The following is a 72,089-nucleotide window of genomic DNA, read 5'->3' as shown; positions in this document are numbered from 1 at the left end:
ATGGTGCCACCAGTCTGCTTGCAGTTGTCAGTTATCTTCAGGTATGTGGAGTAGAGGTCTACCGATTAATCGGATGGGCCGATTAATTAGGGCCGATTTCAAGTTTTCATAACAATCAGTAATCAGCATTTTTGGACTTCGATTATGGCCGATTACATTGCACCCCACAAGGAGACTGCGTGGCAGGCTGACCACCTGTTACGCGAGTGCAGCAAGGAGCCAAGGTGAGTTGCTAGCAAGCATTACATTTATCTTATAAAAAACAATCAATCTTCACATAATCACTAGTTAACTACACATGGTTGATGATATTACTAGTTTACCTAGCTTGTCCTGCTTTGCAAATAATCAGTGTGGTGCCTGTTCATTTATCATCGAATCACAGCCTACTTCGCCAAACTGGTGATGATTTAACAAGTGCATTCACGTTGCACCAATGTACCTAACCATAAACATCAATGCCTTTCTTAAAATCAATACACAAGTATATATTTTAAATCTGCATATATAGTTAAAATAAATTAATATTAGCAGGCAATATTAACTAGGGAAATTGTGTCACTTCTCTTGCGTTCTATGCAAGCAGAGTCAGGGTATATGCAGCAGTTTGGGCCGCCTGGCTCGTTGCGAACAATGTGAAGATAATTTCTTCCTAACAAAGATAATTAATTTGCCAGAATTTTCCATAATTATGACATAACAATGAAGGTTGTGCAATGTAACAGCAATATTTAGACTTAGGGATGCCACCCGTTCGATAAAATACAGAACGGTTCCGTATTTCACTAAAATAATAAACGTTTTGTTTTGGAAATGTTCGTTTCAGGATTTTACCATATTTACAACCCAAGGCTCGTATTTCTTTGTGTTTATTATATTATAGTGAAGTCTATGATTTAACATTTGATAGAGCAGTCCGACTGAGCGTTGGTAGGCAGCAGCAGGCTCGTAAACATTCTTTCAAACAGCACTTTCCTGTGTTTGCCAGCAGCTTTTCGCAACACTTGCTTCACAGCGCTGTTTATGACTTCAAGCATATCAACTCCCGAGATTAGGCTGGCAATACTATAGTGCCTATAAGAACATCCAATTGTCAAAAGTATATGAAATGCAAATGGTATAGAGAGAAATTGTCCTACAATTCCTACAATAGCTACAACCTAAAACTTCTTAACTGGGAATATTGAAGACTCATGTTAAAAGGAACCACCAGCTTTCATATGTTCTCATGTTCTGAGCAAGGAATTTTGACATTAGCTTTTTTACATGTCACATAATGCACTTTTACTTTCTTCTCCAACACTTTGTTTTTGCATTATTTAAACCAAATAGAAACATGTTTCATTATATATTTGAGACTAAATACATTTTTATTTATGTATTATATTAAGTTAAAATTAAAGTGTTCATTCAGTATTGCTGTAATTGTCATTATTACTAATATATATACAAATTGGCAGATTAATCGTTATCGTTTTTTTTTGGTCCTCGGTATCGGTATCAGAATTGAAAAATCATAATCGGTCGACCTCTAATCTGTATTATCAGGGCTTTAATCAGGAACGCTTCTTGGGCTACTTTGAGGTGTCAAATGGGTGTGATGCCAACTCTGTGTTTAACACGTATGTGGGGCTTTATGTGGTTGTGACCCAAATGGGTGAAAAACTCTACTCAGTTTCAAACTCATCAAACAGCATTGTGTAACAATATGGAATGTTGAGATCCAACCTAGAATATACCAATAGATACCAAAAATGTACAATTATAATATAATAACTATACAACAATGTTGTTTATACGTGATGAAAATGAAAGCTTCCCAATCTGAGTTTGGGATAAAGATGTAATAAAACCTGTTTTAGTCTTCCCTCAACCAAATCCTAACCTTAACCATTAGTGTCGAAAATGCTAAACTGACTCACGATCAGCAACTTGGGGCAACTTACCCCTACATCCCAAAGCCTGTTCTGAGGGGCAATGATAAATAGCTTGAAACTGCATGCTGAAAAACCCTTGAGTGTGAAATAAATAATTGTAAGGTTGGATTTATGGACTGAAATGTCGATGATGATAAATATTGCTACCAAGGAAACAGTGATGAGGATGAGAATTCCGGCCAGGAAGAAAAGTATTCCAGCAATAATTATCAACTTGTCCTGAGATGTTTTGTCTTTGATGCAGTCAGTGCACTTGGCTCCAACCATGGAGAACATGACCCCCAGAACCCCCAGGATGATGGCAGTCAGGATCATGGCTCTGGCAGGCTGCAGAAAGTGGTGCAAATACCACATGGAGTTGAACACCTCACACTGTGACTTTCCCATGCTTTGGGTCACACAGCTCATCCACAGGCCGTACAAGACCACCTCTGTGTTGGCAACATTAGCCTGTATGATGGTTGTCACTATCCCGGTGGGGAGAGCACAGACCGCGACGGCCAGTATTAATCCTATGACTCCCATGGCGATGCCCACGACCTCCACCATTTCTATGATATCCATGCCCATCAAAATGCTGTCTCCTTGACTTCGTCTCGCTCAGCAGATTTGTTCACTCTGAAGCTCGTTGCTGAGGTCTTATGTAAGATTGGAGAGCTGAGCCATTCAGAAGACCTCTAACTGCTCAATGTTGTGATGTCACTTAAATTTGTTGTCATGGAAACATAAATCCTATTAACACAGATGTGGGGCAGGATGTGGTTTCGACCCAAATGTGTTAAAACCTCTGATAAGTTAAAACTCATCAAACAGCATTGTGTAAAAATATGGAATGTTGAGATCCAACCTACAATAAACCAATAATTGTCAAAAAGGGATAATTATAATATAATAACTATCCAAAAATGTTGTAGGGAAGTGATGACAATTTTTAATTCTCATTTTTAGTTGGGCTAAAGATATAGTAAAACCTGTTTTAGTCTTCCCTCAACCCAATCCTAACCTTAACCATTAGTGGGGAAAATGCTTAACTGACCCAAGATCAGCACTCAAGACGTGCTCCTCCAAACTATTCAGTCCTTCTGTAATGCCATATCTACGGCAGATGTTTTTGAGAATGTGTCTCGCACATAGGCCACAATACAACTGACAGGAGGAGCCTAGTATTTTGTACAGAAGTGTAAATGTTATGTGTAAGCACCTGTAGGCCCACGTGAGCACCAGTGCCATGGAACAAGAGATGACATTTATTAAATGTAGTTTCTGACCCCGTCGTATTTAGAAATATTATTTTGGTTTTAAAAATCAGATTGCTTATTTTTCATTTCATTTGATTAAACACCAAGCATAGCCGCGACTCTCTGCATTTTTGGGAACGTTCCGTATCTATGCATTTCACTGTTGCTCTACACCTGTTGCTTACAAAGCATGTGTCAAATAACATTGTACTTGATTTGACTGTGCTGGATGACCCACCCTGTATCTACATACCAAATGGCACTCTATTCCCTACATAGTGCACTCTATCCAGAGCCTTATTCAAAAGTATTGCACTATATAGGAAATAGGGTAGCATTTGGAACACAGATACAGCATCTCTCTTCTCTTTACTATCAGTCTGCATTCCAGCCATGCTGTAAAACAGCTTCCACACACATCATATTTACACAGTCCAGAGATGAGGAAAGAACTGTTCACTGTTGTTATAAAGGGTTAACAGAAGTGTCTTACATGTCTGCAGTCATGGACATATAGCTTTATTATATGTTCTTAAACTACAAATATTTAAAAACACTGAATTATGTTGCTGGTTCAATTTTAAACACTAACTTCATTGAAGTACGAAGGCAGCAGATTTTAAAAAGAACAGCAATTATGTTTGAATATGGTTTAAATGCAATGGAGTGTGGAGCGCTGCATGTCTCCAGGGAAGAAGAGGGAGGTACAGCACCTGTGTACACCTGAACCAGTCTCACCTGTTCCTTGGACTTCATCTCATTCACCTTCAGCAGGGGTTGTTTTTAAAATGTATTTCATTTTTTAAAATTTAACCAGGTAACAACAAGTTCTCATTTACAACTGCGACCTGGCCAAGATAAAGCGAAGCAATGCGACACAAAACACAACACAGAGTTAATAGAAGAAAGAAAGTCTATGTACAGTGTGTGCAAATGGCGTGAGGAGGTAAGGCAATAAATAGGCCATAGTAGGTTTAAAGATATTAGGCCTTCTTCACCACATGGTCTGTGTGGGTGGACTTTTTTAGATTGTCAGTGATGTGTACGTCGAGGAACTTGAAGCTTTTCACCTTCTCCACTGCAGTCCCATCGATGTGGATGGGGGCGTGCTCCCTCTGCTGTTTCCTGAAGTCCACGATCAGCTCCTTCGTTTTGTTGACGTTGAGTGAGAGGTTGTTTTCCTGACACCACATTGAGTTCCTTCACCTCCTCCCTGTAGGCTGTGTTGTCATTGTTGGTAATCAGGCCAACTACTGTTGTGTTGTCTGCAAAGTTGATGATTGAGTTGGAGGTGTGCATGGCTACGCAGTCATGGGTGAACAGGAAGTACAGGAGTGGGCTGAGCACGCACCATTGTGGGGCCCCTGTGTTGAGGATCACCATAATAGAGGTGTTGTTTCCTACCTTCACCACCTGGGGGCAGCCCGTCAGGAAGTCCAGTACCCAGTTGCACAGGGCGGGGTTCAGAACCAGGGCCCCAAGCTTAATGATGAGCTTTGAGGGTACTATGGTGTTTTAGGCTGAGCTGTAGTCAATGAACAGCATTCTTACATAGTTATTCCTCTTGTCCAGATTGGGTAGGGCAGTGTGCAGTGCGATGGTGATTGCGTCGTCTGTGGATCTATTTGGGCGGTATGCAAATTGAAGCAGGTCTATGCTGTCAGGTAAGATAGAGGTCATATGATCTTCATGATGACAGAAGTGAGTGCTACGGGATGATGGTCATTTAGTTCAATTAGCTTTGCTTCCTTGGGTACAGGAACAATGGTGGAAATCATAAAGAAAGTGGGGACAGCAGAATAGGATAAGGAGAGATTGAATATGTCCGGTAACACTCCAGCTAGTTGGCCTGCGCATGCTCTGAGGACGCGGCCATGCGAGGGTTAACATGCTTAAATGTCTTACTCACGTTGGCCACGGACAACGAGAGCCCACAGTCCTCGGGAGCAGGCTACGTTGGTGGCACTGTGTTATCTTCAAAGCTGGTGAAGAAGGTTTAGCTTGTCCGAGAACAAGACGTCGGTGTCCGCGACGTGATTGTCTGTAGTTCACGTAAGTCTTGTGTCTGAGCTGTTGAATTGCGACACCACTTTGTCTCTGTACTGACGTTTGCCTGTTTGATTGCCTTACAGACGACATAAATGCAATGTTTGTATTTAACCATATTCCCAGTCACCTTGCCGTGATTAAATGCAGTGGTTTTTCTTTCAGTTTTGCGCGAATGCTGCCATTTATCCATAGTTTTCTGTTTGGGTAGGTTTTCATAGTCACAGTGTGCACAACATCCACTATACACTTCCTGATGAACTCAGTCACTGTGTCCGTGTATATGTTAATGCTATTCACCGAGGCTACCCGGAACGTATCCCAGCCAGCGTGATCAAAACAATTTTGAAGCATGGATTCCGATTGGTCACACCTTAGCACAGCTAATTCCTGTTTGAGATTCTGCCTATAGGAAGGGAGGAGCAGAATGAAGTCGTGACCTGATTTGCCGAAGGGAGGGTGGGTTAAAAGGTTATTACTCCGCAGGAAGTTCTCAGGGTCCGAGTTTTGTGTCAAGTCAAGGGCAGCGAAGAAGATCAAGATCAGGTGGATGAGACCGGCCAGGATGAAGAATATTCCTCCAAAGATAATCACTTCAGCTATAGACGTATTCATATTCCTCTGGGTACAGTTGGTGCACTTTGTTCCTGAGATGGAGAATATCATCCCTAGCAACCTAGAATAATGGAGAAGTGGGTGTTGATCTGAACCAGACTGGCCCATGACCATCAAGATGATGGCTCCTTGGGTGCATCTCTCTCTACTGCACCTGCACTTCCTGGAAGAACGAGGATGTGACTTAACAAAGAGATTCCAGAACAGTGGAGATGTTATACTTCCAGAGAAGATCCTGGATTCTACAGGCCTACAGCTTCAGTCTTTGCAACTTTAGTTCAACAACAGCAGATTGTTCAACGTTCTTTTGTCACAGACGATTGTTGCATAGTTCTTCTGTGAGACTAAAGAGGCCGGCCAGTCAGAAGCAAGCTAAGGGGTGCTTGACGTCATCTGCTGCCATGGAAACACAATCTGTACAGATGTGGTGAAGTCTGTGGTTGTTAGTTTCTAGAGGACTAGGGAGTTTCTAGTCCAGCCTATTTCTACACCAACTGTTTTGTTGCTGACCTGGCAGATGTAAGCATAATGACAATGTCGCACATGCTGACTTATGACTTTTTTAAGACTATGAAGCTCATTTAAATTCTGTGCACTTATGTTGAGAAACACTGGGCTATGGCAACATGATATCGTAAAAAGATACTAGTGATGGAATTTAAGTGTGTTAAGTTGGGAATGTCTTTCTTAAAGCAGTAACAGCAGCACCTGCACCATACTATGGTCCCACCACAATGTGATATAACTCCTCTATGACCTGTTGAAGACAGAGCTGTTAGCGGGAGGTTGATTGAGTCGTCATTGAGTCTGGCTGGTTCCCCTTGAAGATGCAGCAGCAGAGTATAGTCCCTCCTATCAGGAGCATGGAGGAGGACCACCTATTGAATTCAGCCAAGTAACCCAAAACACCCAAAATGATCCAGCAGGTATGGGATATTCTGTATCATGTAATGGTCAACCAAGAAGAGAGTGGAGAGCTGGAGGATACCAGCCAGGATGAAGAATGTTCCACTGATAAACTTGACTTTGATCCTGGTCCTTTTACTCTTAATGCAGTTACAGCACCTGAGCCCAGTTACAGCACCTGGTCCCAAAGATGAACCTCATCACTCCTAGAGTTGACCGCACTGGGGGGGGGGGGGGGGGGGGTACATAAAAAACTACTATATAGACAACACAGGGCACGAGGGAGACTATCCATCCAAACGCTCCCAGAAACCTGACTTCAATATCACTAGAGGGTAGGAGCTCCACAGTATGACCCCCATAACCAGGAGCAGGGCCGCAGCCTCCCAGCAGATGTAGAGCGAGACCCCCAACTCCCCCAAATGGTGCTGGCCGTCCAGGAGACAGGAACGAGCACCAGGATTACAGCCAGGATGAAGATCATTCTGGAGATGATCATTACTTTGGCCTTGGACTTTTTGTTCTTGATACTGTTGGTGCACTTGGCACCGAATATGGATACTCCCAGTAGCCAGAAGATGATGGCCATGGCTCTGACGGCGGCTGATCCTGGGTTAAGGCCAGCATGTAGTCGTAGACCTGACACTGCAACAGGTCCCAGGTCAGGTCCCAGGTTACATGACAGGTGGCGATGTTGTAAATTTGTAAGGTCTACCTGTCCACCTGTTGCATTCGGCACGTGACAAATTGAATTTGATTTGAAGGTAGCCAGACTGCACACTGGCTCAATTAAATTCCATCACTAGTATATTTTATTATCTTATGTTAACATAGCCCAGTGTTTTTTCAATATAAATGCACAGAACTGAATTAAGCTTCATAGTCTTCAAAAAGTCTTAGGGGATCTTGTGCAGTATAGCAATATTGTTAACTTTTGCCAGTGAAACAACCTATTCATTGAGATGTGGGTCAGTATGTGGTTGAGACAAACTTGAGGGAGACGCTAGTGACATTCAGTGAGATTGAAACTACATGCTGAAAAACATTTAAGTTTGAAATAAGTAATTGTAAGGTTGGATTCATGGACTGAAAGTAACTATACAATAGACTATATATACTAATGATAACAGTTTCTTGGACATGGCTTGAAATAATTCTACATTATGATATATGGTTCAGTCAGAAGTTCCCCGTCACCGACTGTAGGCTTGTGGTTAATGTGGTGAACATAAACAGGAAATGCACAGCAGCAACCAGGAAACACTTTGCTGTCAGATACGTTTTTTATTTGAACATCTTTAACAGGGTTAAGCAATCAACCTCTGATTCAATTAATCTCCACTTAAATTCATCCCATTTTAAAGAAACATAAATAGAAGTATTAATGCAGGTATAGAACATCAGAGAGGAAACAGTCAGAATATGTCCCTTCATTGCAGAGTCTCATCAGTAACTTCCCATCAGGGTCTAAATTAACTGAATATTTTTCATAATCTCCTCTTTGACGTGTTAAAGACAAGGTGGAACAATAACTATGTTGCTTTCACACCTATCTGGTCCCTTCCAATATTATAACATTGAACAGATAGGATTGAGACCATTTTTCATCATAGAATTAAATATAAATTCACAATTATTGGATCCCTATGATTTTTGTAACAAGAAAGTACAGCTTCTGGCCCAGATGTTCGTGGGAGGTTAATATACAGTGGGGAGAACAAGTATTTGTTAACCTGCAAAATCAGCAGTGTTTCCTACTTACAAAGCATGTAGAGGCCTGTAATTTTTATCATAGGTACATTTCAACTGTGAGAGATGTGAGAGAAAATTCCAGAAAATCACATTGTATGATTTATAAGTAATTAATTTGCATTTTATTGCATGCAATAAGTATTTGATCACCTACCAACCAGTAAGAATTCCGGCTCTCACAGACCTGTTAGTTTTTCTTTAAGAAGCCCTCCTGTTCTCCACTCATTACCTGTATTAACTGCACGTGTTTGAACTTGTTACCTGTATAAAAGACACCTGTCCACACACTCAATCAAACAGACTCCAACCTCTCCACAATGGACAAGACCAGACAGCTGTGTAAGGACATCAGGGATACAATTGTAGACCTGCACAAGGCTGGGATGGGCTACAGGACAATAGGCAAGCAGCTTGGTGAGAAGGCACCAACTGTTGGCACAATTATTAGAAAATGGAAGAAGTTCAAGATGACGGTCAATCACCCTCAGTCTGAGGCTCCATGCAAGATCTCACCTCGTGGGGCATCAATGATCATGAGGAAGGTAAGGGATCAGCCCAGAACTACACGGCAGGACCTGGTCAATGACCAGATTTTCAGAACGAATCTATTGATGTGTACTATTAGGCCCAGTCCCTCTATCATTGCCCCTTATTGTTCCACCTTGTCTTTAAAACTTGGTTCCTGCGGGACGGTTGCGCTAACGTAGGCTAATGAGATTAGCATGAGGTTGTAAGTAACAAGAACATTTCCCAGGACATAGACATATCTGATATTGACAAAAAGCTATAAAATCCAATTTACAGTAGCTATTACAGTGAAATAATTCCATGCTATTGTTTGAGGAGAGTGCACAGATTTGACCATGAAAAGATATTAATAAACAAATTAGGCACATTTAGTTCATTGGATCAGTCTAGAACTTTGCACATACACTGCTGCCATCTAGTAGCCATAATCTAAATTGCACCTGGGCTGGAATAATACATTATGGCATTTCTCTTGCATTTCAAAGATTATGTTACAAAAAAAAGCTGTACCATCTTTTACCAGATCTAATGTGTTACATTCTCCTACAGTGGCTCCTTCGTTAAGGTGCGGGACTACCCACCGTCGTAGCTTCATTGCTCCAGAACACCACAAAGGGGAGTTAGAGCACTCATTATGCATTTGGTTCCTAAGGTTTTTATATGAGTGGTTCCAATGATGAATTTTGATGCGAGCCAACCTTGCCTGGTGGCGTTCTTCAAAGAAGATGGCTGACAAAACATTACCGTGAAACCAAATGTAAGTCATTATAACGAGTCAAGCAAAACATGTAAAATTGAGAGGAATATGTTAATGTAGAGACAAACGTTTGTGCATATTTTTTCGTCAAAGTTTATTTAGCAAGTTATGACTAATTAACATTAGCCAGCTAGCAAGTGTTAGGGGAATGAATTTATAATTCGTGTTGAATGTTTTAGGGACTCCAGAGAACCAGCAAACCAGGCTGTCGTCTTGTGAAACAGTAGATGTAAAGAATCTAGCTTGCTAAAGCGTTTACTGCAAATTGAATGTACAATTGTGTAAGCTTGCCATGCAATGCAGCTGAAGTAACATAGCTAGCTAACTATTTACTTGCTTATTGTGTAGTGGGAGATAAAAATAACTGTATGCCTACGGATGTGTAGCTAGCTACAGTATGTAGCCGATCTGTGTATGGACCCTAAAAATGTAGGTTCTGAACTAATATTCATACCAACCTATGAACCTCAGCTATCATAGTTGTTGTATCAACTTCAAGTCTGAATGGCATTAATGAAGCCTATGGATAGAGTAGAACATAACTTTACTGTGCCAAGGATGCAAGTCCTAAATACACAAGTACTGTAGTGATTAGCACGCATGATTCCGACATTGTAGCATGTACAGTGGGGCAAAAAAGTATTTAGTCAGAAACCAATTGTGCAAGTTCTCCCACTTAAAAAGATGAGAGAGGCCTGTAATTTTCATCATAGGTACCCTTCAACTATGACACGAGGAACAAAAATCCAGAAAATCACATTGTAGGATTTTTAATGAATTTATTTTCAAATTATGGTGGAAAATAAGCATTTGCTCACCTAAAAACAAGCAAGATTTCTGGCTCTCACAGACCTGGTACTTCTTCTTTAAGAAAAAAAAAGCCTGTTTACTTTGGGAACGTTATTTTTCCAAAAATGAAAATACTGGCCCCTAGTCACAAGAGGTTTAAGCCTTGTTGTTTTTATTCTAACACGGTCAGTCACCATAACCAGGAGGCAAAACTGACCTTGGATCATTAACTCTGGGACTACTAGATCTCTGTCTGTATTTCAGTGTAAAGCATCTCTTTAATAATACTTCCTGTTGACCTTACCATGTGACATCTCACCTATGATCATGCTGTGCCCTCTCTGTCAGCCAGTTCAGATGCGGAAGGGGTTCACCCAAACAGCTGATATAACCTAGAGGATTTAGGGAGAAGGGGGAGAAGGATGAAGTGAAGAAGAGAGACTGTCACGATCGTCGTAAGAAGTGGACCAAAATGCAGCGTGGTATGTGTTCATGATGATACTTTAATAATAGAATGCACTGAACACTGAAATACAAACTATACAAAACAATAAACAAATAACGACCGTGAAGCTATAAAGAGCACTGTGCTGACACAAGCAACTGACATAGACAATCACCCACAAAGTACCCACAGAATATGGCTGCCTAAATATGGTTACCAATCAGAGACAACGATAGACAGCTGCCTCTAATTGAGAACCAATCTAGGCAACCATAGACATACACTTTACCTAGAAAGGAAATAGCCCCATAAACATGCAAAACCCCTAGATAAGACGAACAAAACATATATCACCCATGTCACACCCTGACCTAACCACAATAACAAGGAAAACAAAGAACACTAAGGTCAGGGTGTGACAGTACCCCCCCCCCCCCCCCCCCAAAGATGCGGACTCCCGGCCACACACCTAAACCCATAGGGGAGGGTCTGGGTGGGCGTCTGTCCACGGTGGCGCGGGACGTGGACCCCACTCCACCATAGTCTTAGTCCGTTTTTGTGGCCTCCTAGGAACGGCGACCCTCCTAAAGGGCCCCACCGGACTGAGAGGCAGCTCCGGACTGAGGGGCGGATCCTGGCTGACTGATGGCTCTGGCGGATCCTGGCTGACTGGCAGACTGGCAGACTGGCGGCTCTGGCGGCTCCTGGCAGACTAGCGGCTCTGGCGGCTCCTGGCGGCTCCTGGCAGACTGGCGGCTCTGGCCTCTCAGGACAGACTGGCGGCTCTGGCGGCTCAGGACAGACGGGAGACTCTGGCGGCTCAGGACAGACGGGAGACTCTGGCGGCTCAGGACAGACGGGAGACTCTGGCGGCTCAGGACAGACGGGAGACTCTGGCGGCTCAGGACAGACGGGAGACTCTGGCGGCTCAGGACAGACGGGAGACTCTGGCGGCTCAGGACAGACGGGAGACTCTGGCGGCTCAGGACAGACGGGAGACTCTGGCGGCTCAGGACAGACGGGAGACTCTGGCGGCTCAGGACAGACGGGAGACTCTGGCGGCTCAGGACAGACGGGAGACTCTGGCGGCTCAGGACAGACGGGAGACTCTGGCGGCTCAGGACAGACGGGAGACTCTGGCGGCTCAGGACAGACGGGAGACTCTGGCGGCTCAGGACAGACGAGGCGCATTGTAGGCCTGGTGCGTGGTGCAGGCACTGGTGGTACTGGGCCAAGGACATGCACCTCAGGGTGAGTGCAAGGAGGAGGAACAGGGAGTACTGGGCTCTGGACACACACAGGAAGCCTAGTGCGGGGGACTGCCACCGGAGGGCTGGTGCGTGGAGATGGCACCGGATAGACCGGCCCGAGAAGGCGTACTGGAGGTCTCGAGCACCGAGCCTGCCCAACCTTACCTGGTTGAATGCTCGCTGTAGCCCGCCCAGTGCGGCAAGGAGGAATAGCCCGCACTGGGCTGTGTAGCCGACCCGGGGACACCATGCATAAGGCTGTTGCTATGTATGCCGGCCCAAGGAGACGCACTGGAGCCGGCTTCATGGCACCTGGTTCGATGCTCAACCTAGCCCGGCCGATAAGAGGAGCTGGGATGTACCGCACCGGGCTAAGCATGTGTACCGGGGACACCGTGCGCTCCACCGCATAATACGGTGTCTGACCAGTACGACGCCCTCTCTCACTCCGGTAAGCACGGGAAGCTGGCGCAGGTCTCCTACCTGCCTTAGCCACACTCCCCGTGTGTCCCCCCCAAGACATTTTTGGGGCTGCTTCTCGGGCTTCCAGCCCTGCTTCCGTGCTGCCTCTTCAAACCACCGCCTCTCTGCTTTGGCTGCCTCCAGCTCTGCCTTGGGGCGGCGATATTCCCCCGGCTGCGTCCAGGGTCCATCTCCATCCAGTATCTCCTCCCAAGTCCATATGTCCTGATTGCGCTGCTCCTCCTGCCGCTGCCTGTCACCACGCTGCTTGGTCCTGTTTTGGTGGATGATTCTGTCACTATCGACGTAAGAAGCGGACCAAAATGCAGCTTGGTGTTCATGATGATACTTTTATAAAAGAAAGCACTGAACACTGAAATGCAAACTATACAAAACAATAAACAAATAACGACCGTGAAGCTATAAAGAGAACTGTGCTGACACAAGCAACTGACATAGACAATCACCCACAAAGTACCCACAGAATATGGCTGCCTAAATATGGTTACCAATCAGAGACAACGATAGACAGCTGCCTCTAATTGAGAAACAATCTAGGCAACCATAGACATACACTTTACCTAGAAAGGATATAGCCCCATAAGCATACAAAACCCCTAGACAAGTGATAAAACACATACATCACCCATGTCACACCCTGACCTAACCAAAATAACAAGGAAAACAAAGACCACTTAGGTCAGGGTGTGACAGTTATTGTGTGCGTGTGGTCTCACCTGGTGTCCACACTAAGTGGCTACAGAGTACTTTATGCTGAAAACAGACACATGAGGACAAACAATAGAAGATAATGTCAATAGAAGATACTGTATGTGACGCAGACACCTATCAAAGTGTACCTGAAACATTTAAATATAGAGAGCTATGTGTCTCACCACTTGGTTATTGCAAGGCTAACCCCCAGGGAAATCATGACTTGGCAGCAACATATAGCAACAGATAGTCCAGTGAAAATGGCTGTGTTTAAGTGGGGTAAATCTGAAAATGAGCAGCTGACATCTTGAGGGTTTTCAAATTAATGCATGTCAGACAGTTTCCATGTACAACAAAACAGGCAGAGATTGAGAAAAAGGACACAGAACAGTTTAATTACCTCAGGTTATGGACACTTTTGCCAGCAATAAAGCTTCCACGGCCTGTTCCTCAGAGAGTGAACATTTGGCAATATCTACATTTTCGAACCACTTGATCAGCACGCTCTCTGAAAGTAAAGAAAACAGATGATATTTTATTGATATGAAAACAATAACTGAGATATGACCGTTCAATCTAAAGTAGCAGATGTCATGTTTAGGATACGTCTATACAGCCCAGTGCTGCTTACCTGAGATGTCATCTTCAATACAGCCCAGTGCTGCCTACCTGAGATGTCATCTTCAATACAGCCCAGTGCTGCCTACCTGAGATGTCATCTTCAATACAGCCCAGTGCTGCCTACCTGAGATGTCATCTTTGTAGGTGTCTGCTTTGACTTCCTTTGTGTCGGAAAAATTATTTTTGATTGAATATAAAAAAGGTTTTGCTCTCGACAAAAATACACAAATGTACCTCCATGGCATATAACAATTTGCCTGTGAATAACCACACCTTCATACAAACGTGCTACTGTATACAGAATTATTGATGCACAACTGAAGATGCTGCCACATCCTGCCAGCACGCCCACAAGCGAGCCACTCAGGAGCAGAATGACAACTCGTGGAAGAGGGAAAGTTGGGGAGGGGGGCTAATAGCTGAACAATAGACCATTCAACCTTTACTAAAGAATATTCTAATAGCCAAGCTAGGTGTGAACCCCCCCGAGAGTACTCCGAGAGAGAAAGAAAGAGAGAAAGAGAGAATTAGAGAGAGCATACTTAAATTCACACAGGACACCGGATAAGACAGGAGAAATACTACAGATATAACAGACTGACCCAAGCCCCCGACACATAAACTACTGCAGCAGAAATACTGGAGGCTGAGACAGGAGGGGTCAGGAGACACTGTGGCCCCATTGTATTTCACTTATAATTCATTGTATCACAAGTCCAGTGGGTCAGGAGTTTACATACATTAAGTTGACTGTGCCTTTAAACAGCTTGTAAAATTCCAGAAAATTATGTCTGATAGCTTCATTGCTCCAGAACACCACAAAAAAATTATGTCTGATAGGCTAATTGACATAATTTGAGTCAATTGGAGGTGTACCTGTGGATGAATTGAAGGCCTACCTTCAAACTCAATGCCTCTTTGCTTGTCATCATGGGAAAATCAAAAGAAATCAGCCAAGACCTCAGAAAAAAATTTGTTGACCTTCACAAGTCTGGTTCATCCTTGAGAGAAATTTCCAAACGCCTGAAGGTACCACGTTCACCTGTACAAACAATAGTACACAAGTATAAACATCATGGGACCAAGCAGCCGTCCTACCGCTCAGGAAGGAGATATGTTCTGTGTCTTAGAGATTAACGTACTTTGGTGCGAAAAGCACAAATAAATCCCAGAACAACAGCAAAACCTTGTGAAGAACTTGTGAAGATGCTGGAGGAAACCTGCACAAAGTATCTATATCCACAGTAAAAATGAGTCCTATATCGACATAACCTGAAATTTTAGCAAGGAAGAAGCCACTGCTCCAAAACCACCATAAAAAGCCAGACAACGGTTTGCAACTGCACATCTGGAAAAATTTTGTACTTTTTGGAGGAATGTACTCTGGTCTGATGAAACAAAAATAGAACTGTTTGGCCATAATGACCATCGTTATGTTTGACGGAAAAAGGAGGATGCTTGCAAGCCGAAGAATACCATCCCAACCGTGAAGCATGGGGGTGGCAGCATCATGTTGTGGGGGTGCTTTGCTGCAGGAGGGACTGGTGCACTTCCAAAAATAGATTGCATTATGTGAAATTATGTGGATATATTGAAGCAACATCTCAAAACATCAGTCAGGAAGTTAAAGTTTGGTTGCAAATGGGTCTTCCAAATGGACAATGACCCCAAGCATACTTCCAAAGTTATGGCAAAATGGCTTAAGGACAACAAAGTCAAGGTATTGGAGTGGCCATTACAAAGCCATGACCTCAATCCCATAGAACTGCAAACCTGACTCAGTTACACCAGCTCTGTCAGGAGGAATGGGCCAAAATTCATCCAACTTATTGTGGGAAGCTTGTGGAAGGCTTTGACCCAAGTTAAACCCAAGTTTGACCCAAGTTAAACAATTTAAAGGCAATGCTACCAAATACTAATTGAGTGTATGTAAACTCCTGACCCACTGGGAATCTGATGAAAGAAACAGAAGCTGAATTAAATCATTCTCTCTACTATTCTGACATTTCAGATTCTTAAAATAAGGTGGTGATCCTAACTGACCTAAGACAGGGAATTTTTACTAGGAGTAAATGTCAGGAATTGCGAAAAACTGTGTTTAAATGTATTTGGCTAAGGTGTATGTAAACTTCTGACTTCAACTGTATACATCAAACTTGCCAGTATATTAACTATAGGCTATCTAACTACCCAACGTTTATTGGCTTGATTATTCTCATCATTCTTAGCTTAGCTAAATGGTATAGTCGTTGTGCTTTCTCAATGGACATTCGGGTGCTTTCGTAAATTCACTCTGGCTATCTGTAGGCTGGACACAGAGCGAGTCAAAATTCACCAAAGGCTGAAACATCTGCTTAAAACTTAAGAACGCTGGTTAACTGGAACACTAGCGTGAGCCCAATGCAGATGAATGGAATCGAACGTTCGCAGAGCTTGTTTTGACTGGAGTGATGCTTAAAATTCCGTAAAAAATGTATCCCTTTTTATTTTACCATTACAATCTGTTTATCGGACGAAACTGGAATAAAACAACTTGTGTAGAAAGTAAACATCCGCACCTCGATGGTGTCATCTGTGCTTATGTCTACTTAATGAAAAAAATATTCTGGTCTAGCGATCGATGACAAACGAGCTCACTGCCCAGACTTACATAATTACAAAGAGGAGATTCTCCTGATTAAAATGGTGCCCGTGTAACAGTTTTGCTTCCGTCCCTCTCCTCGCCCCTACCTGGGCTCGAACCAGGGACTCTCTGCACACAGAGACAACAGCCACCCTCGAAGCATCGTTACCCATCGCTACACAAAAGCCACGGCCCTTGCAGGGCAAGTTGAACACCTACTTCAAGGTCTCAGAGCTAGTGACGTCACCTATTGAAATGCTATTACCATGCACCCCGCTAACTAGCTAGCCATTTCACACCGGTTATACCCCACTAATTAGCTAGCCATTTCACACTGGTTAAACCCCTATAACTAGCTAGCCATTTCACACCGGTTACACCCCACTAACTAGCTAGCCATTTCACACCGGTTACACCCCACTAACTAGCTAACCATTTCACACCGGTTACACCCCACTAACTAGTTAGCCATTTCACACCGGATACACCCCGCTAACTAGCTAGCCATTTCACACCGGTTACACCCCGCTAACTAGCTAGCCATTTCACACCGGTTACACCCCGCTAACTAGCTAGCTATTTCACACCGGTTACACCCCACTAACTAGCTAGCCATTTCACACCGGTTACACCCCACTAACTAATTAGCCATTTCACACCGGTTACACCCCACTAACTAGCTAACCATTTCACACCGGTTACACCCCACTAACTAGTTAGCCATTTCACACCGGATACACCCCACTAACTAGCTAGCCATTTCACACCGGTTACACCCTGCTAAATAGCTAGCCATTTCACACTGGTTACACCCCGCTAACTAGCTAGCCATTTCACACCGGTTACACCCCGCTAACTAGCTAGCCATTTCACACCAGTTACACCCGACTTGAAAAAAACAAAATATACACAGTGTCACGACTTCTGCCGAAGTCGTTGCCTCTCCTTGTTCGGGCGGTGCTCGGCGTTCGACGTCACCGGTCTTCTAGCCATCATTGATCCTTTTTTTCATTTTCCATTGGTTTTGTCTTCCCATACACCTGTTTTCAATCCCATTCATTACCTGTTGTGTATTTAACCCTCTGTTTCCCCTCATGTCTTTGTCAGAGATTGTTTTATTTGTCAGTGTAGTGTGATTGTTTTATAGGTGTGCGTCGGGTCCTCGTACCCATGTTTATGTACATTTAGTGTTATGGAGCATACTCCGTGGACTTTATTAAAAGACTCCATTTTACACTCCATTTGACTCTCCTGCGCCTGACTTCCCTGCCACCTATTACACCTACGCATGACACACAGTATGATATTTGGCGAAATAGACCAGCATGCCTCTCCATAGGAAAACAATGGGGGATTCTCAACGTTCCAAGGGCAAAAAGTATTTTGGGGCTAGCATTTGATGACAACCGAGCTAGCTGCACAGGCTTACATAATTAGAAAGAGGAGATTCTCATGATTAAAATGGTATCCGACTTGAAAAATATCAAAATATACACATTGCAAGATATTTGACGAAATAGACAGACATGCCTATATTTCTTCCATAGGAAACAATGGGAAGACCGCAGAGTTCCAATATTATTTTTGTTGTTTACATTTTAACTATAAAACAATGTGAGCAGGTCTCATTGCCAACAATAGCGAGGCTGGCATTGTGACGTTGAACAATAAACTGGGAATAGAATGTTTGGAAGGCGAGTATGTGCTCAATACAACTAATAGGAGCTGGCAGGGTGAAAAATGCACTAAAATAAGGCCTGTTCTTTTGCGATTACTTCAATAATAATAAGCTGGGAAATATGGGAAATATGGTCATATTCTGAAACTGGGCTCCAAGGCGGATGCATTGAACTAGTTTTTATCAGAAAAGAATGTTGTTAAAAATGTAATGTGCCCAGCCTACTATCTACCCGGATTTCAGAGCACTCATCTCAAGAGTGTACCAGAGCGGAGAGTGCTCAACACCCATTGAATATGGCCAGTGTCAATAAACTTTGGGAAAAAAGCACAAATAAATTGTTTCCAGCAGCACATTTACAGTCAAATTACTATGGGAACAAATATTACTGATTTACAGAAATATTGGAACAAAGTTGTCTAATGAAGGCAAACAATTTAGAATCCTCCAATCCTGTAGCCTACTTCCGACAATCATGTTGTACAGCTCCATATTTCCATTCCATCCTAACGGAAACCCTCAAGGTTTTGTTTTTCTCTGAATGGAAACACCATAAAATGAATAAATTGAATTAAGCCAAATTTCTTCAAATCAATCCCATATACTATGTCATTACAATAAAGTTTTATATTCTCTGGTAATGCCAATACAGAATACTATCAAATCCTTCTCAAAGATGCCCTCTGGTGGTCAAACTAGCAATAACTTGCAGTAATAGAAGAAATGTCTGAGAATGAAATGACTTGCCACAGAATGCGGAGCAGCACTCAGGGTGTGCCGCGGTATGACGCAACTTTTAAAGGAGGAACCACTGTACATTTCTTTCACATTTCCATAAACTTCAAAGTGTTTCTTTTCAAATGGTACCAAGAAAATAAATATCCTTGCGTCAGGCCCTGAGCTACAGACAGTTAGATTTGGGCATGTCATTTTAGGCGAACATTTTTAAAAAAGGGGCCGATCCTTAAGAGTTTAACAGGTCAAAGAATAGTTTATGATATATTGTGTTCAAATATTCAGTTAATTTAGACTGGGAGGAGAAGTTCCTGAGGAAACTGCAATGAAGGGACATATTCTCACTGTTTCCTCTCTGATTTCCTATACCAGCATTGACACTTCTCTATATGTTTCTTTAAAATGGGATGAATTTAAGTAGAGAAAGAATTGAATCCGTTGATGATTGTTTAACCCTGTGATTTATGTTCAGATAAAATAATTGTATCTGACTGCAAAACGTTTCCTGGTTGCTGTTTATGTTCACTACATCACCAACAAGCCTACAGTCGTGGCCAAAAGTTTTGAGAATGACACAAATATATATTTTCACAAAGTTTGCTGCTTCAGTGTCTTTAGATATTTTTGTCAGATGTTACTATGGGATACTGAAGTATAATTACAAGCATTTCATAAGTGTCAAAGGCTTTTATTGACAATTACATGAAGTTGATGCAAAGAGTCAATATATGCAGTTTTTCAAGATCTCTGCAATCCGCCCTGGCATGCTGTCAATTAACTTCTGAGCCACATCCTGACTGATGGCAGCCCATTCTTGCATTATCAATGCTTGGAGCTTGTCAGAATTTGTGGGGTTTTGTTTATCCACCCATCTCTTGAGGATTGACCACAAGTTCTCAATGGGATTAAGGTTTGGGGAGTTTCCTGGCCATGGACCCAAAATATCCAGGAACAGTTTGGTGACAAACAATGCCTTTTCCAACGTGATGGAGCACCTTTCCATAAGGCAAAAATGATAACTAAGTGGCTCGGGGAACAAAATATCGATATTTTGGGTCCATGGTCCAAAACCCCACACATGAATTGTCTCAGGATGCTTTACTGTTGGCATGATACAGGACTGATGGTAGCGCTCACCTTGTCTTCTCCGGACAAGCTTTTTCCCAGATGCCCAAACAATCAGAAAAGGGATTCATCAGAGAAAATTACTTTATCCCAGTCCTCAGCAGTCCAATCCCTATACCTTTTGCAGAATATCTGTCTGTCCCTGATGTTTTTCCTGGAGAGAAGTGGCTTCTTTGCTGCACGTCTTGACACCAGGCCATCCTCCAAAAGTCTTCGCCTCACTGTGCGTGCAGATGCACTCAAACCTGCCTGCTGCCATTCCTGAGCAAGCTCTGTACTGGTGGTGCCCCTATCCCGCAGCTGAATTAACTTTAGGAGACGGCCCTGGCGCTTGCTGGACTTTCTTGGGCGCCCTGAAGCCTTCTTCACAACAATTGAACCGCACTCCTTGAAGTTCTTGATGATCCGATAAATGGTTGATTTAGGTGCAATCTTACTGGCAGCAATATCCTTGCCTGTGAAGCCCTTTTTGTGCAAAGCAATGATGACGGCACGTGTTTCCTTGCAGGTAACAATGGATGACAGAGGAAGAACAATGATTCCAAGCACCACTCTCCTTTCGAAGCTTCCAGTCAGTTATTTGATCTCAATCAGCATGACAGAGTGATCTCCAGCCTTGTCCTTGTCAACACTCACACCTATGTTAAAGAGAGAATCACTGACATGATGTCAGCTGGTCCTTTTGTGGCAGGGCTGAAATGCAGTGGAAATGTTTATGGGGGATTCAGTTAATTTGCATGGCAAATAAGGACTTTGCAATTAGTTGCAATTCATCTGATCACTCTTCATAACATTCTGGAGTATATGCAAATTGCCATCATACAAGCTGAGGCAGCAGACTTTGTGAAAATGAATATTTGTGTCATTCTCAAAACTTTTGGCCACGACTGTACAGTCAGTGACCGGGACCTTCTGACTGAAACATTCAGTACATCAGAGTGCAGAATTATTGCAAGCCTTGTCAATGAAACAGTAATCATTAGTCTATGTAATGTATTATATTGTTCATTTCAGACATCAAGAACAAACTTCGGAGTGACAGCATTTTCATGGGCATGGATATTGTGGAAATGGTGGAGGTCGTGGGTGTTGGGTGGTCCTTTGCAAGCAGTGAGTAAGTTTCCTTCAGATAGATGACACAGACACAGGACTCTTGGTATTAAAGTCTTCCAGATAGATGACACAGACACAGGAATCTTGGTATTAAAGTCGTTAGTAATAAAATGCAATTGCAGACAGAGATTCACATACAGAATACCTCAGTAGTCTATAGTATAGATCTGTGTGGCGAAACAGGAGACATCACTCCTTATACTAGTTGGTGTGGACAACCTACTGTCAACCATACCTTAACATTGATACATTGGATTAGGTACAAAGTATCTAAGATGAGAAAAACATGTCTAGACTGTGGTTTCTCACTCTGCTATTAGCCATCAACCACACCTGTGTAGTCTCAGACACTTTGCTGCTTTCGGAACATCTCGGCCTTGAGGCTACGTGACTATCAATAGATGCAGGCAGTTCTCACTCTGAGAAGTAAAGCAGTACATCTCCATTACCAAGTACTTTTCTATCATTGCACATTGCAAGCATACGAAGGTTACAACCTGATTACAGTAATCATGTCATTGGTATTTTTCTACATTGTCATTAACAGGTCACAGAGGAGTTTATGACATATATTCAGTTAATTTAGACTGCGAGGAGAAATTCCTGAGGAGAATCTGCAATGAAGGGTTAAATTCTCAATGTTTCTTATGCCCATATTAAAACTTCTCTTTACGTTTCTTTAAAATGGGACAAAAAATTAGATGAATTTAAGTGGAGAAAGATTTGAGTCAGTAGTTGATTTTTTAACCCTGTTAAATATGTTTAAATAAAAATATTGTATCTGACTGCAAAACATTTTCTGGTTGCTGTTGTGCATTTCCTGTTTATGTTCACTACATCACCAACAAGCCTACAGTCAGTGATCGGGACATTCTAACTGAAACATACAGTATATCATAGTGTAGAATTATTTCAAGCCTTGTCAATGAAACAGTAATCATTAGTCTATTTAGTCTATTGTATAGTTCATTTCAGTACATCAATCCAACCTTACAATTATTTATTTCACAATCAAGAGTTTCTCAGCATATAGTTTCAATCTATTGATGTGTACTCTTAGGCCCAGTCCCTTTATCACTGCCCCTCAGAACAGGCTTCGGGGTCTAGGGGGGATGTTGCCCCTAGTTACTGATCAACAACCTGTCACGAGAACAACCTGTCACGAGAATTTCCACCCCAATGATGATATTGATGGTAACTGAACAATACTTTAAGCTTTGACCAATTCCCGAGGTTTGTAAGACTCTGGGTTTAATAATAATTACGCAAAGACTAAGATTCTGCAAAAGGTTAGTTGTAGTTTATCCAGAGAGCGCTGAAGTCAAACAATGCATACACAGTCATTTTATAACTCTTACCCCCACCCGCCTGGCAGTTTCTCCCCGTGCCTGTCCTCCCTAGATTAGAGGGGCCTTGGAAAGGCCCTCTGTCCTGTTATCAGTTGTCAGAGTTACAACCAGGTCATGTGTAGTTCAATTGTCCTTTGTTTTCTCAACCATCCATTTCTTTAACTTGTCTCACACATACATTATTGGATTATAGTCTTATAATTCTAATACATTTCACATCGTCTTATAATTAGAATACATTTCACATAGTCTTATACGTTTCAGGGGGGAATTCTTTAGTCATTACTTTAAACATATAAATTACTTTATCACAAACTTCGGAGTGAACGAATCAGCTGAGCGAGACACAGTCAGGGAGATAGCATTTTGATGGGCATGGATATCGTGTAAATGGTGGAGGTCGTGGTCATCGCCATGGGAGTCCTAGGATTAATACTGGCCGTCGTGATCTGTGCTCTCCCCACCTGAATAGAGACAACCTTCATAGCAACTAACTTTACCAACACAGGTGTGGTCTTGTACGGCCTGTGGATGAGCTGTGTGACCCAAGGCATGGGAGAGACACAGTGTGAGGTGTACAACTCCATTGGGTGGTATTTGCCCGATGTTCTGCAGGCCGCCAGAGCCATGATCCTCACTGCCATCATCCTGGGGGTTCTGGGGGTCGTGGTCTCCATGGCCGGTGCCAAGTGAGCCAACTGCGTCAAAGACGAAACGTCTCAGGACAAGTTGATACATTTTGCTGAAATACAATTCATCTTGGCCGGAATTATCATCCTCATCCATGTTTTCTTGCTAGCAATATCAATCATCGACCATTCCACGCAGATAGAAAGAAAGACAGTATTGGGGGCCTCGCTGTACTTCGGCTGGGTGGTGGCCGCCCTGCTCCTGAGGGTCATACTGTGCATCACTGTGGGAATCTTTGGATGTTTAGTCTACCTAGTGGCCTGTTATATCTCTGTAGGGAATTATCCTGAATCCCAATATATGGACATATGGGTGGTTCTGATGACTATCACCTCCATCTCCTCCTTCCTGGGAGATCTAGGAGTGATGGGGTCCATATTTGGGACCAGGTGCTGTAACTGCATCAAGAGTAACAGGACAAGGGTCAAGGCCAGGTTTATCGTTGCAATATTCTTCATCCTGGCCGTTATACTGCAGCTCACCACTGAATTTGAGGTTTTCCATTACTTGATAATGGATGTCCACCTGCAGCTCACATATCTTGTCTGGTTTATCCGATACGACCTGATTGTTTTAGCTGAGTTGAGTAGCTGGTCTGCCTCCATGCTCCTGATAGGAGGGACCAGACAGGGCTGCTGCATTTTCAAGAGGAACTAGCCAGACTACTAGCCTTTGGTTGCCTTTCCTTCCAGTTCTCTGCTGCCAATGACTGGAATGAACTGCAAAAGTCACTGAAGCTGGAGACTCATATCTCCCTCACTAGCTTTAAGCACCAGCTGTCAGAGCAGCTCACAGATCACTGTACCTGTACATAGCCCATCTGTAAACAGCCCATCTATCTACCTCATCCCCATGCTGTGTTTATTTATTTATCTTGCTCCTTTGCACCCCAGTATCTCTACATGCACATCATCTTCTGCACATCTACCATTCCTGTGTTTAATTGCTACATTGTAATTTCTTCGCCACCATGGCCTATTTATTGCCTTAACTCCCTTATCTTACCTCATTTGCACTTTTTTTCTTATTTTTTTCTACTGTATTATTGACTATGCTTTGTTTATTCCATGTGTAACTCTGTGTTGTTGTATGTGTCCAATTGATATGCTTTATCTTGGCCAGGTCACAGTTGCAAATGAGAACTTGTTCTCAACTAGCCCACCTGGTTAAATAAAGGTGAAATAAAAAAAATAACAACAAAACCAGAATGAGGTCAATGTCCTTCCAGGATACCCGGGCCAGGTCGATTAAAAAGGCCTGCTCGCTGAAGTGTTTTAGGGAGCGTTTGACAGTGATGAGCGCTGGTCGGTTGACCGCAGATCATTACGGATGCAGGCAATGAGGCAGTGATCGCTGAGATCCTGGTTGAAGACAGCAGAGGTGTATTTGGAGGGCAGGTTGGTAAGGATGATATCTATGAGGTGTCCGTGTTTACGGATTTGGGGTTGTACCTGGTAGGTTCAATGATAATTTGAAAGAGATTGAGGGCATCAAGCTTAGATTGTAGGACGGCCGGGGTGTTAAGCATGTCCCAGTTTAGGTCACCTAACAGCACGAGCTCAGAAGAAAGATAGGGGGCAATCAATTCACATATGGTATCCAGGGCACAGCTGGGGGCAGCGGGTGGTCTGTAGCAAGCGGCAATGGTGAGAGACTTGTTTCTGGAAAGGTGGATTTTTAAAAGTAGGAGCTCAAATTGTTTGGGCACAGACCTGGATAGTAAGACAGAACTCTGCAGGCTATCTCTGCAGTAGATTGCAACTCCGCCCCCTTTGGCAGTTCTATCTTGTCGGAAAATGGACATTTCTAAGCCAGGATTCAGACACAGCTAGGACATCTGGTTTGACAGAGTGTGCTAAGGCAACGAATAAAACAAACTTAGGGAGGAGGCTTCATATGTTAACATGCATGAAACCAAGGCTTTTACGGTTACATAAGTCAACAAATGAGAGCGCCTGGGGAATGGGAGTGAAGCTAGGCACTGCAGGGTCTGGATTAACCTCCACATCACCAGAGGAACAGAGTAGGAGTAGGATAAGTTTCGGCTAAAGGCAATAAGAACTGGTTGTCTAGTACGTTTGGAACAGAGAGTAAAAGGAGCAGGTTTCTGGGCACAGAAAAATAGATTCAAGGCATAATGTACAGACAAAGGTATGGTAGTATTAGAATACATTAGAGGTAAACCCATGCACTGAGTGACGATGAGAGATATAATGTCCCTAGAAACATAATTTAAACCAGGTGAGGTCACTGCATGTGTGGGAGGTGGAACTAAAGGGTTAACTAAGGCTTATTGAGCAGGGCTAGAGGCCCTATAGTAAAATAAGTCAATAATTACTAACCAAGACAGAAATGGACAAGGCATATTGACATTAGGGAGAGGCATGCGTAGCCGAGTGATCATAGCGGTACAGTGAGTGGCTCGGGCCGGAGACACGGCGATTCAGGTAGCTAGCGGGCCGGGGCAAGCAAGCTAGCAGAAGGGCCTTAGAGGGACGTCGCGGTGGAAAAAGTCTGTTGTAGCCCCCTCGTGCTGTTAAATCTGCAGACCAGTCGTCGTGGATCAGCAGGGCTCTGTGTGGTAGAAGGGTCCAAGCCAATTGGCAGAATAGGTATAGTGGCCAAAGAATTTGTCCGATGGGCCTCTTAAGCTAACAGTCTGATATGCTCTAGACAGCTAGCGGGCCACGGCTGGCAGGCTAGCAGATGGGCAGTCAGGGGACGTTGCGATGAAGGAGCCAGTTGATAAACCCCCTCGGGCGAATTACGTCGGTAGTCCAGTCGTGATGGGTCGGCGGGGTCCAGGCCGATTGGCAAAATAGGTATTGTAGCCCAAGGAGTGGCTGATGGACCTCTTCGGCTAGCTGGGAGATAGCAAGGCTAGCGAGGCTAGCTCCAGGACAATTGGTTCTTGCTTCTGGACAGAGACGTTAGACAGGAGTGGCCACTCAGATAGCAGCTAACTAGCTGCGATGATCCAGGTGAAAAGGTTCAGAGCTTGCGGTAGGAATCTGGAGATATGGAGAAAAATAAATCCAATTTGCTCTGGGTTGAGTCGCGCAGTGCAGACTGGCGAGAGTTGTCCGGGCTAATAGTAGCTGATTTCACACCTATCTGGTCCCTTCCAATATTATAACATTGAACAGATAGGATGGAGACCATTTTTCATCATAGAATCATACAATTATTGGATTCCTATAGTTTTTGTAACAAGAAGGTAGTTTTTGCCGAGGCTAGCTACTTCCTCTTCAAGGTGCTGCAGCAGAGTATGGTCCCTCCTATCAGGAGCATGGAGGCAGACCATCTTTTGAATTCAGCAGAAAATACAAAACCTCCCACATGTATTCAGGAAAATTATGCTTCAAGTAATAGGTCAAGAAGACAGTGGTAAACTGCAGGTTTACATCCCGGATGAAGAATATTCCAGTGATAAACCTGGATTTGACCCTGGTCCTGTTACTCTTGATGCAGGTACAACACTTGGACCCAAAGTTTGATACTTCTGTTTATGTTTCTATAAAATGGGATGAATTTAACAAGGCATTTCTGGTGTGGTTGAAAAACAAGTTTTAAAGACTCCAACCTAAGTGAATGTAAACTTCTGACTTCAATTGTATATCAACAAATTGGTGAGGGCACTAGAACAATCTGCTTTACCTGGCCTCACCCTCGAATCTGAAGTCAAATGTCTACTGTTTGCTGATGATCTGGTGCCTACAGCAGCACCTAGATCTTCTGCACAGATTCTGTCAGACCTGGGCCCTGACAGTAAATCTCAGTGAGACAAAGAAATAGTGTTCCAAAAAAGGTCTAGTTGCCATGACCACAAATATAAAATCTAATCAAGACACCGTTGCCCTAGATTACACAACATTTTTTACATTCCTTGGCCTAAACATCAGCGCCGCATGTTACTTCCACAAAGCGGTGACTTGGCCTTCTTTGCTATCAAAAAGGAACATCAAATTAAACATTCCAATTACGATCTGGCTAAAAATACTTGAATCAGTTGTAGAACACATGCCCTTTCTGTTTCTGAGGCCTTGGGTCCACTCACCAACCAATAATTCACAAAATGGGACAAACACCAAATTGAGACTGCATGCAGAATTATGCAAAAATATTCTTGCAAAAAATTCTAAAACCACCTTAAAGGAAGCAATTCCCAAACTTCCATAACAAAGCCATGACGTATAGAGAGATAAACCTGGAGAAGAGCCCCCCCTAAGCAAGCTAATCCTGTTCAAAAACACAGACACCACAGATCCCTAGGACAGCAACATAATTAGACCCAACCAAATCATGGGAAAACAAAAAGATATTTACTTTACACACTGAAAATAATTTACAAAACAACAAAGCAAACAAAAAGTACACAGTGTCAGATTACTAGGCCACTGTGACCAAAATTAAGGACATCTTTGACTCTGTAGAGACTCAGTGAGCATAGCCTTGCTATTGAGAAAGCTGTTTGCTCTCAAGAGAAGGCAGGCTATGTGCACACTGCCCACAAAATGAGGTGGAAACTGAGCTGCATTTCCTAACATGCCAAATCTATGACCGTATTAGAGACACATATTTCCATCAGATTACACAGACCCACAAAGAATTAGAAAATAAATCAAATTTTGATAAACTCACATATCTATTTGGTGAAAAACCACAGTATGCAGTCACAGAAGGAAGATTTGTGACCTGTTGCCACAAGAACAGGGCAACTAGTGAAGAACAAACACCAATGTAAAAACAACAAATAAATTGTTTACCTTTGACGATGTTAGTGTTCAAATACTGGAGAGTTGAGACCAAATCACGGACGCTGGACAGAGTGGATTTCAGTTGTAACAAAAGACAGTTTTAATGAGTCAGAGATATCTTGTCCCGCAGTTTTACGTGCACGGACCTAGTTCACATGACTCGGCAAGGAGCCAGGTGAAAAAGAGGCCTATACAATGGTTACATACATTTTTATACATAGAATAAAGTAGGTGGAGTCTTGTCGTTTCGGTCTTCTTGACTGGTCGGAGGGTTGGAGGCGGGCCTTGCTCTAGCCAGAGCGGGCCCCATTGGTGCACAGCAAAAGTTCTTTGCTCTTGGGACCGGCCAGTTAGAGGGAGATGAGATGTGTGTTTATATAAGGAAGAGGGGGTCAGTCTTATGGCTGGGTGTATGTGTTCTTACGACGGAATGTCTTTGTTTATATGAGCTATGTGTATGAATATTTATATAACAAATCCCCCTCTTCACATCTATTAGACGTGAAAACTATAGCAGAAAGGTGGCGGTTGCAATCGTGGGTATACATAAGGTGGTGCTCCTAACCTTGTCTGGTTTGCATGGTGGGTCTGTAGGTGTAGTGCTACGTTTGGGACGGGAGTGATTGGAGGGAGTGATATCAGGAAAGGAGTTAGGGACATGTGTAGGGGTTGGTGTATGTGATGTGGCAGGGTGAAATAGTTGTTCAATTAACCATGTGAAAGTCCTAGGGTTACTCCAAATATCAGTATGAATATCACAAATAAGGGACCAGATATCCCCAGCCTCACCCAGAGAGGGAGAAATTTCCCTCTAACTGGGCGAGGTTCCCTTCTCAGGGGAGGCGGAGTTTGATGCCGCATCACCTGAGGAAGGAGTGTCTTCATTTGGAATCGAATTTAGGCCGCTCAAATCAGCTCTGACTTCAGTCAGTGTTCTAGAAGGAATTGGGGCTGGGGTGCAATGTGTAAGGCGGTGTCAAGGTGTGCCTGATTTACCTTTGACCTGGACTGAGTGTGAAGTAACCTCCTTCACTTCGTACGGTCCAGTCCACCTGGGTTCCAGCCACTTTCTCTTGTGGACTGTAACCCTCACCCCGTCACCAACCTTTACCTTCAGTAGTGGCGTGTCCCCCGGCAGCTCCCCCTCCTGGACCTTGTGAACCTGGGTAGAGAGTGCTGCAGAGAGAACCGTCAGTTTTTTCACATAATTAGACATTACAATTTGTTGTACATCAAGGGCGGGCATATGACCTCCCTCCCTTGGTGGACCATGCATGACTCTACCAGTCATTATCCCAAAGCTATCTTAGCTTTTGGTTTGACGTTCCACCAGATTTTGGGATTGGGGCCTGTACACAGATCCAAATCTGTGGGTTATGCCAAATCTTTCTTCCACCTGTCTCAGGTGTTTGTTAAATGTGAGCCATTTGTCAAATTTGATTTGTCTTGGGATGCCATACCTGGGTATTAGTTTGGTTTGTAGCCACTTAAAAGACTGACCTAGCATCCTCCCCTTTTGTTAGTATTGCCTCTACCCATTTGGAGAACCTATCTACTATGACTAGGAGATAGAGTTTGCCTTTAGATAAATTTTCGGGGCCCATGTCGGTGTAGTCTATCCTAATATCCTGAAAACATGCATTAGGAATTACGTATGAGCCCATTGGTGTTTGATATGGTTTCTTTGGGTTGTGTCTGTCACAACCATTGCATTCGTCACAAAATAAATCATCGTCATAAAATAAGTCAGTCATATTTTTTATGTGAGGGTGCCACCAGATGTGCGAGGCCTTTTTGGAGGGTCTTTAGTTTGCCTTCGTGTGTGGGGCCATGTGTTTCTCATAAAAGTTCTGGGTCCATCAGTGTGGCCTGCTTCATGGGCATGGGCTGAGTCTGTATAGATATTCAGTCTTTCCTTTTCCTCTGATGAGGACCTGCGTCAATCCGATGATTTCAGCTAATTTGGCCGATGCTGGTTGAGGGTTGATGGCTGATTGAAGGGTGACATGTGAACCGTCTGGGAGTTGCTGTTTCCTTCTTCTGCCGTGGGTGGTGGGCATTTTTATGACCAGGGGATGGTGCTCCCAGTCATTCCCTGGAACTGCGGTTGGTTGTATGCGGGTTGCTGATGCATGGGTGTGGGTCCTGGTTGCTGATGTTCGTACTGTTGAGGTCTATTTCCACCCCTTTCCTTCCCATATGGACCTCTCGTAGAGTTCCACTGGCGTTGTTGTGGTGTGAGTGGGTATGGACACTCTCGTGAGTAGTGCCCTGGAGTTCTACAGTTGAAACAAACCCCTCTTTTTGGATGGCCTGGTATCCATTGCGGCTGGTATGCAAATTGTGGTTGCGGGGGATACCAAGGCCCCGGGTTGGCTGGTTGAGGACCGGCCTGCTGTTGAATCATCTGGGAGATAGTCTGGGCCACTATTTGAGAGATGTCTGTTTTGGTGCCCGTCTCCTTCGTTTCTTCCGCCACCATCTGTTTCTTAGGTTTTTCTCCTTGTTGTGCTTCCTTCAATTGGAGTTTCAGGAGTTGTACCTGGAGGGACTGCACCTGGCTCTCAGCACCCCCTCTTTCCTTGTTGTGCTGGGTCACATGGTGGTGCACATGAGTGTTGAATTGGGTCAGAGGAAGTGCAAACAACCCTACCGTTCCTCTGAGTTTGGTTTTAACATCTCCGGGACACCCGTTGACCACCATTTCCTTCCACATGCTGAGTGTGGTATCAGTGTGATCGAATGGTTCTTCGTGGACCGATCTCCATGTGGTCTTAGCCCTGTCCAGGTATGCTGCAGGTTACTCACCTGTGTTGATTGTAAAGGAGGATAAGGTGGCATGGTTTCTTTCTGTAGGGTATGCTCTCCGTAGAACTTCCCATAATCTGGTACGGAAGTGGTCTATGGGCAGTGTTGGGGCCCGCCATCCAAGGTCAGCTGCTGTCATGAGGGCCTCCATGGTTCCGTGGTCGGTGGCTCTTGCTAGAAGTGCTTTCATGTCTCCTAGGCAGAGTTGCAGGCCTGACGTAAGTGTCTGCAGTTGATGTAGCCACGCTGAAGCTCCTCCATGTAGGCTAGGCATCTGTCCCATCAGTGTTGTTAAATCAGTCATTTTCCAGGGCTGGTACTCCACAGTGTGTGCATCACCTGGTGTCGGTCGCAGGGGGTACTGTCCTGCCATCTCCTGCTCTCGCTCTCTTCTATCAGCAATTCTGGAGGACCGACGGAGTGTTTCGGACCCCATTGATTCGGTAACTTTGGTTACTGTTCCTCTCATTATGCCTTCCACACGGTAGGCTCCCTCTCTGTTGTTATCTTGGTTAGCTATTAGCTCCCTGAGTTCCTTAGCTCGAGCTATTGATGATTTCAGCAGCTCCTGCATCTTAGTCACGTTTGGAGCTCCCATCGGAGCTGGGGTGAGCACCATGTCAATTTCTTCTTCGTTTTCGATATCCATGTTCTGATGACAGTCCTCCCTATCCGTCTGATAGAAGTGGTTTGAATCTAATCTTGTTTGTAGGTGTCCTCTGGTTTCAGAGGTGAGAGAGTTCACAGAGGAGCATTGCGGCCTCCGTTCCTGGGGGAGGTCTCCTGCTCCTGGAATCCCAGTTTCGAACTGTTCACATACCATATGGCCAGCCGTTATCCCCAGGGTAATTTCCCCTTTTAACTCCCCTTGGTCTATTCTCAGAACTGGAGCCTGTATTGTGGGAGGTGCCCTGGGCAGGAATGGGTTGTGTGACGGGCTCCGGTGATTTTGTCCCTTTGAGTATGGCGGGGGCTGAACTGCCTCCATTGTCAATTGTGGATATAGTGAGGGAGAAACGGCCACAGGGGGAGCCGTGGGCAAGTTCTCAGGCGGAGCTTTAACATCCCCCGACGCCACAATAGCCACGCCCATCATGTCTGGTGTGTTTTTGGGCAGCACCCTCCTACTCTCCTGTATGGCCCATGTACCTATCTTGAGCTCCCCCTCTGCTCTCTCTCTCTCTCGTACCTACTTTTTTGAACCTGTGTATGTTGTTTCTCTCCGCCTCACTCGCTTTTGCATGCTCTACTGCGTCCTCTAATTCTGTCTGCATATCTTGGAGTTTCCCCCCTGTAGGTGGTCCTCCGCTAAAATAACCTGCTTGTGTCCATCTTATCCGTAATCCTTTCCACACTTTCTCCACTTTCCCATACTGTTTTTTACCTCCCGCTCTATCAATCATACTCTGATCTAAATAATCATTGAATTTTAGTTTGGGCGTGGTAGCTGCAGACATTTTATCTAGTTCGTCTGATAATGTGTATAATGCGTTATTTAGGTATATTCAATTCTTACTATGTGGTGTTTATTTCTATCGTTGTATGCTTAGCCTGTCCCTGGTCGAGACAAAGGGGGTTATCAGTATGTGACGCCCGCCACGTGTGTATTTCACCGGTATTTTATTTGAATTTGTTCAGCGATTCGTTTAGGTATTTTCTATAAATGATTCTGCGATTTCCTTTTGGAACAATATATCAGTGAATATATGCGGTTCTATAACAATTTTCAGAGTAATTCTAGCTCTTTAGGAAATATAGATAGAATTTCTAGACAACTAAGAGTTGTTCAGTGAATTATTTAAATACTTTCTGTAAACAATTCAGTAAATTCCTTTATGAACTTATATCAGTAAATTCGAGCGATTCTATAGCAATTGTCAGAATAATTCTATATATTTAGGAAATATGGATAGAATAGAAAAACCCCAAAATCAGTGTGTAGCTTTTAGCGTCTGTAAAACAAAGTCTGTACTAAGCTCGGCGGCTTATTTAAATACTTTCTAGAAACAATTCAGTAAGTTCCTTTATGAACTTATATCAGTAAATTCCAGCGATTCTATAGCAATTGTCAGAATAATTTTAAACTTTAGGCAATATCAACAGGAATGAAAAAAACGAAAATCAGTATTCCAGCCCGACTGCTGTCAAAGTTGCACGGCCATTCGATACTAAGGTGGCTTTGTCTTTCAGCACGTGTGCCTAATAGCCCAGTTACGTATCCCAACCTACTCCGCGACAAACGTTTCTTTCAATTTAATTTCCCCCATCTCCAAATCATGGAATGTCAACTCTGGTTCATATTATGTTTATTGTTTGATGTGCAATAGCCACATCATTCCCGATCTCTGTCTTGTGGAACGCCAAACTTACATATCCTGTATCTACTCGACTACACCTCTAACATAACCAATTAAACAGTTTACAACTCATTCAATAGGATCTTTTACATGCAGATTCAGTCGATCTATTAATTAACTAAATCTCTAAACACAACCAATTAAACAGTTTAGAACTTATTCAATAGGTACTTTTACGTGCATACTACACTTCCAAACAAAACCAATTAAACAGTAAGCACTTATTTAATAGGAACTTTTACATGCATACTACACTTCTAATAATAGGCCAATTGATAAAAAATAAAAATACAAATAAAAATAAAAACGAGCAAAACAAGATCTCCCCGATCAATGTCTTAGGTTCTTATGTAAAAAATTTGGGCACCGATTCATACTCACGCCCAGTACTTTCTGATCAAAATTTGGTTTAGGCTATAATACAATATGCAGATTTCGATATAACGGGCTCTGCTCACCTTTATATAGAGCGCTCCGATCAGATTTCCTGAGGCAAGATGAATGGCTGGGGAAGTCACTCTTCCGTCTGATTTTTTAGCCGTGATCAGTCTCGTCCTCTCACACTAACTTATAATAGATCGAATTCAAGAACAACCAAACTCTGCTACCAATTCTGTTAGTGTTCAAATACTGGAGAGTTGAGACCAAATCACGGACGCTGGACAGAGTGGATTTCAGTTGTAACAAAAGACAGTTTTAATGAGTCAGAGATATCTTGTCCCGCAGTTTTACGTGCACGGACCTAGTTCACATGACTCGGCAAGGAGCCAGGTGAAAAAGAGGCCTATACAATGGTTACATACATTTTTATACATAGAATAAAGTAGGTGGAGTCTTGTCGTTTCGGTCTTCTTGACTGGTCGGAGGGTTGGAGGCGGGCCTTGCTCTAGCCAGAGCGGGCCCCATTGGTGCACAGCAAAAGTTCTTTGCTCTTGGGACCGGCCAGTTAGAGGGAGATGAGATGTGTGTTTATATAAGGAAGAGGGGGTCAGTCTTATGGCTGGGTGTATGTGTTCTTACGACGGAATGTCTTTGTTTATATGAGCTATGTGTATGAATATTTATATAACAACGATCTTCGTCTGTTTGCAATTCCAATGCTCATTGTTACACAATGAATGATCTTTTGTTTGATAAAATCTGTTTTTATAGCCTAACACGAAACATTTTGTGAACCGCTTGTGTCGTGAATTCCGTCTCATTCCATTTTCGACGACACATTTCAGGTAAATAACCCACACAGAACGTGACTTTTCCAGTCATGTTTGGTTTCACTGCAATCAACTGGTTTGTTTGTAACACAATCAAACCTGATGGGCCATTTCGCGGGACATTATGACTGAAAGAAACCGATTTGAAGACAACAAGTCATGACATCATTGTGCACTAATGATTTGCCCGCTGTTTCGTTGATTGACTGTCTTTTAACCCAATGACCACTGATCATCTTGAAATCTAGCTGGGTAGATAGCCAATGAGCTGAGGTAAACGGCAATAGGCCATGTTTATGTGTTGCAAGACCAACCCATGTAGTAAGCTCCAGCGTAAAGTGAGTGATTCGCTATTGAAGTTTCATACCTGAAGGAGAAACACATATTACGCACTGCATTGTTTGGTAAACGCGCAGATTCAGCTGTTTATATATCAATCATTATGGCGACTAAGTCAGGGAAAGCTAAATCTAAGTCTAGATATACAGCTGTACACACAATTTCAGAATAAATTGACTGGGAAGGTGAGACAGAGATTGTTGTAGGACGATTCATTTAGCGATTGTGGAGGAATATTTTTTGAACGGGAGAGGACATCGTTTTGGACTGGTAAGTTCTTATCATGCTAATGCCCTTGTTTGAAATTAATTATATAAAATATTATTTGTGATTTTTTTTAAATTTTAGAAGCAATATATAAACATGTAATGTCATGAAATGTGAAATAGCCTATTTTAGGCTGTTGAGGGGAGGGCAGGCCCACAACAATGGCCAAAGTGAAATGGAGACAGTAGATACAGCTGGTCTGTTGTAATATAATAAAGACAGTAGATCAAGCTGGTCTGTCATAATATAATAGAGACAGTAGATTTAGCTGAAATGTCATAATATAAAAAAGACAGTAGATCTAGCAGGTCATAATAATATTTTCAACCTTATGTTCCCTGTACTCTCTATATATATCTGTTTATTATACCTGTTGATACAGGGCTCATATATGAAACTATTCTAACTGAACATTTTCTTTCACAGTGACACTGACTCCGAATGGGAGTCTTATCCGGTGTCCTGTGTGAATTTAATTCCCAGGTCTCTAAGCAGTCTGGTTGTAGATGTTGTCACAAAACCTCTGCAGCCCACCTCCACTGGTCGGACTTCTGTGTTCCAGTCAGGATGCCGTGCTTTGGCAGCTAGATCGGCATAGCGCAGATGTTTTCGCTCATAAGCCTCATCTACTGAGTCCTCCCAGGGTACTGTGAGCTCAATGATGAAGCCCTTCTTGAGCGAACGGGACCAGAGCACCATGTCAGGTCTTAGAGTGGTGGTTGCGATCTCCGGAGGAAACACAAGTTGCAGGCCAATGTCAGCTAGCATTTTCCAGTCGCGGGCCAAGCGCAGCTGGTCTCGCTCTAATGGTGTAGAGCCGCTCTTCGGTGGTTTAGCCCCTTCGCGGACAAAGATCTTCCGTAAGGGGTGTGATGCTGCTGGGGGTGGTAGGGAGTTGGTGGCAGCTCGCTTGTCCTCCAGGGCGGACGCAAGGTTTTTAAGGACTTGGTTGTGACGCCAAGTGTAGCGTCCTTGGGTGAGGCTTGTTTTACACCCTGTGAGAATGTGCCTGAGGTTGGCTGGCATGGAACAGAGGGCACAGTCCAGATTTTCACCATACCTTTGGTGAAGATTAACTGGTGTTGGAAGGACGTCATATGTTGCTCTGATGGAAAAGCTCAACCGCCTCGCTTCCATGGCCACAGATCCTTCCAGCTGATCTTCCTCTTCTCCACACTGTCCCATCGAGTACACTGTCCCTGTTTGGCAAGAGAGACTACCTTGGCTCACCTTGCAGCCTCCTCCTGATGGCATACTTCCTGCACTACCATCTTCCGCCGCTCTGGTGCAGTGGCCTTACTCCAAGCAGCACGGCTAGTTAGCCCAAGGCCTCCTCTCCCTTGCTGAACATGACCCACAATGTCAGCATGTCTGAGGGCTGCTGTTGCCTCCATTTGCGCCCAGTTGCCAAGGTCGGCGCGTTGTTGCTCACCACTGGGTCTCGAGATTCATTCAGTGTCATCTGGAGCCTGGTTTTTGCACACTTGAATTCCTCTGTTAGACTGGTGAGGTGCAGCTTGAGGACACCATCTCCATAGAGGCCTATGGTGGTAAGGCATCGTGGAACTCCGAGCCACTTCTTTAAGTAGCCTGTGACTCCTCTTTCCATCTTCTCCACTGTTGAGATTGGAACCTCATACACTGCTAGGGGCCACAACACCCGGGCTAGGAGACCAAACTGCAGACACCAGGCCTGGGTGTTGTCGATCGACTGTAGGCTACTACTGATGTCTTTGCGTAGCTGTTGCACCTGGGCTTTGTCCTTCAGGCTTGCATCATACCACCTTCCAAGGCTTTTTACCAGCTGCTCAGACACTGTTGGGATTTGGTCATCTCCGATGAAGAATTTCAGGGCAGAGAGTACTCCCTTCACATTCGAGATGTTGCGTGACTTGGATGGTTTAATCTTCATACGGGCCCAGCTGATGTTCTCCTCGAGTTTTCTGAGCAGTCTCCTGGTGCATGGGACAGTGGTGGTCAATGTTGTAATGTCGTCCATGTAGGCTCTGAGTGGAGGGAGGCGGAAACCAGAGTCGACTCGCTGTCCACCAGCAACCCATTTTGAGGATCTGATGATAACCTCCATTGCCATTATGAATGCCAACGGAGAAATGGTACATCCCGCCATTATACCTACATTCAGGCACTGCCATGAGGTGGTGAACTCTGAGGTGGTGAAGCAGAACTGCAGATCCTGGAAGTACGACTTCACCAGGGTTGTGATGGTGTCCTTCTTCTCCACTGTGCCTCAAAGTTTCTCGAGGGTCAAGGTAAGGTCAGTGTTCACTGTTTCACACAACTTCTTGTCACTGGCGCCAAGCCACTTCACATACGGTCTGTGCCCTGGTAGTCTCCTCTCAACTGCAGGTCTGGGAGGCTGGGTGAGTTCCACTCCTGTTGTTGGTTCAACCTCAGTTGTTACTTCGGTGCTTGAGTTTACGTCCTCCATGACAGTGGTACTGATGCACTGCAAACTATGGTTTGCGTCCAGTTGCTGTGCTTCATTCGACTGATTTGATCTGAAACATATATCATAATGTAGAATTATTTCAAGCCTTATCTATGAAACTGTTATCATTAGTCTTGTGGCCTACAGCAGATCATCCACCAGGGGGAAACTCGTCGAGGCCCGGTGACAGACGGAGTATACATCACGAGCCGATGGCTCCATCTGCTGGACATGCCAGGTCTCAACGGTCTTTCCGCCCAGGACTAATTGGGGCTGATTGGGGAGTTGGTGAAGTAAGGTGACTTCCGTGTAGTTGGAGACGGTGCCCGAGCTAACACGAGGGAGTTTTAGTTTATGTGCCCGACAGGATACAGCAAGACCCGAAGCCCAAAAGACGGTATCCCGGAGAGGGTTTCATGGGGAGACCTATCCTTTTCTTTTGATTTATTATTTAATAAAGACCCTTGAAACTGAGCTAATAATACTCTGTCCATGTCTGATCTGTGTAAAAGTCTTGACCAAACCCCCTGGTCTGCCACAGTGTATTTAGTCTATTGTATAGTTCCTTTTAGTCCATAAATCCAAACTCACAATTGTTTACTTCACAGTCAAGCGTTTTTCAGCATGTAGTTTCAATCTATTGATGTGTACTGTTAGGCCCAGTCCCTTTATCATTGCCCCTCAGAACAGGCTTTGGGGTGTCGGGTAAAGTTGCCCATAGTTGCTGATCATGGGTCAGTTTAGCATTTTCCCCACTAATGGTTAAGGTTAGGATTGGGTTGAGGGAAGACTAAAACAGGTTTTAATACCTCTTCAGCCCAAACTCAGATTGGGAAACTTTAATTTTCATCACATCACAACAACATTGTTGTATAGTTATTATAATTATCCCTATTTGGTATTAATTGGTTTATTCTGGGTTGGATCTCAACATTCCATATTGTTACACAATGCTTTTTTATGAGTTTGAACTGAGTAGAGTTTTTTTTACCTATTCGGGTCTCTGCCACATCCTGCCCCACATTTTTATTAATAGGATTTACGTTTCCGTGACAACATATTTAAGTGACATCACAGCATTGAACAGTGATAGAGGTCGTCTGAGTGGAACAGCGCCGCATTCTTACAGGAGTCAGCAACGAACTTGAGTAAACACATTTGCTGAATGAGACGCAGTCAGGGAGACAGCATTTGATGGGAATGGATTTCGTGTTTACCGTGGAGGTCGTGGGCATCGCCCTGGGAGTCATAGGATTAATACTTACCATCGTGGTCTGTGCACTCCCCACCTGGATAGAGATAACCATCATAGAGGCTAATGTTACCACCACAGAGGTGGTAACGTACGGCCTGTGGATGAGCTGTGTGGCCCAAGGCACGGGACAGACACAGTGTGAGGTGTACAACTCCATGTGGTACCCTGCCAGAGCCATGTTCCCCACTGCCATCATCCTGGGGGTTCTGGGGGTCACAATCTCCATGGTCGTAGCCAAGTGCACCAACTGCATCAAAGATGAAACGTCTCAGACTAAGTTGATAATTATCGCTGGAATTATTTTCATCCTGGCCGGAATTCTCATCCTCATCACTTTATTCATGGTAACAATAACCGTCCAAATCAACTACTTCACACAGTCCAAAGGAAACTTTGAGTTGGGGAACTCGCTGTACTTTGGCTGGGTGGCGGCCGCCCTGCTCCTCATTGGAGGGTTCATACTGTGCATCAATGTGGGAGTCTTTGGATGGATGATGGGAATCTTTGGATGGATAGTCTCCCTCGTGCCCTGTTGTATCTCTGTATTGTTTATATTGGACCCCTATAGGGACACATGGACGTTTCTGATGACAACCTCCATCTCCTCCATCCTGGGAGCTCTAGGAGTGATGGGGTCCATCTTTGGGACCAGGTGCTGTAACTGCATCAAGAGTAACAGGACAAGGGTCAAGGCCAGGTTCATTGTTGGAATATTCTTCATCCTGGCTGGTATCCTGCAATTCACCACTGTCTTCTTGAACTATTACTTGACACATACATTTCCAGAATACAGGAGGGGGTTTTTGATATTTTTTGCTGAACACAGTAGATGGGCCGGCTCCATGCTCCTGATAGGAGGAACCATACTCTGCTGCAGCACCTTGAAGAAGAAGCCAGACTCGACAACAACTAAATCAATCTCCCACTAACATCTCTGTCCAGAAGCTGTACTTTATTGTTTTAAAAACCATAGGGATCCAATCATTCTGATTATATTATGAAAAATCTTCTCTATCCCTTCTGTTCGGTGTTAGAATATTGGAAGGGATCAGATTAGGTGTTCCACCTTGTCTTTAACCAGTCAAAGAGGACTTTTTTGACATATTGTGTTCATATATTCAATTAATTTAGACTGTGAGGAGAAGTTCCTGAGGAGACTGCAATGAAGGGACGTATTCTCACTGTTTCTTCTCTGATTTCCTATACCAGTATTGATACTTCTCTTTCTGTTTCTTTAAAATGGGATGAATTTAAGTAGAATAAGATTTGAATAAAAAGTTGATTGTTTAATCCTGTTGAAGATGCTCAAATAAAAAACACTGTATCTGACTACAAAGCATTTCCTGGTTGCTGCTGTGCATTTCCTGTTTATGCTCACCACGTTAACCACAATACTACAGTCAGTGACTGGGACCTTCTGACTGAAACATATACAGTGGGGAGAACAAGTATTTGATACACTGCCGATTTTGCAGGTTTCCCTACTTTCAAAGCATGTAGAGGTCTGTAATTTTAATCATAGGTACACTTCAACTGTGAGAGACGGAATCTAAAACAAAAATCCAGAAAATCACATTAATGATCTTTAATTAATTTGCATTTTCTTGCATGACATAGGTATTTGATATATCAGAAAGGCAGAACTTAATATTTGGTTAGCAATTACAGAGATCATACGTTTCCTGTAGTTCTTGACCAGGTTTGCACACACTGCAGCAGGGATTTTGGCCCACTCCTCCATACAAACCTTCTCCAGATCCTTCAGGTTTCGGGGCTGTCGCTGGGCAATACGCACTTTCAGCTCCCTCCAAAGATTTTCTAGTGGGTTCAGGTCTGGAGACTGGCTAGGCCACTCCAGGACCTTGAGATGCTTCTTACGGAGCCACTCCTTAGTTGCCCTGGCTGTGTGTTTTGGGTCATTGTCATGCTGGAAGACCCAGCCACGACCTATCTTCAATGCTCTTACTGAGGGAAGGAGGTTGTTGGCCAAGATCTCGCGATACATGGCCCCATCCATCCTCCCTTCAATACGGTGCAGTCGTCCTGTCCCCTTTGCAGAAAAGCATCCCCAAATAATTATGTTTCCACCTCCATGCTTCACGGCTGGGATGGTGTTCTTGGGGTTGTACTCATCCTTCTTCTTCCTCCAAACACGGCGAGTGGAGTTTAGACCAAAAATCTATATTTTTGTCTCATCAGACCACATGACCTTCTCCCATTCCTCCTCTGGATCATCCAGATGGTCATTGGCAAACTTCAGATGGGCCTGGAAATGCGCTGGCTTGAGCAGGGGGACCTTGCATGCTCTGCAGGATTTTAATCCATGACAGCGTAGTGTGTTACTAATGCTTTTCTTTGAGACTGTGGTCCCAGCTCTCTTCAGGTCATTGACCTGGTCCTGCCGTCTAGTTCTGGGCTGATCCCTCACCTTCCTCATGATCATTGATGCCCCACAAGGTGATATCTTGCATGGAGCCCCAGACCGAAGGTGATTGACCGTCATCTTGAACTTCTTCCATTTTCTAATAATTGCACCAAAGGTTGTTGCCTTCTCACCAAGCAGCTTGCCTATTGTCCTGTAGCCCATCCCAGCCTTGTGCAGGTCTACAATTTTATCCCTGATGTCCTTACACAGCTCTCTGGTCTTGGCCATTGTGGAGAGGTTGGAGTCTGTTTGATTGAGTGTGTAGACAGGTATCTTTTATACAGGTAACGAGTTCAAACAGGTGCAGTTAATACAGGTAATGAGTGGAGAACAGGAGGATTTCTTAAAGAAAAACTAACAGGTCTGTGAGAGCCGGAATTCTTAATGGTTGGTAGGTGATCGAATACTTATGTCATGCAATAAAATGCTAATTAATTACTTAAAAATCATAAGTGATTTTCTGGATTTTTGTTTTAGATTCCGTCTCTCACAGTTGAAGTGTACCTATGATAAATATTACAGAACCCTACATGCTTTGTAAGTAGGAAAACCTGCAAAATCAGCAGTGTATCAAATACTTGTTCTCCCCACTGTATCATAGTGTAGAATGATTTCAAGCCAAGTCCATGAAATTTGTTTATTCATTTAGTCTTTTGTATAGTTCATTTCAGTCCATGAATCCAACCTTATTTATTTCAAACGTAAATGTTTTTCCACATGTAGTTTCAATCTAACTGAATGTCACTAGTATCTCCCTCAAGTGTGTCCCAAACACATACTGCCACACATCTGAAAGAATATGTTTCCCTGCCAGAAGATAGCAAAATGGAAATATTGCACAAGATCCCCAAAGACTTTTTGAAAACTATGAAGTGTCATGACGTTGCCCTCTTTGGGTACAGCGATTACCATCCCCCTCTCTCTGTCTCCTACACTCAGGCTGCTGTGACCTCAGGTCATAAATTCCTGGAGGAGATTATCTCCTCATGGCCACAGTATATAGAGAGAGTGAGTTTTCATAAAGAGAACAAAGGAATTTCTTCCACCTCAATTTCTTCCAGAACTTGAGGTCTGAACAACATATATGTTCTGGAGGAGGTATAAAAGATTGGTGAAGAATCCAGCTACGAACTGGTCCGTTTGGTAAAATTTTGTGAAACTCATGGGAGACAATACGGCCATATTACCATAACACTGTTTATACAATAGCCTCAGATATGAGGCTTACATCTAATTGTTGTATAAGATGAATGAGTGAGGATGATACTGTTTGTGAAATTGTGTAATGTGATTTTGGTCTGTTTAATGAAGGAAACTCCAATTCCCTTTGGAGTTTAACTAAATCAGAGGACAGCCCATGAGCACAGTTATGGTCTGGTGTCCTGGGACAGGCCCATTTCTGCTCTTCCGAATAAAACCCCCACCTTGAGAAAATCTCAACAGACCATGTTTCGCTCAATTACGAGAGGACTAAGGTTGAGACCAGCTTACCTCGATAACGAGAGGGCCAAAGTTTGAGAGGAGATAATAAACCTAAGGTTTGAGTAGATGGCTGAATCTTTTAACCATACCACGTGGTTAAACTCTTACACTATCGATACCGACAGAATAAGAACAAGTCTTTGATATTAATTACTAGTCTGCAGCTAGGAATTCAGTATCATTTAAAGCGAAGACCGACAACCGCCGAAACATCTATCCTATAATGACATGAATGAATGTCACTCTGAACTATCCATTCTAACCACGACAGAGAGAAGGCGGACAAACTCTCCAACAGAAACAAACTTTTCAACAGAGAACCCGACGACACACTGAGCGTAAATATATGTATTGATTGCAATTATTCCCTATTGAGTGAGTGTTCATGCGCAAAGGATTAGCATTTCAATTGTTATAAATATCAACTTTGTAGTGTCTCATCTCAGTTGACCCCCACTTCCCTTTTTGTCCACCAAGCCGCGATACCAGTTTATCCCACTAGGGAAACTCTGTTATAATTTCTTTGTTACTATCTACTGTTTGTTTATGCATTTCTGTGAATGACTTAGTTAGTAAATAAGTGATTTAAGACAATTGATGTATGGATGACTCATAGTGAAGAGACGTTTGGAATGAGAATAACATGAGGTAAATAATATGTCATTAATCAGAAGACTAAGTGATCTGATATTAACATATCTGAAAGTAATATTAGGAAAATTATAACTTTGTAATCTGAATATTTTCCTTGGTGCCCCGACTTCCTAGTTAATTACAGTTACGTGATTAAGTAGTTTAATCACGTAATAATGATTAGAGAATTTTTGATAGAGTTTAATCTTCAGTTTAATGATGCCAAAGACATGACTGAAGCTTAATTCAGTTCTGGGTATTTACTATATTGAGAAACACTGGGATATGGTAACATACGATCATATAAGATACTAGTGATGAAATTTGAGTAAGCCATTGGGCAGAGTGGCTACCTTCATCGGAGCCAACATCGTCACCTTGCATGTAACCTGGGAAGGGTTATAGAGAACACAGGACTGATCCATGCTGGCCTTAACCCAGGACCTGCAGGCTGTCAGAGCCATGAACATCATCGCCATTCTCTTCTGGTTTCTGGGAGTCTCCATCGTCAGGGCCAAGTGCACCAACTTCATCAATAACAAAATGTCCAAGGCCAAATTGATGATCATTGCCAGAATGTTATTCATCCTGGCTGTAATCCTGGTGCTCTTTCCTGTCTCCTGGGCGGCCAGCATCATTTGGGGGAGTTGGGGGCCTTTCTATACATATGCTGGGAGGCAGCGGCCCGGTTCCTGGTTATGGGGGTCATACTGTGCAGCTCACTAGCGGGTAGTGAGATTGAAGCCTTGTTTCTGGGAACCTTAGGAAGGATGGTCTCCCTAGCCCCCTGTGTTGTCTATATAGTAGTTTCTTATGGACCCACGAGTGCTGTAACTGCATAAAGAGTAACAGGACCAGGGTAAAGGCCAGGTTCATTCATGCAACATAATTCATCCTACTTTCCAAAGCACAGAGAGGTCAGTCTGAGTCAGCTCATCACCTACTTCTCCATTATTCTAGGGTTGCTAGGGATGATATTCTCCATCTCAGGAACAAAGTGCATCAACTGTACCCAGAGGAATATGAATACAGTGCCTTGCGAAAGTATTCGGCCCCCTTGAACTTTGCGACCTTTTGCCACATTTCAGGCTTCAAACATAAAGATATAAAACTGTATTTTTTTGTGAAGAATTAACAACAAGTGGGACACAATCATGAAGTGGAACGACATTTATTGGATATTTCAAACTTTTTTAACAAATCAAAAACTGAAAAATTGGGCGTGCAAAATTATTCAGCCCCTTTACTTTCAGTGCAGCAAACTCTCCTGAGGGTGGTAAGGTCTGCCCAACGCATCACCGGGGGCACAATGCCTGCCCTCCAGAACACTGTCATAATGTTTGCTGTTCGTTAAATGTAAAGACTGTTATGTTATCAAATCAATTCTCTACGTGTAATGATTCCATGATTAACTTTTTAGCGGGGTGTCATTTTCACTTTGGATGAATTGCGTGTCCATAGTAAACTGCCTCCTACTCTGTCCCAGATGCTAATATATGCATATTATTACTATTGGATAGAAAACACTCTGATGTTTCTAAAACTGTTTGAATTATTTCTGTGAGTATAACAGAACTCATAGGGCAGGCAATCTTCCAAACAGGAAGTGGAAATTCTGGGGCTGGTTGATTTTCAACTCATCGCCTATTCACATCCCAGTAAGATATGGATCTGTTCGCACTTCCTACTCCTTCCACTAGATGTCAACAGTCAGTAGAACGTGTAATGAAGTCTCTAGTGTGATGTGGGGCCGGATGGCAGCTATTTGAGTCAGTGGTCTGTCAGAATGTCAGTTCCTGGTCAGGCCATTTCTCATGATATCGCCATGCGTTCCATTACTCTGTAGACAAAGACGAATGCTCCGGTTGGAACGTTATTGGATATATATGATAACATCCGACTAGATGTCGGCGTCATTTCTAAAATAAAGAGAACATGTACACTCACCACGCTCACCTTGGTCCACTCCTTTCAACAAACCTTGGTCCTTACAAATAGTCTGTTGTTCAGCTAATAGCCCATCCTGCTAATACTTTTCCCCTTTCCACATGTTAAAGATTCCAATTGATAAAGTGTTTTTAGCCACAATCGGCCCCAACCCCAATTAATACATTTGGGCACAGTCGATAGCGTGCTGGACTTCGGGATAGAATGTTGAGGGTTCGAAACCTGCTCCCTGCTTGCTGTAATGAATGAGTTTGAGACACCTGGTTTTGGATATGGCTGAAAAAAAACTTGCTAAATAGCGATTTTTGTAAATTAATTTAATGACAAAAAAATATGCACAATTGTTTGTCTCTACATTAACTAACATATTCCTCTCAATTGTATATTTATTGCTTGACTCATTATGACGTTATAACTACATACATTTGCTTCCCCGTAATGTTTTGTCAGCCATTGTTGCTGAAGTCACCAGGGACGGGTGGCCCGTGTCAAATTCGTCATTGGGAACCACTCCATATGATTGGTCATATAAAAACCTTGGGACCCAAATGCATATTGAGTGCTCTAACTCCCCCTTGTGGTGGTCTGGAGCAATGAAGCCGTGACGCTGGGTACATCTAAGTCCCGCGGTGTAAGCTCGCAACCTTTCATGGAGGAACCACTGTATGCAGGGTATTTGGTGCTGTTTGGGACACAGAAAATGTCTTTATTCTCAACAGTCTTGTGAGATGTATAAAGACACAAATACAGTGAAGAAAAAGCCAATCCAACGCTGAACGATGTCACTCTTCTGGAACCTTAAACTATCAAAATAAAGAAAGTTGCACACTCCATGTATCTCCCAGCTATTTAATGGGTATTTACCAACGTTACGGCATCACTGTGCCTTCCTCAGGGTAATGTCATGAATACTTGAACCAGGTTATGAGGACACAGAGTGCAATTAGTGTAACCAATGACAGTGGTAAGGGGTGTGTCATAATGATTACGTAAATGTAAATTAATTAGTGAAACTGTTAAAAAAAAACATTTTTTGTATATTGTATATTAAATATATTATGCTATTGTTATCATATAGAAACATAATGGAATATTGTACATCGTATTAGCGTCAACATACATTATTGTTTCATTCAATTTCACATAATTTCGTATATTTCATTCTTGTTACATGTAATATTGGTTCAACCTTAATATATAATGATCATCATCAACAGGGGGAACATATTAGGTGTACGCTAATAAGCTGTAGAAATAATAAAAAAATATGTAAGACTGTTCATAAAGGAAAATGTGTTCATAAGAAGGGTCTGAGATCAAAGTCAATATTCAGACCACTGGGGGTCAATGTTTTTAGATAGGATATCCAGTAAGCCTCCCTTTGTAGTAGTATGATCTCATTGTTACCTCCTCCTTGGTAGAGCAACATGCTCAATGCCTTTGTATTTGAGGGAGGAGATTGGATGGTTAGCTTCAACAAAGTGAGCTGCTACTGGATAGTCAATGTTCTTACACCTGATTGAGCTGCGTTGTTTTAATTGTATTTTTGTTTGTCCTACATAGACTTTTCTTTATGTAGGTGTCTGAAGAAAGACGTTTTTATAGTGCTATTACACTGTGCGCATGAGCCACATTTGTAGTTCCCATTTGGGATAGGTGTCAAGAGTGTCTGAGTGAGCTCAGGGGGCATGTCAGATCTCACCAAACTATCTCCAATATTGCGACCACGCTTATAGACGACCAGTGGGGGTTCCTTGAAGAGGTGTGCAATTTTTTTTGTCTGATTGCAGAATATACCAGTGCTTTTTCTGGATTGCTTTCATTTTCTCCAAGCCCTTGGTGTACTTAGTACAAAAGACAGTTTTTTTATCTACTCTCCTAGAACCACCCAGAGCCATAGTATGTACACCAAGTAGATATCTGGTAGTTCAGGGGATCACTATTCTAAGTTCTATTTTATTTCACTCAGAGAAAGGGTGGGGGAATAGTTGAAGACCCATGCAGTTTATATTTTGTTTATTTGATTTCACCTTTATTTAACTAGGCAAGTTAGTTAAGAACAAATTCTTATTTACAATGACAGCCTACCAAAAGGCAAAAGGCCTCCTGTGGGGACGGGGCTTGGGATTAAAAAAATACAATATAAATATAGGACAAAACACACATCACAACAAGAAAGACACAACACTACTTAAAGAGAGACCTAAGACAACAACATCACAAGGCAGCAAAACATGACAACACAGCATGGTAGCAACACAACATGACAACACAGCATGGTAGCAACACAACATGACAACACAGCATGGCAGCAACACAACATGACAACACAGCATGGCAGCAACACAACATGACAACAACATGGTAGAAACACAACATGGGAGCAGCACAAAAACATGGTACAAACATTATTGGGCACAAACAACAGCACACAGGTCAAGAAGTAGTGACAACAATACATCATACAAAGCAGCCACAACTGTCAGTAAGAGTGTCCATGATTGAGTCTTTGAATGAAGAGATTGAGATTAAACTGTCCAGTTTGAGTGTTTGTTGCAGCTCGTTCCAGTCGCTAGCTGCAGCGAACTGAAAAGAGGAGCCACCCAGTGATGCGTGTGCTTTTGGGACCTTTAACAGAATGTGACTGGCAGAACAGGTGGGTCTGGCAGAACAGTTTAACATGCAGGCAGGCAGGCAGGCAGGCAGGCAGGCAGACACACACACACACACACACACACACACACACACACACACACACACACACACGTGTTTTACTACCCTTTGAAAATCCTATTTTCACTAACCCTAACCATGAAGCTGCCCCTAACCTTAACTCCCCCACCAACTTCCCACGTGCTGACTGCTAACTCTCTGTGAACTCCTCTGGAGAACACTCTGTGGGTTCTGTTCTGTTCTGATCTGAACTGTTCTGTTCTGATCTCACAGTCTCAAGCCACAGTTAGGCATAAGAACACACACAGAAAGACATGGGACATTGAAGAGTGGTTATTCCCAAATTATACAACGGGTGCTTCTAATCCTGAATGCTTGAATGGTTAAAACCGTATTCCAGCTGGTGTCTATTCAACAAGGTACCACCGGCCAAATCTATGACGTTAAAATGCCTCTGTTACATCTAACTGCGCAATCCACTGTCTCAACAGCCCAGCCAGGCAATTTATAAACTTGATCTCCATTTTAAAAAGCATCTAGACATTATCTCAGATTTCTTTGAGACTAGCATTTAGTTTTCAGCAACAAAGATTTTTATAAACATTGCTGTCTGTCTCTCTTACATTTGCAACATTGTTTCAATATTCAGATTCGATCTCCAACTGCCCATAGTAATGAATACGTCAGGAGTCGGGACGAGAGACAGGCAGGCATCGTTTCTCAGCCAGTCTCTCTCTCTCTCTACCTCTTCCTCAGTCCCTCTCTCTCTCTACCTCTCCTTCAGTGTCTCTCCCTCAGTCTCTACGTCTCTCTCTCCCTCTACCTCTCCTTCAGTCTCTCTCCCCCAGTCTCTCCCTCAGTCTCTCTCGATCAGTCTCTACCTCTCTCACTCTCTGTCTGTCTCCCTCAGTCTCTACATCTCTCTCTCTCTCTCTCTCTCTCTCTCTACCTCTCCCTCAGTCCTCCTCTCCCTCAGTCTCTCGATCAGTCTCTACCTCTCTCTCTCTCAGTCTCTCTCCCTCAGTGTCTACATCTCTCTCTCACTCTCACTTTCTCTACTTCTCCCTCAGTCTCTCTTCCTCCCTTTCTCTCGCTCCCTCTCTCTCTCTGACCTAATATCTTTAAACCAACCTCTGTAGTGGTTGCGTAATATATGAATACACCTGTACTCCAAGGAACAGGTCATACTGGTTCAGGTGTACACAGGTGCTGTACCTCCCTCTTCTTCGCTGGCGACATGCAGCGCTCTATACTCCATTACTCTAAAACCACATTCCAATATATATTTTTTTTATTTTTTTTAAATCTGCTGCATTCACACTTCAATGAAGTTAGTGTTTAAAATTGAACCAGCAACATAATTCCGTGTTTTTAAATATTTGTAGTTTAAGAACATATAACAAAGCTATATGTCCATGACTGCAGACATGTAAGACACTTCTGTTAACCCTTTATAACAACAGTGAACAGTTCTTTCCTCATCTCTGGACTGTGTAAATATGATTTGTGTGGAACCTGTTTTACAGCATGGCTGGAATGCAGACAGATAGTGAAGAGAATAGAGATGCTGTGTCTGTGTACCAAATGCTACCCTATTCCCTATGTAGTGCACTACTTTCGACCAAGGCTCTGGATGGAGTGCACTATGTAGGGAATAGGGTGCCATGTGGAATGTAGATACCGGGTGTGTCATCCAGCTCAATCAAATCAAATACAATGTTATTTGTCATATTCTCGGTAAACAACAGGTATAGACTAGCAGTGGGATGCTTACTTACTGGCCATTTCCAACAATGCAGAGATATTTTGAGTATAAATAGTAGAAAAATAATAACACATATTAAATACACAGTGAGTACCTTGGCTATATACACAGGGTACCAGTACTGAGTCGATGTGCAGGTATCATGGTGATCATGTGACCACATACACACTGTGTGCCTTTGGGTTCAGTTTGGTTCATCAGTAAAATGGTAAAACCTAGAACTGTAACTCCCCTGTCTGTTATTCCTCTGTCTGTTACTCCCCTGTCAGTTACTCACCTGTCAGTTACTCCCCTGTCTGTTACTACCCTGTCTGTTACTACCCTGTCTGTAACTCCCCTGACTGTAACTACCCTGTCTGTTACTCACCTGTCTGTTACTCCCCTGTCTGTTACTCTCCTGTCTGTGACTCCCCTGACCTTAACTACCCTGTCTGTTACCCACCTGTCCTTTACTCCTCTGTCTGTTACTACCCTGTCTGTTACTCACCTGTCCTTTACTCCTGTCTGTTACTACCCTGTCTGTTACTCACCTGCCCTTTACTCCTCTGTCTGTTACTACCCTCTCTGTTACTACCCTGTCCTTTACTCCTCTGTCTGTTACTACCCTCTCTGTTACTACCCTGTCCTTTACTCCTCTGTCTGTTACTACCCTCTCTGTTACTACCCTGTCCTTTACTCCTCTGTCTGTTACTCTCCTGTCTGTGACTCCCCTGACTGTAACTCCCCTGACTGTAACTCACCTGTCTGTGACTCCCCTGTCTGTGACTCCCCTGACTGTTAATCACCTGTCCTTTACTCCTCTGTCTGTTACTACACTGTCTGTTACTAACCTGACTGTAACTACCCTGTCTGTGACTCCCCTGTCTGTGACTCCCCTGACCGTAACTACCCTGTCTGTTACTCACCTGTCCTTTACTCCTCTGTTTGTTACTACCCTCTTTGTTACTACCCTGTCTGCTGCCTGTCAAACTGTATTTTTTTATAGCCTTCATTGAGGGGAGGGGTGTCTGTGCTTGGTTTTTATGTACGAGATCTACTGGCACATCTCTCCTCCATGGGCACCGTGCTGATATACTCTGTATGTGAAAACAGAGATACAGGACGTGGTTAAAAAACTATGAGGCCGTCCCTCCATCATTGCCCCTCAGAACAAGCTTTGGGGTGTAAGGTGAAGTTTCCCCTAGTTGCTGATCTTGGGTCAGTTTAGCATTTTCCCCACTAATAGTTACATTACAAGCCCAAACTCCGATTGGGAAACTTTCATTCATTTTCATCTCATCCTTACAACATGTTTGGATAGTTATTATATTATAATTATCCCTATTTGGTAATTATTGGTTTATTGTAGGTTGAATCTCAACATTCCACATTGCTACACAAGGCTGTTTTATAACTTTTTGATAAACTTGAGAGTTTTAAACTGAGTAAAGTTTTTCACCAATTTGGGTCACAACCACATCCTACCCCACATATGTGTTAATAGGAATTATGTTTCCATGACAACATATTTAAGTGACATCACAGCATCGAGCAGTTATAGAAGTAGTCTGAGTGGATCAGCTCTCCATTCTTACAGAAGGCCTCAGCAACGAACTTCAGAGTGAAAGTATCTGCTGAGCGAGACGCAGTCGGGAGGACAGCATTTTGATGGGCATGGATTTTGTGTATATCGTGGAAATGGTGGAGGTCGTGGGCATCGCACTGGGAGTCATAGGATTAATACTGACCATTGTGATCTGTGCTCTCCCCACCTGGATAGAGACAACCTTTATAGCAGGTAACGTTGTCACCACAAAGGTGGTCTTGAACGGCCTGTGGATGTGCTGTTTGACCCTAAGCACGGGTCAGACACGGTGTGAGATGGACAACTCCATGTGCTTTTTTCCCGATCTTTGGAACTATTGGGGACATGTTCTGGAGCCTGCCAAAGCCATGATCCTGACTGCCATCATCCTGGGGGTTCTGGGGGTCATGTTCTCCATGGTTGGAGCCAAGTGCACTGACTGCATCAAAGACAAAACATCTCAGGACAAGTTGATAATTATTGCTGGAATACTTTTCATCCTGGCCGGAATTCTCATCCTCATCCCTGTTTCCATGGTAGCTAGATCAATTATCAGATGCTCCTCCGAACGGATCAAAGCTGTGTTGGGGGCCTCGCTGTACTTCGGCTGGGTGGCGGCTGCCCTGCTCCTGATTGGAGGGGTCACACTGTGCATCACTGTGGGAGTCTTTGGGTGGATGATGGGAATCTTTGGATGGATAGCCTCCCTAGTGCCCTGTGCTCTCTATATATTGCGCCCATTCTATTTTTTTCCTGAGCCCCCCTTTAGGGACATATGGATGCTTCTGATGCCAACCTTCATCTCCACCATCCTGGGAGCTCTAGGAGTGATGGGGTCCATCTTTGGGACCAGGTGCTGTAACTGCATCAAGAGTAACAGGACCAGGGTCAAGGCCAGGTTCATCGTTGGAATGTTCTTCATCCTGGCCGGTATCCTGCAGCTCACCACTGAATTTGTTATTGTCCATTACTTGATAACGGATGTCCACCTGCAGCTCACATATCTCGTCATTCATCCAATCAACTGGGTTATTATGTTAGCTGAATTGAGTTGCTGGTCCGCCTGCATGCTCCTGATCGGAGGGACCATACTCTGCTGCTCCATATTCAAGAGGAACCAACCAGACTTAACAATGACCCAATCAACCTCCCGCTAACAGCTCTGTCTTCAACAGGTCATATAGGACTTTATGTCATATTGTGTTGGGATCATAGTCTGGTGCAGCTGCTGCTGCTACTGCTTTAACAGAGAGGACGTACTTTCTTTTAATGAAAACAATGGAGACAATATAATTGTGATTCTATATGTAATTATATGATAAAACAACCCCTGTCCTTTCTGTTCAGTGTTTACCAGTCAGAAAGGACCTGATAGGTGTGAAAGCAACATTGTTATGGTTCCACCTTGTCTTTAACAGGTCAAAGGGGAGTTTATGGCATATTGTGATATATTTAGTTAATTTAGACTAGGAGGAGAGTTTCTGAGGAGACTCTGCAATGAAGGGACATATTGCCACTTTCCTCTCTGATTTCCTATTCCTATATATACTGATACTTCTCTTTATGCTTCTTTAAAATGGGATGCATTTAAGTGGAGAAAGAATTGAATCAGTAGTTGAATGTTTAACCCTGTTAAATATGTTCAAATAAAATAATTGTATCTGACTGCAAAATATTTCCTGGTTGCTGCTGTGCATTTCCTGTTAATGTTCACTACATCACCAACACACAGTCAGTGACCGGGACCTTCTAACTGAAACATACAGTATATCATAGTGTAGAATTATTTCAAGCCAAGTCCATGAAACAGGTAGCATTAGTCTATTTAATGTATTATATAGTTAATTTCAGTCCATGAATCCAACATAACAATTATTTACTTCACACTCAAGGGTTTTTCAGCATGTGGTTTCAATCTGTTGATGTGTACGATTTAGGCCCAGTCCCTCTATCTCTATCATTTCCCTTCAGAACAGGCATTGGGGTGTTGGGTGAAGTTGCCCCAAGTTGCTGATCATGAGTCAGTTTAGCATTTTCTCCACTAATAGTTACGGTAAGTATTGGGTTGAGGGAAGACTAAAACAGGTTTTATTACATCTTTATCCCAAACTCAGATTGGGAAGCTTTCATTTTCATCACGTATAAACAACATTGTTGTATAGTTATTATATTATAAATGCCCCTATTTGGTAATTAATGGTTTATTCTGGGTTGGATCTCAACATTCCATATCGATAGACAAGGTTGTTTTATTAGGATTGAAATTGAGTAGAGTTTTTCACCATTTCGGGTCACATCCACATCCTGCCCCACATCCGTATTAAAAGGATTGACATTTCCATGACATCATATTTAAGTGACATCACAGCATCGAGTAGTTACAGATGTTGTCTGAGTGGATCAGCTCTCCATTTTTACAGAAGACCTCAGGAACAGACTTGGGAGTGAACGAATGTGCTGAGCGAGACGCAGTCAGGGAGGTAGCATTTTGATGGGCATGGATATCGTGTATACCGTGGAAATGGTGGAGGTCGTGGGCATCGCCCTGGGAGTCATAGGATTAATACTTACCACCATGATCTGTGCTCTCCCCACCTGGATAGAGATAACCTTTATAGTAGGTAACATTACCAACACAGAGGTGGTCTTGTATTGCCTGTGGATGAGCTGTGTGACCCAAGGCACGGGACAGACACAGTGTGAGGTGTACACACTCCATGTGGTATTTGCCCCACATTATGCAGCCTGCCAGAGCCATGATCCTCACTGCCATCACCAACTGCAACAAAGACGAAACGTCTCAGGACAAGTTGATAATTATCGCTGGAATACTTTTCATCCTGGACAGAATTTTCATCCTCATCTCTGTTTCCTTGGTAGCAAGATTTATCATCATCGTATTCTGCATGCAGATCGAAGGAAAGATTGAGCTGGGGGTCTCGCTGTACTTTGGCTGGGTGGCGGCCTCCCTGCTGCTGATTGTTGGTGTCATACTGTGCATCAATGTGGGAGACATTGAATTGATGATGGGAATTTGTTAATGGATAGTCTCCCTAGTGGTCTGTTATATCTCTATAATGTATTATTCTGAGCCCCCTTATAGGGACATATGGATGGTTCTAATGACGATCACCTCCATCTCCTCTATCCTGGGAGCTCTAGGAGAGATGTGGCCCATCTTTGGGACCAGGTGCTGTAACTGCATCAAGAATAACAGGAACAGGGTTAAGGCCAGGTGTATCATTGGAATATTCTTCATCCTGGCTGGTATCCTGCATCTCACCACTGTCTTCTTGACCTATAACTTGACACAATTCTTTCCAGAACACGTGTGAGTTTTTGTTATTCTTTGCTAAATTCTGTAGATGAGCTGCTCCATGCTCCTGATAGGAGGGACCATACTCTGCTGCAGCAACTTGAAGAGAAAGAAGCCAGACTCGACAACGACTAAATCAACCTCCCACTACCATCTCTGTCCAGAAGCTGTTCTTTCTTGTTTTAAAATCCATAGGGATCCAATAATTCTGATTCTATATGTAACCATCCTGGGATCTCTAGGAGTGATGGGGTCCATCTTTGGGACTAAGTGCTGTAACTGCATCAAGAGTAACAGGATCAGGGTCAAGGCCAGGTTTATTGTTGGAATATTCTTCATCCTGGCTGGTATCCTGTAACTCACCTCTGAATTTGTGGTTGTCCATTACTTGATAACGGATGTCCAACTGCAGTTTTTCCAATACAACCTGCTTTAGACCATACTCTGATGCTGCATCTACAAGAGGAACCAGCCAGACTCAACGACGACTCAATCAACCTCCCACTAACAGCTCTGTCTTCAACAGGTCATAGAGGAGGTTATGTCATATTATGTTGGGATCATAGCCTGGTGCATTCTGTTGTCTTACAAGCTGGACTTTTGAGGGTTTGTATCATTTGATTTACACAACATGTCTACCACTTTGAAGATGCAAAATATGTTTTATTGTGAAACAAACAGAAATAAGAAAAAAACTGAAAACTTCAGCGTGCATTACTATTCACCCCCCCCCAAAGTCAATACTTCGTAGAGCCACCTTTTGTGTCTTGAGGTATAAGCTCGGCACATCTAGCCACTGGATTTTTTTTACCATTCTTCAAGGCAAAACCGCTGCATCTCCTTCAAGTTGACTAGACCATTCCAAGACATTCACTCAAGTGTTGCTTTAGCAGTATGCTTAGGGTCATTGTCCTGCTGGAAGGTGAACCTCCGTCCCAGTCTCAAATCTCTGGCTGACTGAAACAAGTTTCCCTCAAAAATGTCCCCGTATTTAGCACCCTCCATCATTCCTTCAATTCTGACCCAGTTCCACAGGTTGTGGTTGTGCCACATTTCAGGCTTCAAACATAAAGATATAAAACTGAGTCGGCCAATTACGCACGGCTGCAATGCGGTCACACTCCATCACCAACCCTGATGTGGAAATGCGATATCCTAGGAAGGAGACGGCCTGTTTGAAGAACAAGCATTTCTCAGCCTTGATGTACAGGTCATGCTCCAACAGTCGCCCAAGTACCTTGCACACCAGAGACACATGTGCGGCGCATGTAGCGGAATATACTAGAATGTCATCGATATAAACCACCACACCCTGCCCGTGCAGGTCCCTGAGAATCTTGTCTACAAAGGATTGGAAGACTGATGGAGCATTCTTCAACCCATACAGCATGACGAGGTACTGGCCGGATGTGGTACTAAACGCTGTCTTCCACTCATCTCCCTCCCGGATACGCACCAAGTTATACACGCTCTGAGATCCAGTTTTGTGAAGAAACGTGCCCCGTGAAATGACTCAATCCACCTGGCAATGAGAGGTAGCGGGTAACTGTACCCCACCGTGATCGAATTTAGACCTCTATAGTCAATGCACGGACGCAGACCTCCCTCCTCCTTCTTCACAAAAAAATAAACTCGAGGAGGCAGGTGATGTGGAGGGCCGAATGTAGCCCTGCCCCAGATATTCAGAGACATATGTGTCCATAGCCACTGTCTCCTCCTGTGACAGGGGATACACGCGACTCCTGGGAAGTGCAGTGTCTACCAAGAGATTTATGGCACAATCCTCTCGTCGATGAGGTGGTAATTGGGTTGCCTTCTTTTTACAGAAGGCGATAGCCAAATTGGCATATTCTGAGGAAATGCGCAAGGTGGAGATTTGGTCTGGACTCTCCACCGTTGTTGCACAGATGGAAACTCCTACATACTTGCCTGAGCACTCCTCTGACCACCACTTGAGAGCCATCTGTTGCCACGAAATCTTGGGGTTGTGACAGGCCAACCAGGGGATCCCCAACACCACTGGAAACGCAGGAGAATCAATGAGGAAGAGACTAATTCTCTCCTCATGATCCTCCTGCGTAACCATGCCCAGTGGAGTTGTGGCCTCCCTGACTAGCCCTGATCCTAATGGTCGACTATCTAAAGCGTGCACTGGGAAGGGTTTATCAATCCGAACAAGGGGGATCCCTAAACTATGAGCAAAACCGTAGTCAATAAAATTCCCGGCTGCGCCTGAATCTACTAGTGCCTTATGCTGGGATTGAGGGGAGTGCTCGGCCTGCAGTCTCGACTCCCAGAAAAACCCCTCCAGCACCGGTCAGCAGTGTGCCCTTACGACCACAGCTGGTACAGGAAAGGGCTCCTCCTCCGGTCGCCCTCGCTGCAGCACCACCTAGCTCCATGGCATTGGAGCGGAGGTGCTGGGGGATGAAACTGACAGGGCCCGATCCGGACGTCCATGGGTAGCCAGGAAGTTGTCCAGCCGAATGGACATGTCCACCAGCTGGTCCAAGGTGAGTGTGGTGTCTCTACAGGCTAATGCTCCTTAATTAACCAGTTATGCATTAGGGGGTGCTATTAAACATTTTGGATGAAAAACGTTCCCTTTTTAAACAAGATATTTTGTCACGAAAAGATGTTCGACTATGCATATAATTGACAGATTTGGAAACAAAACACTGTGACGTTTCCAAAACTGCAAAGATATTATCTGTGAGTGCCACAGAACTGATGTTACAGGCGAAACCCAGATAAAAATCCAACCAGGAAGTGCCGCATTTTTTGAAACCGCCTCATGCCAATGACTCCCTATATGGCTGTGAATGAGCTATGAATGAGCTTACGTTTTCCCCAAGGTGTCTACAGCATTGTGACGTCTTTTTAGGCATTTCCATTGAGGAATGGCTGTAAGGGACCATATATAGCATGTGGTCACATGGTATAGCATGTGGTCACATCTCCGCAGAAAATCTTGCGTAAAATACTGAGGTAGCCATTTTTCCAATCGCTTCTTATGAGAAACCAATTGCCTCGACGGATATATTATCGAATATATATGTTAAAAACATCTTGAGGATGGATCCTAAACAACGTTTTCCGTGTTTCTGTCGATATTATGGAGCAAATTTTGAAAAAAGTTTGGCGTTATAGTTGCAGCATTTTCCGGTCGATTTCTCAGCCAAGCATGATGAAGAAACGTGAGCTATTTCGCCTACAAAAATAATATTTTTGGAAAAAAGGAACATTTGCTATCTAACTGGGAGTCTCTTCAGTGAAAGCATCTGAAGTTCTTCAAAGGTAAATGATTTCATTTGGTTGCTTTTCTTATTTTCGTGAAAATGTTGCCTGCTGCCAGCAGAGCCTTGCATAGCATTATGCCAAGATAAACCGTGAGTTTTGGTGGGCGGCCCTCTCTTGGCAGGTTTGTTGTGGTGCCATATTCTTTCCATTTTTTTATAATGGATTTAATGGTGCTCCATGGGATTTTCAAAGTTTCAATATTTTTTTAGAGTCCCAGAGTCTCCCGTCTGTCCTGAGCCGCCAGAGTCTCCCGTCTGTCCTGAGCCGCCAGAGCCGCCAGTCTGTCCTGAGCCGCCAGAGCCGCCAGTCTGTCCTGAGCCGCCAGAGCCGCCAGTCTGTCCTGAGCCGCCAGAGCCGCCAGTCTGTCCTGATCCGCCAGTCAGCCAGGAGCTGCCAGAGCCATCAGTCAGCCAGGAGCTGCCAGAGCGTCCGGAGTCCGCACCTTTGGGGGGGGGGGGGGGGGGGGTACTGTCACTTTTTGACCTTAGTTCTGTTATTATATCTTTGTTTTAGTATGGTCAGGGTGTGAGTTGGGTGGGTTGTCTATGTTCGTTTTTCTATAATTTGGGATTTTCTGTGTTCGGCCTGATATGATTATCAATCAGAGGCAGCTGTCAATCGTTGTCCCTGATTGAGAATCATACTTAGGTAGCCTGGTTTCACTTTTGAGTTGTGGGTGTTTGTTTTCCGTATCAGTGTTTTGTTACCACACGGGACTGTTTTATTTGTTCACATCGTTTATTGTTTTGTTCCAGTGTTCTATTGTCGTTATTAAAAAAACCATGGACACATAACCACACTGTGTATTTGTCCTCCGATCCTTCTTGCTACTCCTCCTCGGAAGAGGAGGACGAGATCCCTTACAACAGGGCTCTAACTCCCCTAGCTCCACAATGAGATAGGTTGCAGGCCAGGCAGCAGACTGTTAGCCAGCCTGCCAGCTTAGTGGAGTCTGCCATTAGCACAGTCAGTGTTGTCAGCTCAGCTATCCCCATTGAGACCGTGTCTGGGCCTCGATCTAGGTTGGGCAAAACTAAACATGGTGGTGTTCGCTTTAGCAATCTCACTGGAATAAAGACCTCCATTCCTGTCATTATTGAAAGAGATTGTAATATCTCACATCTCAAAATAGGGCTACTTAATGTTAGATCCCTCACTTCCAAGGCAGTTATAGTCAATGAACTATTCACTGATCACAATCTTGATGTGATTGGCCTGCATGAAACATGGCTTAAGCCTGATGAATTTACTGTGCTAAATGAGGCCTCACCTTCTGGTTACACTGGTGACTATATCCCCCGCGCATCCCGCAAAGGCGGAGGTGTTGCTAACCTTTACGATAGCAAATTGCAATTTACATAAAAAAAATGACTTTTTCGTCTTTTGAGCTTCTAGTCATGAAATCTATGCAGCCTACTCAATCACTTTTTATAGCTACTGTTCACGGGCCTGCTGGGCCATATACAGCGTTCCTCACTGAGTTCCCTAAAATCGGACCTTGTAGTCATAGCATCTTCACATTTTTGGTGTCTTTAATATTCACATGGAAAAGTCCACAGACCCACTCCAAAAGGCTTTCCGAGCCATCATGGACTCAGTGGGTTTTGTCCAACATTTCTCCGGACCTACTCACTGCCACAGTCATACTCTGGACATACTTTTGTCCTGTGGAATAAATATTGTGGATATTAATGTTTTTCCTCATAATCCTGGACTATTGGACCACCATTTTATTACGTTTGCAATCGCAACAAATATCTGCTCAGACCCCATCCAAGGATCATCAAAAGCCATGCTATAAATTCTCAGACAACACAAAGATTCCTAGATGTCCTTCCAGACTCTCTCCACCTACCCAAGGATGTCAGAGAACAAAAATCAGTTAATCACCTAACTGAAGAACTCAATTTAACCTTGCGTAATACCCTAGATGCAGTAGCACCCCTAAAAACAAAAACGGTTTGTCATAAGAAACAAGCTCCTTGGTATACAGAAAATACCCGAGCTCTGAAGCAAGCTTCCAGAAAATTGGAATGTCCCCAGTCCACCTGACCGTGCTGCTGCTCCAGTTTCAACTGTTCTGCCTTATTATTATTCGACCATGCTGGTCATTTATGAACATTTGAACATCTTGGCCATGATTCTGTAATAATCTCCACCCGGCACAGCCAGAAGAGGACTGGCCACCCTACATAACTCTCTAGGTTTCTTCCTAGGTTTTGGCCTTTCTAGGGAGTTTTTCCTAGCCACCGTGCTTTTACACCTGCATTGCTTGCTGTTTGGGGTTTTAGTCTGGGTTTCTGTACAGCACTTTGAGATATCAGCTGATGTACGAAGGGCTATATAAATACATTTGATTTGATTTGATTTGAATGGAAATGGCACTAGACCAAACTGGAAGTCTTCAAACTAGCTTGGAAAGACAGTACCGTGCACTATCAAAGAGCCCTCACTGCTGCTCTATCATCCTATTTTTCCAACTTAATTGAGGAAAATAAGAACAATCCCAACTGTATTTTTGATACTATGATCATTAGAAAGCAAATTACAGACTCCTCTTTAAATCTGCGTTTTTCCCCAAAGCTCAGTAGTCCTGAGCCTGCACAACACTGCCAGGACCTAGGATCAAGGGAGTTTTTTAATATTATATCTCTTGACACATTGATGAAAGCGGTTATGACCTCTAAACCTTCAAGCTGCGTACTGGACCCTATTCCAACTAAACTACTGAAAGAGCTGCTTCCTGTGCTTGGCCCTCCTAAGTTGAACATAATAAACACCTCCCTATCCACCGGATGTGTACCAAACTCACTTAAAGTGGCAATAATAAAGCCTCTCTTGATAAAGCCAAATCTTGAACCAGAAAATCTAAAAAATTATCGACCTATACAAAATCTCCAATTCCTCTTAAAAAATATTGAAAAAGCTGTTGCGCAGCAACTCACTGCCTTCCTGAAGACAAACAATGTATACAAAACACTTCAGTGTGGTTTTAGACCCCATCATAGCACTGAGGTTGCACTTGTTAAGGTGGTAAAATACCTTTTAATGGCATCAGACCGAGGCTCTGCATCTGTCCTCGTGCTTCTAGACCTTAGTGCTGCTTTTGATACCATCGATCACCACATTCTTTTGGAGGGATTGGAAACCCAAATTAGTCTACACGGACATGTTCTGGCCTGGTTTAGATCTTATCTGTCAGAAAGATATCAGTTTGTCTCTGTGAATGGTTTGTCAAATCAACTGTAAATTTCGGGGTTCCTCAAGGCTCCATTTTAGGACCACTATTGTTTTCACTATATATTTTACTTCTTGGTGATGTCATTAGGAAACATAATGTTAACTTTCACTGCTATGCGGATGACAAAATTGCCCTCCCTGAAAGCCTGTGTTTCAGACATAAGGATGTGGATGGCGGCATATTGCCTACTTTTAAACTTGGGCAAAACAGAGATGCTAGTTCTAGGTCCCAAGAAACAAAGAGATCTTCTGTTGAATCTGACAATTAATCTTGATGGTTGTACAATCGTCTCAAATAAAATTGTGAAGGACCTCGGCATTACTCTGGACCCTGATCTCTCTTTTGACGAACACATCAAGACTGTTTCAAGGACAGCTTTTTTCCATCTACGTAACATTGCAAAAATGATGCAGAAAAATGTATCCATGCTTTTGCCACAAGGTTAGACTACTGCAATGCTCTACTTTCCAGCTACCGGAATAATAAAGCACTCAATAAACTTCAGTTAGTGCTAAACATGGCTGCTAGAATCTTGACTAGAACCAAACATGTGATCATATTACTCCAGTGCTAGCCTCTCCACACTAGCGTCCTGTTAAGGCAAGGGCTTATTTCAAGGTTTTACTGTTAACCTACAAATCATTACATGGCTGGCTCGTTCCAATATGGTCCTGATGTACATACCTACACGTCCGCTACGGTCACAAGAAGCAGGCCCCCTTACTGTCCCTAGAATTGCAAAGCAAACAGCTGGAGGCAGGGCTGTCTCCAATAGGACTCAATTTTTATGGAATGGTCTGCCTATCCATGTGAGAGGCGCAGTCTCGGTCTCAACCTTTAAGTCTTTATTGAAGACTCATCTCTTCAGTAGGACCTATGACTGAGTGTAGTCTGGCCCAGGAGTGTGAAGGTGAGTGGGAAGGCACTGGAGCAACTAACCACACTTGCTGTCTCTGCCTGGCTGGTTCCCCTCTCTCCACTGGGATTCTCAGCATCAAACCCTATTAAAGGGGCTAAGTCACTGTCTTACTGGTGCTCTTCCATGCCGTCCCTAGGAAGGGTGCGTCACTTGAGTGGGTTGAGTCACTGGCGTGATCTTCCTGTCTGTGTTGGCGCCCCACCTTGGGTTGTGCCGTGGGGGAGATCTTTGTGGGTTATATTCGGCCTTGTCTCAGGATGGTAAGTTAGTGGTTGAAGATATCCCTCTAGTGGTGTGGGGGCTGCGCTTTGACAAAGTGGGTGGGCCAGTGTCTCCCGACCCCTCCTGTCTCAGCCACCAATATTTATGCTGCAATAGTTTACGTGTCGGGGGGCGCAGGTCAATCTGTTTTATCTGGAGTATTTCTCCTGTCTTATCCGGTGTCCTGTGTGAATTTAAGTATGCTCTCTCAAATTCTCTCTCTCTTTCTTTCTGTCACGTCCTGACCTTAGTTCCTTTTTTATGTCTGTTTTAGTTTGGTCAATTATGATGTAATTTCGTATTTCTGTTGACTCCAACATGGTGGAGAAATATATTTACGTCTGAGCGCTGTCTCAGATAATTGCATGGTAGGCTTTTTTCGTAACGTTTTTAAAAAATCTGACACAGCGGTTGCATTAAAAACCAGTGCATCTTTAATTATATGTATTACATGTATCTTTAGTCAAAGTTTATGATGAGTATTTCTGTTATCTGGCGTAGCTTTCTATAATTCCCCCGGATATTTTGGAGGCATTTCTGAACATGGCGTCAATGTAAACCGGGATTTGTGGATATAAATATGCATATTATAGAACAAAACATAAATGTTTTGTGTAACATGTCATATGATTGTCATCTGATGAAGTTTTTCAAAAGGTTAGTGATTCATTTTATCTCTAATCCTCCTTTTTTGAATCTATCTTTGGCTGGGAAAAATTGCATTTTTTTTATTTATTTGGTGGTGGTCTAACATATGTTGTGTTTTCGCTGTAAAACATTTTTAAAATCCGACATGATGGGTAGATGAACAAGATGTTTATCTTTAATTTGCTGCGCCACCTTTTCAGCTGAATGGGGGGGGGGGGGGGAGTTCCCCTAGGGGATCGCCTTGCCATAACAGGTTTTAACACATCAAAGAGGATTTTGTGCCATATTGTGTTCAAATATTCAGTTAATTTAGACTGTGAGGAGAAGTTTCTGAGGAGACAGCAATGAAGGGACATATTCTGACTGTTTTCTCTCTGATGTCCTATACCAGTATTGATACTTCTCTTTGTTTCTTTAAAGTAGGATGAATATTTAATTGGAGAAATAATTGAATCAGAGGTTGATTTCTTAACCCTGTTAATGATGTTCAAGTAAAATAATTGTATCTGACCGCAAAGTGTTTCCTGGTTGCTGCTGTGCATTTCCTGTTTATGCTCACGACGTTAACCACAATCCAGTCAGTGACTGGGACCTTCTGACTGAAGCATATATCATAGTGTATAATTATTTCAAGACATGTTTATGAAACTGTTATCATTAGTCTATTTAGTTAATTCAGTCCATGTATCCAACCTCACAATATTTTATTTCAAACTTAAATGTTTTTCAGCATGTAGTTTCAATCTAACTGAATGTCACTAGTATATCCCTCAAGTGTTTCCCAAACACACACTGCCCCACATCTGAATGAATAGGTTGTTTCCATAACAACATATTTGACCCTTGTGTGGTGTTCAAGTCTCTGGGAACCATTTTCAATGTTTACTAAAAGAAAAATGATACAAATACTTATTTCGTCAACCTGAGACTCATTAGCCTTGGCTCATTTTTTTGTGAAGAACATGCACTAACCTCTCTAGGGTATGTGGGACGCTAGCGTCCCATCTGGCCAACATCCAGTGAGGTTGCAGAGCGTCAAATTCAATTACAGAAATGCTCATTATAAATTATATTATTCAGAAAACAAAACATATTTTAAATAGGTTTAAAGATTAAGTTCTTGTTAAACCAACCACAGTGTCATATTTATAAAATGCTTTTCGGCGAAAGCATACCTAGCCCAGAACATACCTAGCCCAGAACATAGCCCAGTTGACAAATAATTACAAACAGTAACCAGCCAAGCAGAAGCATCACAAAACTCAGAAATAGAGATAAAATGATCCCTTGCCTTTGATGATCTTCATATGGTGTTAATCAGAAGACATTAATTTACTCAATAAATGTTCCTTTTGTTCGATGAAGTCTCTTTATATCCAAAAACCTCTGTTTTCTTAGCGTGTTTTCTTCAGTAATCCACAGGCTCAAACTCAGTTTGGGAACTTTAGAGTGTGTTCTATCCAAACCTACCAGTTATATGCATATCATATCTTCTGGGCCCGAGTAGCAGGCCGTTCAATTTGGACATGCTTTTCATCCAAAATTCCGAATGCTGCCCCCTACTCTAGAGAGGTTAAACAAAAATGTTTGCTGTGTGCTTTCACTCTGTCTTCATCCTCCAGGGGCCTGCTTTTTCAACATAGTGCCAAGAACCTATCTACCTTCAAACTCAGTGCCTCTTTACCTGACATCATGGGAAAATCAAAAGAAATCAGCTAAGAACTCAGGAAAAATTATAGACCTTCACAAGTCTGGTTCCTTGTGAGCAATTTCCAAATTCCTGAAGGTACCACGTTCATCTGTACAAACATTAGTATGGGGAAGTATAAACTCCATGGGACCATGCAGCTGTAATACCACTCAGGAAGGAGATGCGTTCTGTTTCCTAGAGATGAACGTGCTTTGGTGAGAAAAGTGCAAATCAATCCCAGAACAACATCAAAAGACCTTGTGAAGATGCTGGAGGGAATAGGTACAAAGTATCTATATCCACAGTAAAAACAAGTCCTATATCAACATGAGCTGAAATGCCGCTCAGCAAGGAAGAAGCCACTGCTCCAAAACCGCCATAAAATAGCCAGACTACGGTTTGCAACTGCACATGGGAACAAAGATGGTACTTGTTGGAGAAATGTCCTCTGGTCTGATAAAACAAGAATAGAACTGTTTGGCCATAATGACCATTGACCAGGAAAAAGGGGGAGGCTTGCAAGCCGATGAACACCAACCCAATCGTGAAGCACGGGGGTGGCAGCATCATGATGTGGTGGTGCTTTGCTGCCTGCAGGATGGACTGGTGCACTTCACAAAATAGATGGCATCATGGGGAAGGGAAATTGTGTGGATATATTGAAGCAACAGCCCAAGACAACAGTCAGGAAGTTAAAGTTTGGTCGCAAATGGGTCTTCCAAATGGACAATGACCCCAAGCATACTTCCAAAGTTGTGGCAAAATGGCTTAAGGTCAACAACGTCAAGGTATTGGAGTGGCCATCACAAAGCCCGGAACTCAATCCTATAGACAATTTGTAGGCAGAACTGAAAGTGTGTGCGAGCAAGGAGGCCTACAAACCTGACTCAGTTACACCAGCTCTGTCAGGAGGAATGGGCCAAAATTCACCCAACTTATCGTGGGAAGCTTGTGGACCCAAGTTAACCAAATTAAAGGCAATGCTACCAAATACTAATTGAGTGTATGTAAACTTCTGACCCAATGAGAAGGTGATGAAAGAAATTAAAGCTGAAATAAATTATTCTCTCTACTATTATTCTGACATTTCACTATCTTAAAAAAGTGGTGATCCTAACTGACTTAAGACAGGGAATTTTTACTTGGATTAAATGTCAGGAATTGTGAAAAACTGAGTTTAAATGTATTTGGCTAAGGTGTATGTAAACTTCCGACTTCAACTCTACTTCAGTGTAATGTAAAATAAGACATTTCAATGTGGAAGGAGATGGTGGGTATTGCTTTGATATTAAAATGATGGGCAATCTCCATAGTGGTCTGTGTTTTGACAGTTTGGAGAGTGACTGTCTTCATCGGAGCCAACATCTTCACCTCTCTCAGGGCTATAGAAGAGCTTTTTGGTCCAGAGCACGGAGCTGATGCAGTGTAAGGTCTACAACTCCATGCTGGCCTTACACCAGAACCTGCAGCCAGTCAGAGCCATGTCCATAATCACCATCATCTTCTGGGTTCTGGGAGTCTCCATCATCAGGGCCAAATGACCAGCTGTATCAATAACCTAGTGAGATTCAACCATGTTTCTGGGAGGTTTTGGATGGATAGTCTTCCTTGTGCCCAGTGTTGTTTGTATAATAGTTTCTTATGGACCCTCCAGTGGGGTCATATGGGCTCTGATGACGATCACCTTCATCTCCTCCATCCCGGGAACTCAGGTAGTGATGGGGTCCGTCTTTGGGACCAAGTGCTGTAACTGCATCAAGAGTAACAGGACATCTTGAGTACCGAATATGGTGTAGCAGTGCAGACGCGGTTTGTTGTCCCCTCATTTACGTTTTGTATTTTTCATCATTTTAGATTTTCTTTTTCATTTTGGTATATATTCCAATTTATTTTCAATCTCTTTTTCATTTTAAAAATAAATATACCTTCCGGTAACCCGCTTCCGGTATCCCGCCTCACTCAATGTGACACGGATCTGCATTTTTTTTAGACCATATAGCCAAAAAAGTAGCCAGCTAATTAGCTAAGTTACTAGCCATTTAGTCATTGTTAGTCATTGTTAGCCACTGCTAGCGGCCTTTACCCTCTGCTCAGGCACCAGCCGTTTTTTTTGCCTGGATAATACCTGCCAGCCTCGGACTGTTTTTCTCCACTACAACGCCAGAGTCCTGCTGTAAACCCCTGGACCATTGATCATCACAGCTAGCTATCATCAACTGAGTGACCCAGCACCGAAGCTAGCCCCGAGCCAGGCGCATCTCCCGGCTAGAAAACGAAATTCCCACAACTACAATACCTCTTTCGCCATCTGGCCCGGACCCTTTGTCGACATGGCGCCCCGCCGTACCACCACGACTGGTCCGCAGACATAATTCCATCAGCTGTGCCTTCAGCCAGCCTTTGCCGGACGACGGAGCAGACGCTTCTACTTACCCCGGATTGCTAACTTTAAACGCCGGGTCTCCCACGTGATAGCTTAGTAACAACTACCTAGAGGTTTCCCTGTTTCATCTATTGCTGTACCCTGGATCCTATGATCACTTGGCTACATACAGTGGGGCAAAAAAGTATTTAGTCAGCCACCAATTGTGCAAGTTACCCCACTTAAAAATATGCGAGAGGCCTGTAATTTTCATCATAGGTACACTTCAACTATGACAGACAAAATGAGAAGAAAAATCCAGAAAATCACATTGTAGGATTTTTTATTAATTTATTTGCAAATTATGGTGGAAAATAAGTAAGAAGCCTCCTCCCTATGTTTGTTTTACTCATTGCTTTAGCACACTCCGCTAACCCCGATGTCCTTGCCGTGTCTGAATCCTGGTTTAGGAAGGCCACTAAAAGTACTGAGATTCCCATACCCAACTACAACATTTTCCGTCAAGATAGTTGCAATCTACTGCAGAGATATCTTGCAAAGTTCTGTCATACTTTCCAGGTCTATGCCCAAACAGTTTGAGCTTCTAATTTTAAAAATGAATCTCTCCAGACATAAGTCTCTCACTGTTGCCACCTGTTATAGACCCCCCTCAGCTCCCAGCTGTGCCCGGGACACCATATGTGAATTGATTGCCCCCCATCTATCGTCAGAGTTCGTTCTGTTAGGTGACCTAAACTGGGATATGCTTAACACCCCAGCATTCCTACAATCTAAGATAGATGCCCTCAATCTCACACAAATTATCAAGGAAACCACCAGGTACAACCCTGAATCCATAAACATGGGCACCCTCATAAATATTATCCTGACCAACTTGCCCTCCAAATACACCTCTGCTGTTTTCAATCAGGATCTCAGCGATCACTGCCTCATTGCCTGCATCCGCTATGGGTCCGCGGTCAAACGACCACCCCTCATCACTGTCAAATGCTCCCTAAAACACAGTGAGCAGTCCTTTCTAATCGACCTGGCGCAGGTATCCTGGAAGGATATTGACCTCATCCCGTCAGTCAAGGATGCCCGGTCGTTCTTTAAAAGTAATTTCCTCACCATCTTAGATTAGCATGCCTGTTTCAAAAAATGTAGAACTAATAGCAGGTTATTTTAGACGTCTCTAAAAGCTATCCCCACCTGGATTGTGCAACATTTACCTATTAGAAAATAGAAAATTGAGGCAGTCTTGGGCCTACTAAGAAAGGTAATGGCGGACTGAATGAAGTTATGTAGGGCACCTCAAGATAAAACGTAATATTCAATATTGGCAAGTTAGACTAAAATATTAGCACTGCATAATCTGGTGGGTGATAACCTTCAATCTTGATAATAACACAAAACAAATCTTAAGACTAGAGACATTTATCGACAAATATTACGAAAACAAGCAACACCCAAACATGACGGAGAGTAAGACAGGGGAACCGATTTCAAAACGGAAACGTGACTCTTCTACAGACACAGACGATTTAATAATTTCAACACCGGGAATGGTAAAGGTCGAAACTGATCTGTTAAAATCAATAAATGACAAACTGGGTATACTTGAATTAGTTAGTAAGGATATAAAAGAGTTGAAGGCAAGCCTCGAGATGAGTGATGAAAAAGCTGTGACATTGGAGAAGGAAACACACAAGCTAAAAGGGACAGTCAATAAGATTGAAACCGAAATGAACGAAATTAAAAAGGAGAACACCGTTCTGAGGGAAGCCTTACTGGACATACAAACTAGATCAATGAGGGAGAATCTGGTACTTACAGGTATCCAGGAGAAAGAAGGGGAAGTTCCTGAATCTGTAGTTAGAGAGTTCCTCCTTACAGCGCTTCAGATCCCACGCGGAGTTATCGACAAAATCCAACTTGAACGTGTACACCACTTCTGACAGAGAGGCCAAAGGTATGAACGCCCAATCGTTGCCAAATTTGCTTCATTTAAAGATAAAATAATGGTTAAAAGCCTGGGTAAAAGACTTGCTGGGACCAAAATTGTCATGAATGATAAGTTTCCGAAGGAAATTGCAGAACGGCGCAAAGTTCTCTATCCAATTTTCAAAGAAAATAGATTTAAAGCGAAACGAATAGCTCTCGTCGTTGATAAACTATATATTGATAACCAGCTGTTCAGAGACACAAAGACTACTCCATGGTTATTTTATAGATGAGGAAAATAAACACAATTCTAGCCCGGGTATGGATTGTAACAATACAATAAAAAATATAGCTTTTCTATATATCTTCACATATAACTAATTGAACACACAAGCACGAATTCAACATAGTGAAGATAAAAACTAAGTAAACAGAAAGCGCAGTATGTGTGGATGGTGTGGTGTATGTTTCTTTTTATTTGTTATGTTTGTAAGTTGAGTGAGTGAGTAATGAAATTTATAATGAATTATACGTCTTATTTATTTATCGTCCTATCATGGTGGAACAGTTTTAAAATAGATGATACATTTGATTTGTTAATGTCCTATCATGAGGAACTAAATTTTGGGATGACAAACCAACTCGGGATGAGGAGGGCTTTTAGCGGGTGGAATAGTAGGGACCAATTGGAGGTTTACTTAGTAGAAAGGCAAAGATCATGGTACAGCTATATAGACACTCAATCATTATGTTACTTTTTAATGATACGTTTGCAAATATATATTTTGATAAAAATAATTGGAAGTTATGTCTCATTATGATAGGTGGTGAAATAAGTATAGCCAGTTACAATTGTAATGGCCTAGCAGATAATAAGAAAAGATCATCAGTATTTACCTGGCTAAAAGAGGAAGGAAAAGGAATATAATATATATTGTTTACAGGAAACCCATTCAACAGTTTTAGATGAAGTTTTGTGGAAAAAGAACTGGGGGGGCGAAATATATTTCTCCCATGGGCAAAGAAAATCAAAAGGGGTGATGGTTTTAATTAACAGTCATTTTGATCCAAATGTGCAAATTGTCCAAACAGATTATCAAGGTAGATGGATTATTTTGAATATGTTATTGGACACTAACCAGATATGGCTTATTAACCTATATGGTTCGAATAATGATGATCCAAGCTTCTTTGAAAATATATATAAGAATTTATCAACTCTACAAGCAACACTAGACTCTATTATTATGGTGGGAGATTTTAATATGGTCTTAAATACCTCTATGGACCGGAAAGGAAATCACACTACAAACTATCACCCTCAGGCACTTAAGGAAATCATGAATGTCATGGATATATTGGAATTAGTGGATATATGGAGACTTAAATACCCTGACCTAGTGAGATATACATGGTGGAGGCTTAATCAAGCTTTGACTACTTTCTTATACCATTCTCTCTGGCACCAAAAGTTTAAAAAGTGTTGATAGGGGACAGAATGCGGTTGGATCATCACATAATTGGCATATATATTACTCTTACAAAATTTCCACGTGGACGAGGATATTGGAAATTTAATCAAAGCCTACTAGATGATAAATTGTTTAGAACTAGGACAGAAGAATTTCTAACTGACTTTTTCAGACATAACATAGGTACAGCAGATCCCCTTACTGTATGGGACACTTTTAAATGTGCCTTTAGAGGCAATGCAATTCAGTACTCATCTACAAAACAAAAGCAATTTAGATCAAAAGAGTCTATATTAACAAAGGAAATTGAAGGACTAACAGTACAGTTAGATAGCAATAAAAACTGTACCATAGAGGCTCAGAATACTTTAGAGGAAAAACAAAAGGAAATGGAGGAACTTATTCAAGAAAGATCTAGTGTAATATATTATAAAAATAAAGCGAACGGGATGGAATATGGGGGAAAATGCACCAAATTCTTTTTCAATCTTCAATATAGAAATGCTACCAACATTTTTTTATTAAAACTTGTTACAAATGATGTAGTCACGCATGATTCACCAAATTATATTTTGAAAGAGGAAGGAAAGTACTTTAAGAATATGTTTTCATTTCAGACTCCTCCATCTCCACTAACTGAAACTAATTGTATGGATTTTTTCCCTAATAATAATGTAAAATTAATATCTGTACAGAAAGACTCATGTGAAGGCAAAATTACAGAGGAGGAACTGCTTGAGGCAATTGGGGCGTTTAAGGATGGGAAAACTCCAGGGCTGGATGGCATACCAGTGGAAGTATACCAAACTCCAGGGCTGGATGGCATACCAGTGGAAGTATACAAAACCTTTTTTGGTGTACTCAAAGGACCATTATTGGCTTGTTTTAACCACTCCTATATAAATGGTTGATTATCAGACACGCAACAAGAAGGTCTGATATTATTATTACTGAAACAGGACCCAAGTGGTATATATAAACATCCAGTCCATTTAAAAAATTGGAGACCTCTTATACTTCAGTGTTGTGATGCAAAAATCCTAGCAAAATGCTTGGCACATAGAATTTAAAAAGTATCAGATATTATTAATCCTAATCAGACAGTTTTTTTTACATGAACAATACATTGGAGATAATATAAGACAAGTACTGGAAACAATAGAACACTATGAAATATCGGGAACACCAGGCCTGGTTTTCATAGCTGATTTTGAAAAGGATTTTGATAAATTACGACTGGAGTTTATATATAAATGCCTAGAATATTTCATTTTTGGGGAATCTATTATAAAATGGGTTAAGGTTATGTATAGTAACCCTAGGTGTAAAATAGTAAATAATGGCTACATCTCAGAAAGTTTTAAACTATCTAGAGGAGTAAAACAAGGTTGTCCACTATCGGCATATCTATTTATTATTGCCATCGAAATGTTAGCTGTTAAGATCAAACAATAATATTAAGGGATTAGAAATCCGTGGCCTAAAAACTAAGGTGTCACTGTAAGCTGATGATTCATGTTTTCTTTTAAAACCACAATTGGAGTCTCCCCACGGCCTCTTAGAGGATCTAGATACTTTTGCTATCCTCTCTGGATCAAAACCAAATTATGATAAATGTACCATATTACGCA

General features: G+C 42.9%; 2 protein-coding genes and 3 pseudogenes across 2 annotated transcripts; 4 read left to right on the top strand and 1 right to left on the bottom strand.

Moving 5' to 3' along the window:
• The window catches only part of LOC139388221 (claudin-4-like), a 14,228-nt pseudogene extending 11,721 nt beyond the window's left edge, over positions 1–2,507 (bottom strand).
• Positions 2,508–23,052: 20,545 nt separating this feature from the next.
• LOC139388220 (claudin-4-like) lies at positions 23,053–24,030 on the top strand (annotated as a pseudogene).
• A 14,725-nt stretch (positions 24,031–38,755) lies between these two features.
• On the top strand, positions 38,756–39,745 carry LOC139388219 (claudin-4-like). Its single transcript, XM_071134771.1, has one exon. It carries the CDS (start codon positions 38,756–38,758, stop codon positions 39,743–39,745), a length of 990 nt encoding a protein of 329 aa, XP_070990872.1.
• Positions 39,746–51,388: 11,643 nt separating this feature from the next.
• LOC139388218 (uncharacterized) lies at positions 51,389–52,462 on the top strand. Its single transcript, XM_071134770.1, has one exon. The coding sequence runs from the start codon at positions 51,389–51,391 to the stop codon at positions 52,460–52,462; it is 1,074 nt and encodes a 357-aa protein (XP_070990871.1).
• Positions 52,463–53,796: 1,334 nt separating this feature from the next.
• On the top strand, positions 53,797–54,979 carry LOC139388217 (claudin-4-like; annotated as a pseudogene).
• Positions 54,980–72,089: the final 17,110 nt, after the last annotated feature.

The sequence above is a fragment of the Oncorhynchus clarkii genome, chromosome 29 (assembly GCF_045791955.1).
Source record: "Oncorhynchus clarkii lewisi isolate Uvic-CL-2024 chromosome 29, UVic_Ocla_1.0, whole genome shotgun sequence".
In the NCBI taxonomy this organism is placed as follows: domain Eukaryota; kingdom Metazoa; phylum Chordata; class Actinopteri; order Salmoniformes; family Salmonidae; genus Oncorhynchus; species Oncorhynchus clarkii.
Note: the sequence above shows the minus strand (reverse complement) of the source record. Positions and strands in the feature narration are given on the sequence as shown.

Coding starts and splice junctions, on each gene's coding strand:
- LOC139388219 (XM_071134771.1), top strand. CDS start 38,756: ATGGGAATGGATTTCGTGTTTACCGTGGAGGTCGTGGGCATCGCCCTG.
- LOC139388218 (XM_071134770.1), top strand. CDS start 51,389: ATGGGCATGGATTTTGTGTATATCGTGGAAATGGTGGAGGTCGTGGGC.